Source organism: Podarcis cretensis (assembly GCF_951804945.1).
Source record: "Podarcis cretensis genome assembly, chromosome: 14".
NCBI lineage: Eukaryota > Metazoa > Chordata > Lepidosauria > Squamata > Lacertidae > Podarcis > Podarcis cretensis.
Genome location: NC_137183.1, coordinates 38,139,960 through 38,210,933, shown reverse-complemented (window position 1 = coordinate 38,210,933; position 70,974 = coordinate 38,139,960). Strand labels below are relative to the sequence as shown.

Sequence of the window (70,974 nt, the reverse complement as noted above, 5' to 3'; positions counted from 1 at the left end):
GCCCGGCTTTCCCCGAGAACAACTTTTATAAACTGGGAAACAAATCTTGTTGGAAGAAAACAATGTTAAGAGATTTTCCACAGTTTTACTGCCTGTGTACATCAACCACTCACTTCCCAGCAAGCTACAGAGCTGCCCCAGTTATGTGAAAAAGGACCCGGTGACAGCATGAAGCAGCGATATGACCTTGCAAGCATTTTGGCTGTCAGAAGAAACTGATCTGCTGAAATGTATGGAAATAAATAAAGTGGGTCTGGGAAGAAGGAGTGGAAAAACAGGAGCCAAAATGTGCACAAGACAGGGGTTTCAGGATAGGGATGTTGGAAAAGGGAGAGGAAATTGCCGATATTCACTCATTCCTCCCATGGCCAGAATGGAAATCAATCCATCAAATGTTAGTATTGACTACTGTTGTTGGTTTAAGTCCACAAACAGCATATAGTTGACTGCTCCCCATCCCTATTTGCACTGTGCTTCCAGTTTACAGTGACATGAATGGAATGGAATAATATATAATGACAGTATAATTAGGTACATTAAATGCGGAAGTAATCTAATTTCTTCACAACAGGCTATGAGACAGGTAACATTGGTGGAAGCGAAACAGTGCTGCATATGCCATGTTAGGGATCATTAGAAAAAGAGGCTGAAAATAAAACTGCCAATTTGCTAGCACCGTCTATGGTGCAGCTGCAATTGGAATGCAGTGTGTAGCGTACAGTTCTGGTTGCCACACACCTCAAAAAAGGATATTGCCGAGCTAGAAATGGGGAATCAAAATGATCAAGGGGCAACTCCTCTATGAGGAAAGGTTACAACATTTGGGCCTTTTTAAGTTTTAGAAAAGAAGGCAAATAAGGAGGCGTGAGACCATAAGACGAGGCTGCTGGGTCAGGCCAATGGCACATCTAGTCTGGCATCTTGTTCTCTCAGTGGCCAACCAGATGCCTGTGGGAAACTCACAAGCAGGAAATGGGTACAACGGCACGCTGCCCACCCGGCACTCCCAGCAAGTGGTATTCAGAGGCATGATGCCTCAGGCAGTGGAGGGGAAACGAAGCTATTGTGGCTAGTAGCCATTGATTGCCTTATTCTCCATGAACTTGCTGAATTCTCCTTTATAGCTACCGTATTTTTCGCTCCATAAGGCGCGCCTGACCATAAGGCTCACCTACTTTTTTTTGGGGGGGGGGGATTCAAGAAAAAAAATATGCGGCTCTTGGGGGCTTTTGCGGGAGGTGGGGGAAGTGAGAGAGCCTCACTCTGTCCTTTCTCCCACCTCCCGCAAAAGCCAGGGATAGCTGCACGAAGCCTCCCCAGGACAGCAGGATGAAGGCTTCGCGGGCTACCCCAGAGCTGCTCAGGAGCTTGTTGGGGCTTACGGGGGAAGCCCGGCTTTCCCCCATCCCCAGCCCCAAAGAGCAGGTCGGGGCTGGCGGGGGAAGCCCGGGTCGTCCCCCCCAGCCCCAGGAACCACACATTCACTCCATAAGACTCACAGACATTTCCCCTTAGATTTTAAGAGGAAAAAAGTGTGTCTTATGGAGCGAAAAATACGGTAATTACAGTCAAACCTCTTCTTACGTCTGCCTCTCCTTTCATCCATTTCGCCCAACGTCCACAGCAAACCCGGAAGTAACCGGCAGGTTTGCCACCGTTTGCGCATGCACAGAAACGAGCAATCGCTGTTCACACATGCACGGGCAATCGCCGCCAGCACCTGTGCACAATGGTGCCTCTCCCAGCGACCCATTTCGACTTCCGGACAGGCCTCCGGAACGGATTGTGGTCGTGAGTAGAGGTTCCACTGTAATGAATGAATGAATGAATTTTTATACCACCCTATACCTCTAGATCTCAGGGCTGTTCACAACACAAAATGGCGACCATCGCTGCCTCCTGTGGGTGTTCCATAGTTTAACTATGTGCTGCACAAAGAAGTGCTTTGATCTGTCCCAAATCTGCCAACATGCAGCTTTGTTGGATGTCCACAAGTTCTAGTGCCGTGAGAGGAGGAGGAGGGACTTTTCTCTATTCGCTTTATCTATGCCATGTATATTTTAAAGACTCCTAGCATGTCAGTTGTCGCTCATCTCCCCCCCCCCCCCGAACTAAAAAGTCCACAATGCCACAAGCTTTCCTCTCCTAGGGGAGTTGCTCCACTACCACCCTAATCGTTTTGATTGTTCTTTTCTGAAACTTTTCTAGCTCAACAATATCCTTTTTGAGGAAAGGTAACCAAAACGATACACAGCTATTTATTAAACTTATTACAGTGGTACCTCGGGTTACAGACGCTTCAGGTTACAGACGCTTCAGGTTACAGATTCCGCTAACCCAGAAATAGTACCTCAGGTTAAGAACTTTGCTTCAGGATGAGAACAGAAATCATGCTCCGGCGGTGCAGCAGCAGCAGGAGGCCCCATTAGCTAAAGTGGTGCTTCAGGTTAAGAACAGTTTCAGGTTAAGAGCAGATCTCCGGAACGAATTAAGTACTTAACCCGAGGTACCACTGTAGTCGGTTGTCCTCAAACAGGTCTTCAAGCAACCTGCACTGAAGAGCGTAGACGTACTTGAAACAGAAGACAGGGGGAAATGCACAAATCAGGTTGGTACATAAGCCAGGTGCAGGTTACAAAGGGCGATAGGCACCTAAAAGAGATAGATTAATGACTAAGATTAATCCCAACAAGAGACACGCTGCCTGCACCTTCTGCCCAAACAACAGGGCAGGCACAGCTCTTAGTGTGGCAAGCAGCCAGAGACCTGGTACTGGGCAAGAATATGCCTGCTACGGAGGAGGTGGAAAGTGAGAGGTTTTTTCACCAACTCTCGTGAGACTAGAACTCAGGGTCTTCCAACGATGCTGAAAGTCGGAAGAGATTTCCCCCGATTCTCCCATTGTGGGTGATAATTCAAAGCTGACTGCTTCTTTTCAGTCATCGCCAGCCCTGGGCTAATTGCATCAGAGTCAGTTCGCCAATGAGACAAATGACTCCTCTGTGTAATTATTACAAACTACAAGCACTCGTAACCTTCTGGCTAATTGTGGAATGATGAGCTCAAAACCATGAATCAAAAAGGAAAGGAGAAGAGGCCATTGGCAGCTAGGCTATTCTAATCGTCTGTTCTCCTATCGTTTCAAAGTCCCAGGCACACAAAGGATGGCGCCTTTTGAGAAGAGGCTAAGTGGTAATATAATTAGGAGCAGCGCTTTGAGCTATGCTGTACAATACGGTTAAATTGAGCATCTGCCTTCTAGGTCCTACGTTGAAATTACACAGAAGCCCTGTCAGAGAAAGGAAAATGAGTACAAGCAGGAACAGACCCTGTTTCCGTCTCTGAGATCTGTGTAAAGTCAGTGCTCAGAGGGCGAACTACCCAATCTAGTTTTTGCAACTGAAGATCTCTCTCTCCCCCAAGCAATCATTCTCTGGAGATACTTGACTCTCTCTGCTCATTAACTCCCACTGGAAGCGTTGGTTCACAGGGTGAAGGAAGCAGAATTGTGGGAGAGGAACCAGCAAGGAGAATTAGCTCTTTTCTATGCTTCCAGGATTCTTGTACTTTCTGTCACAAGTATGAATAAACTCAAGGAAATTTTGAGGAGGTTCAGGAGAAACAGCCAGGGGCTGCTGCTGTCCCTACTGATGTCTGCCACCTGAGGCAGTTGCCTCACTTTGCCCAGTGGTAGAGCTGGCCCTGATCCCCTCTTTCTGCCCCATTCTGCCATTGGCCATCCCCTACCTCAGCTTCAGAGTGACAGGGAGCAGGCCTGACCCACCCATGCAGCCAGGGGAAGCAGCCACCACCAGCATCAGCGACAATTTCCAGCAAGATCTCATAGCAGGCACATTCTGGATTAGCTGTAGTTTCTGAGTCTCCTTCAAAGGTAGGCCCACATAGAACACGTTGCAGTAGTCCAAGAGGGAGATAACCAGAGAAGGGAGAGAAACAAGGACCTTGAGGTTATCTCCCACAGTTGGCAAACAACCTGTTTATTGAGCATTCGTCCTGAGTTGTTTGCAGGGAAATTAGATGATGTTGGTATTTAATGAACATTCATTCTGATTCATTTACAGGAAGGCTGGAGGACTTTACCTCAAATTGGCAAATTTTTATCCCACACTTTGTGGTGCATTTCCCCATCACTTTCCTTGTTGCAAACAGCTCAGTCTTTTGTTGCGCAAGACTTCCCCATCGACTATAATTGACACAACCGGAATTTGCCGACATGCAATTAAATCCCACCCAAAGATTGTGATAGTCTGGAGGTGCCCGTGGACAACAGACTGAGGAGCCATGCAAGTCACCCGCTCACAATTGTCCCCCAAGATGGAATTGTCTTTCTATCTGAGTTGCAGCAATTATTTTTAAATTTGCATTTGCGCATGCAAATCAGCACATGTGAATTCTGTGCAGTTTTTGTCCTTTTGGTGATGTGCCTGTACTCAACTACCTTCCTCCTTTTAGCTTTCCGCTCCTGCGTAGCAAGACCTTTTACTCTCTCTCGCTCCGTAGCACTGAAAGGCCTGCTGTCATGTCATTGTTGTGCTTCCTCCCCCCTCCCCCGCCCCTCCTCTTGCAAGGCTAATAAACATAGGCTGCCACAGGAACACTGAGAAATAATTGGTAAAGATGAGGCTGCCTTTGGTACAGCTGCAGAAAAGATAGGCAAGAAAAATAATGGGAGCTATTCGTGCAGTAAATTACTATCCGGGCTGCTATAGTAACACATCTTTTAAATTTCCTTGGCCTCTTTTGGACCGATGAAAGCCCCTCTTGGTTCTTCTGTAGTTTTCCATGTCCCCGATATTGCCTGCCTGTTTTTCATATCTTACAACTTGCTTAAAAAACCCAGGACGTTGGTTTAATAACATATGGGACTTACCCTTTTATGACCATATTCGTTAGCATTGTTCAATGGCTCAAGGAGCTTCGAAATGTGATCACTGTGATAAAATGTGGCTTGTATTCTTTTGGTATCCCAATCATCACTATAGTTTGGGCATTGGAACATCAATTGACTTGCTTTGGTTCTGTATTTGATGATCAGTCATACTATGAATATATATGCCATTCTGTGTTACTCTTAAAAGGTAAAGGGTTGTGGTGCTCATCTCGCTTTATTGGCCAAGGGAGCCGGCGTACAGCTTCCGGGTCATGTGGCCAGCATGACTAAGCCACTTCTGGCGAACCAGAGCAGCGCACGGAAACGCCATTTACCTTCCCACCAGAGCGGTACCTATTTATCTACTTGCACTTTGATGTGCTTTTGAACTGCTAGGTTGGCAGGAGCAGGGACCGAGCAATGGGAGCTCACCCTGACACGGGGATTTGAACCGCCAACCTTCTGATCGGCAAGTCCTAGGCTCTGTGGTTTAACCCACAGCGCCACCGGCATCCCGCGTTACTCTTATTCTTGTTTATTTGTAATTTTCTTCCATTTTATGGTCTTGTTTGTATCATGAAAAACTAATAAAAAAATAAGATGGGGACAGCCCAAGGCCAGAAAGTCAAAGAACATTTTGCCTCTTTCCAGCTCTAGAAGTCTAGTCTATGATTCTTGCCAGCCAGCCACAGGAGGCTTGGGATATAGAACCACAGAATCTTAGTGTTGGAAGGGACCCAAGGATCATCTAGACCAACCCTCTGCATTGCAGGAATCTCAACTAAAGCGTCCAATGGCTATGCAACCTCTGCTTAAAAACCTCCAATGAAGGAGAGTCCACAACCTCCCAAGGGAATCCATTCCACTGTCAAATAGCTCTTACTGCTAGCAAGCTTAGTCAGAATCTCATTCCTTGTAACTTGAAGCCATTGGTTCAAGTCGTACCCTCCAGAGCAGGAGAAAACAAGCTTGCTCCATCTTCCATGTGACGGCCCTTTAAGATATTTGAAGATGGCTAGCATATCTCTTCTCAGCTTCCTCTTTTCCAAGCTAAACATACCCAGCTCCTTCAATCATTCCTCATAAGGCTTGGTTTCCAAACCCTTGATCAGGGGTCAGCAAACCTTTTCAGCAGGGGGCCAGTCCACTGTCCCTCAGACTTTGTGGGGGCCGGACTATATTTGGGGGGGGGGGATGATGCAAGAGCACCACGAGCCCCGGTGGCTGCTTACCTGTGTCTTGCGAGCGGCGGTGGGATGATGAGTGGCGCGCAAAAGCGTTCCGTTGTTGGTGCTGCTGGCACCAACAAAGCCAAGCCCCCCTTTTCCTCTAGGCAGGGCGGGGAGAAGCCAGGAGGGAAGGAGGAGCCACTGCCGTGTGGGGGACAGGGAGGGAGAGGGAAAGAACGCACACGTTGGCGATCCACGTGGCAATTCCCGGACCGTCCGCATGCCGGATCCAGAAGGCAATTGGGCCTGATCCAGCCTGCGGGCCTTAGTTTGCCTACCCATGCTCTTGATCATCTTGGTTGCCCTCCTCTGCAAATGTTCCAGCTTGTCAATATCCATCTTGCTCCATTTGGGGCTCATATATTTTATTGCATATTCATGATGACTTGTGCTCGTGGTACTACTGAGGTGGTTGCACATGATGCCACTTTCAATACTGTTTCTGCCTACAAATATTTTGGAGTGGCCACAGGGCTTCATGTTCAGTTGCACCCCACAACATCCCATTGACATCCCATAACAAACAATCTGGTTTATTCCCCACCCCACCGGGCAGCAATAATTTGGTAGGCTTGGGGAAGCATCGCAGAATAAAGCAAAACACAATAGTTTTTGTGACATCAGAATAGCTAAGCCAATGCCACTGAGAGAGGCTATTGCCATCTGCCTTATAACATCAGAACAGATTAGTCGCTGCTGGAACACATTTATAGCCCATGGAATATGACACTTGCAAGCTATGTAATTCTTTTAGCCTCACCATCTTGAAACATTCCCTGGTTCTTCCACTGTGTTTTCCCCTTTTCAGATATTGTTATTTTCAGTTTCTGTATAGAGGATCAAATTAAACAACAAGGGATGAGACACACATTTCTCAGACTATTGCCAGGCATCCAGAATAAATAGAAAAATATTTTTCATTTTGTCATTGCTGCCCAGGGTGTTTTGTTCTGTTTCACAGCAAGCAACCTTTTCCCCCATCAATACTCTGTGGAGACTGGTCCATTAATACAAATGGGGCCTTGTCCCACCAGGCTCAGTTTGTCCTCACTTAGCCGCTCCCTCCACCTCTGGCCTGGCTTGTCTTTTTAATTACAACCAGTGCAAGGAAGGTGATTGGTCAGCTTCCTCCTTCTCCTTAGTCTCAGTGTTGCCTTTGCAGCACTTAGCAGGGAGGTGGAGGGGAACAAAACTAGAATTAGTTGGCTCCGCCTTTCATTGGTTCTGGCTCCGCCTACTCTTGGCTGCCTTTTCCTTTACCAGTCCCAATAGCGAACAGTGTTTTTTGTGTTTTTTGTTTTTATTATTATTATTATTAAAGTTTTCTTGGTTTACAAAGGTATGTGCAATGTCTCTTTTTTCAAGTTCATTTTCCATAGGTCAGTTTCATTTGTTGAGATATTACAGTTACCGTATTTTTCGCTCTATAACATGCACCCGACCATAACATGCACGTAGTTTTTAGAGGAGGAAAACAAGAAAAAAAAAATTCTAAACGAAACAGTGGATGTATGATTTTTGTGGTTCATGCTGTGGCCACAGACATGTGATCTGACAGTGAGTTTGGAGTAGCTCAATGCAAAAATCCTGAGGATCCACGTGGATCCGTGCTTTGTAACCACATTTTAAGTGGGGAGGGAAGGAAAAGCACTCAAGGGACAAGGAACATGTGTGGGGTGGGTGGAGAAGGATGCTGCTAATAATGAAGAAGAGGGGTATAAGGGGAGAAGGTTCCTCTCCTCTCCCACTTTGCTCCTTTAAAGCAAGCAGGCTCTGCTTTTTTTCCTCCTCCCCACTCATCCCCGGCTTAGCGAGCTGAAAAACTTTGCTGCTATGTAGCGAGCTGAGTGGGGAGGAGAGAGGGACAGAGAGCCTGCTTGCTTTAAAGGAACCAACAGGACAGTGTAAGCGGCTCCTCTCTACTCCCGCTTTGCTCCTTTAAAGAAGCAGGCTCTCTGTCCCTCTCTCCTCCCCACTCAGCGGCTCTTCTCCCGCTTTGCTGTTTCAAAGCGAGCCACGAAGGAGGGAAGGAAGGGGAACCATGGATCCTCTGCTCACGACTGCAGCAGATCCCCCCCGCCACCCGTAGGCATTCCCTCCATAACACGCACAGACATTTCCCCTTACTTTCTAGGAGGAAAAAGTGAGTGTTACGGCGCAAAAATATGGTATATTAGGAATAAAAGGGGGAGAAGAGGTGGAGGGGGGAAAGACGAGTGGGGGTGGGGTCGGGAGGCGATGTTTCTAATTTGCTTAATTGTATGTGTGGGTTTTGTGTCAGCGTCGTTTGTGCGGGTTCTCTTTGCTATTCGCTTGTGTTCCTTTGGTGGTGAGAGAAATTGGGGTTAGCTTAGGGTGCGGTTGCTTGTTTTTGATTGGCTGTGATGAACTTTGTTTTCGTGTGTGAGTGGGGTGGGTGGGTGTTTTTGAATCAGGTTAGCCATGTTGATTCATATGCTGTTGGTGGATTCTTGTCATTGTCTTGTTGGGCTGTGTATGTGATAAAGGGGAGCCATAAAGGGGAGGTATCTTCTTCTATTTGTCCCCGTGTCAGTTTCAGTTTATTGGTTAATTTTTCTAGTAGGGCTGTTTCCCATACTATTTGGTACCATTGGTCCATGCTTACTCCTGACAGGTCTCTCCAGTGTCTGGCTATGATGTTTCTAATAGGGAACAATGTTTAGGGAACAGTGTTTTAAACTCCTCAGGAAAATTCACCAGCATTTTATTACGAATTTCACCTAATCTATACTTTTTGTCTGCAATTTATCCTAATGGACACATCATTACAAAGCAAAAGAAGTATGCATTTTAGTTGCATCTCTTTTATGCTATCATTGCTGTTGTTTTGTGGTTTGTTGATTATTCATTATGCTGTGGCTGTATTTTAGTTTATGTAACCTGCCTAGGGACCTTAGCATGAAGGGTAGGTAGGAAAATACCAGAAATGAGCAAACAAAGGAACAGATCTCATGTACCAAATGGATTTAAATCTGATGGGAGAGGGCAAAGTAACCAGCAATTTAAAATGATGTACCAATTAAGGAAAAATCCATATAAAACTATGCTGTGTTATTATTGTATGCCTGTAAATTATCATGTTCCTTTCTGGAAAATGTTGAAGATATTCAGCTAATTATGCTGGATTTTTGCACATCTATTGGTGGTGCAGCATAATAAAAGCATATTAGAAAAATATTAAAGAAATGGCTGAGAATGTTTTAGAACATGCACCACATGGGGGGAAAAGGAAGCCCCATTGTGCTTGTGGGGGTCCTTGCACTGGCTTCCATGAGTGGAAAGGGGTAGCTGAATGTGTCGCAGGCGTTTTGTTGTTTTCTGCCGCAACTGTCTTGTGAGCTTTTATCAGTTGGCCACTGTGAGAATGGGATGCTGGACTATTTGAGCATTTGACCTGATCCAACAGGGATCTTCTTATGTTCTTAAAATGCATACTGAGCCTGGCTCTAGACTGGCACTTACTGCCTCTCATGCTACAACATTATAAATGGAAGGATTCATATTGCAAATAAATCTCAATAATACGACCATTCCCAGTTAGAAAATAATCAGCTCTCTGTGCTTGTGTTTGGATTGGTTCACTTTCATTTACCTCCTACTGTTTCCTGGCATGAAGACATATTAATATTTTGACTGGGAAAGGAGGTAGAATTTCCCATGAAGATATTTTCCCATGGATATTCTTTTTTAAGAAAGAAAGAAAGAAAGAAAGAGTGGTTTAAGGCTGGAGGCAGACAAAAGCCTTCACCAAAATGTGATGGTAGCTTGAGGGTCTCACTTCCATGTTAAGTGTATATAAGTTTGCAGCCTTGATCTAACACAGACGGGATTCAGTTACCTTAGTAGTAATTAGTAATTAGTAATACAGCGATTTCAATGTGCTATAAACATGCAACACCAGATGGCACCAGAGAGCAGGGAATTTTAAAACACGGGTTTCCCTAGAAATTTCTTTTGCTATAACAATCTAATTTCTGATTTATTTATAGTGTTCCCCACCCCCTGTGTCTAGATCCACCCCAGGTCGGTGTCAAGAGTTAGCAGAATCTGGCAGTATAGTGGTTAGAGTGTCAGATTAGGACCTGGGAGACCAGGGTTCAAATCCCCACTTGGGGCAATGACTGCCTCCCAGCCTAACCTGATGGGGTTTTTGTGGAAATTAAATGAGGAAGGGGAAAGCCATGTACATTACCTTGAGCTTCTTGGAGGGGAAAAAAAGGGGGAATATAAATGTGATAGATGATAGATAGATAGATAGATAGATAGAGTAGTGTTTGTGGCCTCCCTCTTTAAGAGACATGCCTGGTATATCATAGAAACTCGGTTTCCTTCTCTGGGTGTGGCTGGAACTAGTTGGAACCTTAGTCTTGCCTGCACAAGCAAGTCCTAGCTGTTGTGCTGAGTGTTAATCTGCGGTTCACCTATAGATGCTGTATGGACGCACCTTGCACCTGCTCTTCTTCACTAAAACCTGCTTGTTTACTCACCCATCTCTTCCTCTTACCCAGACAACATGGGGGAGGGGAACTAACATGGCCTGCTTGCTTCTTGGCTGTCTCTGCCTCACAAACCATTAAAAAAAAAAGAAGGTAAGGGACCCCTGACCGTTGTCCAGGCGCGAACGACTCTGGGGTTGTGGCCGAGGGAGCCGATGTTTGTCCATAGACAGGTTTTCTGGGTCATGTGGCCAGCATGACTAAGCCACTTCTGGTGAAATCAGAGCAGTGCATGGAAACGCCATTTACCTTCCCGCCGGAGCAGTACCTATTTATCTACTTGCAGTTGCTTTTGAACTGCTAGGTTGGCAGGAGCTGGGACCGAACAACGGGAACTCACCCCGTCAGAGCAGGAAACCCTTAATCTCAGGGTCGTGGGCTCAAGCCCCAAGTTAGGCAAAACGATTTCTGCATTGCAGGTGGGGTTGGCTTAGAATACCCTTGTGGCCCCTTATGATTCTATAACTTGAATTGCTGCATCGGCCTACAGGTGGAGGCGAGCAAAAGGTTGACTCAACGGGGGGTGGTTTCAATTAAGCAGAAAAAAGGCTCCTTTCACCTAAGGGCCTTCACTCTGAAAACTAATTTATTTATGTAAATCAGCACCCAAGGCACTCTGCTGACAATCCACAAAGGATAATGCAGCAGAAACACTAATGCCAAACATCAGTGGATGTCCTCTACACCAATAGATCACATTGTCTTCCAGAGAGTCTTGTGGGTGCTTGAGACTTTCATACATTTGCAATAACCATTATGAAATGCAGAGTATCAAGAGTGTCAAACTCTCTTAAAATCTAAATTAACTCTCTACTGGTGAATTGTTAATTATCTACTAAGAGTTTCAATATTATTATTTTGTGTCTAATGTGTAATTACATTAATCACTCACCATTTACCGTACATAACAATCCCACTTCTTTCTCTCCATCTCTGCCTCTGCTCAAGTGCTCCTTAACAGGCGTGAGGAACCTGTGACTGTCCAGTGGTTGTCTACAACTTCCATAATTTCACCCCACTCATCATGCTTGCTAGGGCTATTGGGAGTTGTAATCTGACTGCGTCTGGAGGGCCACAGGTTTCCTAGCCCTGCTATGAAATATATTCTTCCAGCTGTGACAGCAGTGAGGAGAAGGAGGGCAGGAAGAGGAGGGTCTATCCCACTTGGGTTTAACCGCTTTAAAGAGGTTTTGGTTTAATTTAATAAAAATCAAACAGTAAAAACAAACAAACAAACAGGGTTTGATTTAATAAAGCACTTTCTTTTTTAAGGGGAACTATATTTTAGTCATCGTATTTATCTTATTTATTTATTTGTAAGCATTTACCGTATGTACTACCAACATTAATAAATATCTATATCTGTATTTCATGGTGGTGAACAGGACCTGATCAACAATAAAACTACATTCATAAAGCAACTGCAAAACACATCACAAATCAGTAGATCAAATTAATACATCAAACATAGCTGGATTGTTCCTCAGGGAACGACTGGGTGAGCAGATGAGTTTTAAGCAGGTGCCTAAATGCCAGTACTGTTATGTCCCTTCTTGATGTTCACTGGGAACACATTGCAAAAGGCAGGTGCTGCCACACCTAGTCTTAGTGGAGCATTACTAAAAGTGCCTGTGATTCATTGAGTAACATATTATATTACCTTGTCTATGACAGGACACAAGTTGCAGTTCATTTTCCCAGTTCCTGACCAGACCACAGAGACAGAGGCCATTACTTGAGAGTAAGGAAGACAACTTTATTAAATCAGAGAACATACGCAGACTCAGCAACAGGTAATGTGTCACAGCAGCTGCTAAGCTAAGGCTAGATGGCAAGAAAAGAAAGGCTATTTGGCTGGAAACAGTAGTCCAAGTTGAAGGAGTCCAGGATCAGGGCAAGGACTTCAGAAATGTATGGACGGAATAGGGCGGTCCCAATGGGTTGGCACACGCACTTGCCAGTCTTTCAAATATGTCCCCACTCATGAGACTCATGGGTGATCAGGCTTTGCCCTCCCTTTTTGACTCCTCCACCATAGTCACCCTGCACAGAGCCCCTTGCTGCTGTGTCCCTCTTCCAGGGAAGGAGGGAGAAAGATGGGAGTCCTGCTTCCCCAGCTGGTGCAGCCATATTCTGGGAGGGAAGACTACCTGCCTCCCCCACCTCCTGTTCCTCAGTCTCCCTCCCTCCCCATGTTGCCTCCCCTCTTGTTGTCATCCCCCTCCCCCCAATCTATCTCAATCTACCACTGTACAGTGGTACCTCGGGTTTAGTACTTAATTCGTTCCAGAGGTCCGTACTTAGCCTGAAACTGTTCTTAACCTGAAGCACCACTTTAGCTAATGGGGCCTCCTCCTCCTGCTGCTGCTCTGCCAGAGCACGATTTCTGTTCTCATTCTGAAGCAAAGTTCTTGACCCAAGGTACTATTTCTGGGTTAGCGGAGTCTGTAACCTGAAGCGTATGTAACCTGAAGCGTATGTAACCCGAGGTACCACTGTACTCTGGAACCCAGAAATGCCTCAGAACTTGGGACATTTATATATTCCAATGGCTTTTGTTGAAAGTACAAAGTGTTCAGATGAAACTGTTTATGTGTGTGTGTGTGTGTGTGTGTGTGTGTGTGTGTGTGTTTTAAATATCAAGTGCCTCCTTCGCGGTATGTTTGAGAAAGTGCGGCTTGGCTTTCCTGCCTTCCGCATAATTGATGTGACAAAGCTCTAGTATGGAAACAAGGTTGTGGCTTTTCGTATGTTGTGTCTTTTTCGGCTCCTTTCGATTTGGCGTACATGGTTTTTAACTTGTGAGCATTTAAGCCGAATGCTACCAGCCAGTCATGCATGGTTGATAAAACTCTATTTTTGCTGCCTCCGTGAGACTGCAAAAGCTGTGAAGACTGTGGCAGACCACTGCTCATATCTTCCAACATATCACTGATGAAAACAGGTGGTTGTTTGCATCGCCCCTATTCACATAACACGGCTCACTGTAGGACTCTTTTTACTGAAAAATCAATGAGACATGTTAGTCCTGCCTGTTGCTCTCTTGGACTTTTCAGACACCCTTCTCCTCATCCAGCAGGAGTAAGTAGCACTCCATGTTTGTCTTATGGCCGGTAGGAAGCCAAAATGGATTAAAGGCGTGAGGAGCTATGCCTAGGAGTAGATGCTGGCACCTCAACTCCGTGATCTTTGGTAGATGCCTTCAAAGGTCAACACTTTAGAGCAGGGATGAGGAGCCATTTTCCTATGAAGGAAAAGTTGATCAGGGGGCTGCAACAACTAGTGGGTGGAGCCAGAGCCCAAAGTGGGTGGAATTGCAGCATTACAGGATTGTATAGCTGTGCCACCCCATCTCTTCCTCTCTGTGCTACCCCATCTTCAGGCTGCATGCCTTCTGTCGGTCACAGATTCTTTGCCCTTGCTTTAGAGAGAGTAATCATGATTGTTTTATGTCTGTCTTACCACTCTTCCTTTTGGTGAGATCTTGGGCTCAGAAGGCACTTCAAACCATACCCCTGCTCATAAAATGGCCCCAGTAACCCAATTTCTTGAGAGTTTCACATACAGACTACATTAGTACATTTGATAGGGCACTCTGTGTTCATACAGCGACTGGGATGAACATCTCGTACCAGTGATGCTTGAAGCAATGTAATGGGCTGATTAGTGGCTGTTTAGCAACCAGTAGGGAATAATTAGCAGAGCCACAGTCATCACCTCCTTCCTAATGCATGGACCCACCATCCTCCTCACTTTTGGCAGATGGACAGTAACGACTGAATGATCTTCTCCTTCCAAAGAGAAGAGGAGGCTAGGATGAGTCACCATGTGTAATGTGTGTCCTCCTGGTGCCACCAAGAAGTTTGCTGTATGTCTCAGGGACTGCACACAAAAGCAAGAAGAGATTGTGAAGGCACTGGAAGAGAACACAGATTTTGCACACATGTATATGTGTGTGATTTATAAATCATGACTATAATTAAAGAGAAATACAACAAGTCTTACCATAACGGAAGGACTTTGAAGAGGTCACCTGGGTAGGCTTGCTCAGGGTGCTGTCCAGGTGCTGATAACTGTGGATGGGCAACTTGAAGGCCTCTCCTATCCTGCTCTCTATTCATAGAGTACTTTATCTTTAAACTAGGCTTGGACCAGACAGCCTCCCAATTAGAGGATTGTCATCTATTAAATGGGGCATATGATTACCCTAGAGAGGAGCTAGAGAAAAGGCGGTTCCCACCCCACGCACTTAAAGCACTGGTGGTGTGTTCGTAAGTCAACCCCATTGCACGCACCTCCCTAGGAGCTGGGACATAGTCTCCAGGGTTTCAGGCAAGGGATATTCTCGCAGCCCTACCTGGAATTGAACTTGGGACCTTCTACATGCAAAACAGATGTTCTGCCACTGAGCTACCACCCTTCCCCAGAATAGTTACTCTGGAGCAGCATGTTCCCACTCCCTTGTGTTTTCCCCCAGAAAGATGATAAATGGAAAATGTTTAATCTGAGGCTGTGTAATTAAAGCAATTACTGTGTTCTTTGCACGTGTGCATTAATTGCTCATCTCCCGGAGGCTAATGGAGTGTGCAGCAGGGCCATGATGAACTGGAGATGGCTGGTTAATGGCTGGGGACTAGGCAATTTCCTAAGCCAGGCTTTGGTCAATCACTTCTAACACTTCCTTTCAAACAAGTGCTGCTATATCAGTCGCAATTTCAGAGGAACTCCTGCGGCTGAAATCCATTAAACTGCCATTCGTGGTTTTTTTGCAAAGCCTAAGTCCTGAGCAAGCAAGGTTGGGAAGGTTTTGGGTTGGAGAGTTAAGCCTGCTGGTTTAAAATAGGGTGTGTGTTTTAGGATTGCCAGGTCTTGGGGTCAGGACATGGTGACCTAAATGACACAGTGATCCTTTCCAAAGCATCTCTGTGGGAGCATAATCTTCTTTCGTTGCTTAGGCATATCTGCATATTCTCTTGGCATTTCTTCATAACTTGGATCAGGGTCACCCTCCAGATTCCGCGGACTAGAGTTCCTATCACTCCTGGCCACTGGTCATGCTGGCTGGGGCTGATGGGCATTGTAGTCTAAAACATGTGGAGGGCACCATGTTGACTACCTGAGACTTACATCCTTAAGGACTTACATTCTCTTGCAGCTTTTAGGAATGACTATGATGTGTTATGATTGCACAACAGAGACTAACTTTCAATGCAGAAACAGGGCAGCATCTCTCAAACAGCTCAAGATGCTCCTGTACTTCAACAGCTAGATCCTAGGTAAGTTTACTCAAAGTAGGTACTGAGGACCAGACCAGACATGTGTCTGTGCTTATTACAAACATGTGCTTGCCTGTTCACCTCTAAAGCAGGTGAGGAAACAGCAAGTTTCCCCAGAGGCCTATAGTAGCTAGGGAAGTGCATCCTGGCTTGTAGAATGAAAACATCATTTATTCATGCTGTTACTAAACTTATTTATCTCTACTTTCTGGATTGCTTATGGCAGGGTTGAGGAACTGGATCTGACTGGCAGGCAAGATCCTGACATCCGCTAGCCTCTGCAGGCCACTTTGACAGCTGGGCAGGGTCACTCACCTGTTATTAGTAATGGTGGTAGGGGTAATCTGTACCAAAAGTGCATATGCTAGAGTAAAGTGTCCATAAAAAAGTATCTAACAGTGAAAATAACATTCAAAAAAGCATTATATTAGGGGAAATTGCATTGCAAAAATAGGTATATCAGGCGAAAGTGCAAACAGAAAACTGATTTCTATGAGGATCTGTAAAAAAGAAAAGACATTGCAAATTGCTGCAAAAGTGTAGAGAACTCAATTAAAGATGGGGTGGGGGGAGAAACCAAGTGGAGGGAACCAAAATGGACAGATCCACCCCAGCCTATTTATCACCAGATGTCACCATTATGTGAGAATGGCAGAGTGGTTTCTTTTGCCTGTGTGGTTTGAAATCAAACCGTATGTGCAAAGGAACAGGGCCTTGCAAGTAGGGATGTTGCCTGCCGTAACTTCTTGTGGGAGGGAGTTCCACAGAGTTGGAGCTAGAAGATGAAGACACGACTCCTCATTGACATCGAAACATGCTTCTGGCCCATGGTGAACTACTAATACTGTGCCTCCCTCTTTGCCCTGATGATCTCAGGGATCGACTTGGAGTGTACAGGGTAAGGTCTTCCTTAAGGTATCCTGGGCCCAAGTTATTCAGGGCTTTGTAGGCTAGTGCAAGAACCTGGAACTGGTCCAGTAGCAGACATGAGATGTAGGACAGGTAACTTGTGGAAAGCAGCCTTGCAGGCAAAAGGTGAATCACTGCTCAGCCGGATCACTGCAGGTGAGATGTTCCACGCTGTCAGCTTACAGCCTGATCACAAACATGGGCCATTTTAACTCCTTACACTGTGTTCAACTTGAGATACATTTAATACAGGCTTTAACAGAACATGCTGTGTTCCTTGCTTTATTTTGTGACAATAGTATGAATGACTTGGGGGGGTGGGCACTGAATGTTGAAATCTATCCCTGTATAAAGTGCCCTTGTGAAAAGAAGGGGAAGATTCCCTCCTGGTTTGTTATGCTGCCATCTGCTATGACTCACAGAGGAGAATAGATGGTGGCAATTACAAACAGCACACCAGCAGCATGGAGCGCAAGAGAAACAGGCATTTAGAGATGTTCCAGTAAAGCCCATAAACCCTTTCAATCCAGTCATCAGGCTCCTAACTTGTGGTTACGGAGGTTTTGTGTGGCTAAGAGTTAGAGATATGGACAGGAAAGTCCTGGGTACAGATCTCATTTCTGCCAGGAGTCCCCTGCATAAGAATATACTTACAGCCCACATTACAGATCCAAGCAGCTTACAAAAGATTCTTAGGAAAGGACTGCATTCAAGCCTGCTATCAGAACCAGTCAGGGTGTAATTGTTCTTTCAAACCTATGGCTCCTTTGAGCAGAATAACCAGATGATGGTTTTGGAAGAATAGCTGCTAAATCACCCCGTCAAGTCCACTATCCTGTTCTCAGTGGCCAACCAGATGTCTCTTGGGAAGCCCACAAGAAGGGCTTGAGCACAACGGGATTCTTCCTATTTTGATTCCCAGCAAGTGGCATTCAGAGGCAGTGCCTCTAATAACGATAACCCAAGAGAAAGATGCTGGCATGTAGGAACATGCAAAGCTCCATTTCCTGGAGATGTTGAGGATTGAATCTGGAACCTTCTGCATACAAAGCAGATGCGTTACCATTGTGTGACAGGTTTCCATGAACTCCCCTGGAACACCTTTAGTACTGGGGCCAGCAACAGTGTCCTCCTTTTCCTCTGAAATCTCATCCAGACCTGGACTGGTTCTCCAGTGAGGTGGTGGGATAGGACAGTGTGGTATGCATGATCTTGGGGAGTGATGTCATGGAGGCATCTCTCTCTCACCACATGTGTTTTACTTCCTCCATGCCTGGCTGCTGCATGATTAGCTGGAGTTGGCCATGTTTTCCTATACAGTGGTGAAGCAGCTGTCAGAATCTCTCCATTCTGTGTTGTTTGCTGTGCTCTCACTTCCCACTCATCTCTTCTGCTGGGAAGATCCTAGCTATGTTTTGTTGACTATAGTAGGTTGGCGTAAGCTCAAGGCTGGATTTAGTGGAAGGCAACCCAGTGATGGATTGGGCTATCAGATTTGAATTGGACTATGGGTGGAGGGGTCACCTTTCGTGGATGATTGACCCAACTATTCACAGAACAACTGAAATAAACGGCACACACAGTCCATCTTATTTGCAAAGCAGGCAGCAGTGACCTGAAGGGGCAGCACAGTGCTAAAGCTTCATTGTTGTGATCAGTGAAAATTGCGAGACCCTCTGAAGTTGTCTCCTGACCTCATTACGGCATCTAGTGATTGATTAATTGGGGTTGGGGAAGGTCAGGATTTGGCCCACTGGTTCGATCCAGTTACTTACCTCTCTCTTAATGCTTTGAGGACTGTATTAAATGTGATGTCATGGGAACAGATCTGCCTAGTTTAACCCTGATGTGGGGAGCCTCAAACCCTGTGATAGCCACTTCATGTTGTGTTACATCCATTGACTTACAGGCTTGCAGTTCTTAATCCTGCAGCCCCTTCATATGAAAACAGGCATTCCAAATATTGCCATGGTGCTCATTAATAAAAGACTTTCAAATCTTATACGCAGGAGGAAATAACAACTGTAAGAATATGCGGAAGGTTTTGAAATGTTTACACACACAGTTGTCATTCTAATTCCACTTCCACCCGAAACATTATATTCCTCAATTACCCTGAAAGGCAAACAAACCTACACACTGTGTTCAGTTACCAGGTATTTTTTTTAATCAATGGATTATTAATCATCTGAAATTATTGTTCAGTTCATAATTGAGCTTTGAGTTCCTTGAAGCCAGTTTTTGCCATACATAAAGAATGGGGGGGGGGGGACTATACTTAGCAATTAGGGACAGGCCAAAGCTGAGTGGTAGAGCATTTGCTTTCCATGTTTAAGGTTTCTGGGCTCCCTTGTGTCCTTGGCAAGGAGCTGTATTGCCATCCCCACCACATTCCATTCTTGGTGCCCTTGCCAGAGGAGCCCTTGGACCTCACCTGGCCACACAGACCAGCAAAGAGGAGCAGCCCAAGAAGCATACAGGTGCACAGGTGGGCTCCTAGCCATTTTGAGCCAGAATGGAGGGGAACAATAAATGTGCCAGTGGTCATGGAATCTAGCATCTTCCTATAAACCTATGGTCTGCTTCAGCTAACATTTGGAGGGCTACACTAGATAGGCAAATGTGTGGTTGTCTTTTCATACACACCCACACGCTCATCCACTAACTATGTAAAGACCAACCACGAGAACCAGTGATTCGGTTTGGGGCTACAATGGGGGGAGGGAGGGAGTGCAATCCTTCTCCCCCCCCCCATCCATTTTCTAGACCAAAATTGCTTCTATTTGCCCTGGTGGAAAGCTGCCATGGGCACAAATAGTTGCTGGAAGTGGAACCTGCAACTAAGTGTTGTAGTTGTCATGTTCCAGCCTGAAGCCGGATTGCACAGAATAGGGTCGTGGTGAGGTGGGTCAGGAGTTGTAGGACCACAGACAGCTCTGAGTGACCAACTTGCTCCAACAGAATTGAGCAGGACTTTGAAGCCCCTGCCTCTGGACTACTTCTTCCGGGATCCACCCCCTTATGGAGAACTTCAGGTTCTTAAAGGACCAACCCCCTGGCCTGAAGATGGACACTTCTCACCTGTTTCATAGCTTCCAACTTGGTGTGTGCCTTGCAGTGCTGGGTTGGTGAGGTAGTGTGAGAGGCACTGGGTTCCTCAATGGATGGTGCTCTACATGCCCTGATGGCACAGCAGGTTCTTCTGGGAGCTTCCTGTCCATCAGGCTTGGCTGCAGTGGTCTCCTGCTTTCTAGCAGTCAGTTTAGAGCCCCAAATGTAGCCCCACTCCTTAGCTGGTGCCATTGCTGCCTCCCACACCGTACCTGGATTGCTGCTGGATTCAGAGGGGACATGACAGCAGTGCTGAATAATCCTATTCAGGGTTCCTGCCAGGCATGCCTCCTTCCAGGGTTCTTCATGCTATTCCTTCCCACCACTTGGTTTTCTCTTCCACTCTGCCTATTCCCACAGTTACTGCGGGTGCCCTTTTGGCAACATAAGATAGGCACTTGCAGAATGAGTTAACTATTACTGTTACTATTATTATGTATTATTGTTTTTTCCAAATAAATAAATAGATCATCACATTTGGCTCAGAGTCCTTTTTGTTCCATGTGTCATTTCTTAGTGGCAAAACCCAAACTGCCACCCACTTCCCTTTCGATTGTGAAAAGAAACTTGTTTACGTTATTCATAAATTTCTTGGGTTCTGGTGTGATGTTTTTGTTTTTAATTTTGGTGTGTGTTGAGATTTTGAATTATCAAAAGTGCTTGAGGGAGTTTCTACCTTGGATAAAAATATCAGTCTGGGCAGAGAACCCTTTGGCTCTTTACAGTAACACATGATGCCTGTCTGCCCGATAAAGGACTGCTGTCTGCCCATATTGTGTAATTATTTCTCCCAATTAGAGAAACTGGTTGGTTGGCTGGTTCCATTCCAAGCATTTCCTGTTCACATAAATGTCCTTTCCCCCAACTCTAACATATGTTGATTAATTACTTACTAGAAAGTATTTAATATAGCTGGAGTTTCAAGGGAATTGAACTATATCTGGGTGAGATTTACTGTTTCCTGCTTTCTTCGTTGTATGCTATCATCACCGATCCTCCAAATAAATAAGGCTATGTTGACACCCGTATGCATGATCCCTCCACTTTAAGAAAATGAAGAATGTGGGTCATGCAAAAAGAAATTTGGCTGCATCCTTATACCCTCCAACATCCCGGGAAACAAGGCCAGCCTACCAAAATTCAGGCTAATATCTGCCCATAAATGAGGGGGCTTTGGAGCAAACCAGTAAAAAACCAGAGCAGCTAGGTAGAGACAGATGAATGTGGCCATTTTGGTTTCTCATTTTTCCAATCTTAAGTTCAGTTTTCCACATTTCTATATCAGTTTGCATTTTGTTTCTTTTTTTATATTCCTTGTGAACATTTATTGGCATTTTTGTGTGAATTTCTTCTACTATACACATTTTTATATGCAATTTCCCTAACATGCACATTTTTGCAAAGCAATTTCCGATAATATCATTTTTGTTTGTTTGTTATTTTACTAATATATGCATTCGGACGCACACTTTCCCTTTGTATGTTGATTTGTGTACCCACTATTTGGCTGGAGAATTGCATTGCAAAATTAGGAGAAGTGTGACTTTTGAAGGATGGCTGTGCTTTGGTTCAGATATTGCTTCGCAAAATGCAGATTTAGTAAGTTTGCCTTTAAATGCAAACTGAACCAAAGTTCTCCCCCATCCCTAGCAGAGAGTGAGCAGAGTTGATGGTGGGTTTGGGTGGTGCTTTTACTCAAGGGAAGCTGAGTAATGTACCCTGCCATGGAGTCGGTAGAACTGGTGGCCTAGTAGTGTCTGTGCCTCGCCTGAATTGGGGAGTGTACATGTCTCTTTGAAAGTGCAAATAACCTTCCTGCTCTAGAGCGGAGTTAGCATCCTGGTTTGTTTCAGGCTGTTTAGTCCCTTCTAGGCAACCTTGCAGGGGGCATCTGCCAGTGGTGGGCAGGGCTTGAGGCAAAAGCGTCATTGAGCAACTAATGTAAAATTGACCTTTGTACAATAGGCTGCTTTCTGCACACTTTCTGCTTTCTGCTTTCTGCTCTGATCTGCCCAGGCAAGAAAGAAGCAGGATCAGAGTTGAAGGGCATGTACCAGCCAGGCAAAAACACTCAAGGATATGAAGTAGGGAGGCTCTTGAGGGGGTGTTGTCTGGGGGGAGGGTGTGACCTATGGAGAGTTATGAGGGTTATAGAGAGAGGTCTGGGGAGGGCTTTTAAAAAGTCTGTGAGGAAGCATAAGCGTAGGGAGATTTGGAAAGGAAATGGGGGCTGTGCAGTGGAGAATGTGCAAGCACAGGGTTTCTTTATTCCCTGACATTTCCACTCTACTTTTAGGACTTTCCCCCCACTTGTCATTCTACAGTCCCAGATCCCCACCTGCTTCAGAGTGCTTGATCAACATGTTGGAGCAATACCAATAAAAGTTCCCTCTTTCATAACTTGAGTTTTTCCCTCACATTGTTACTCATACTGACTAACAGATGCACTTTAAGTTCTGCTAAAAGCAAAAGTTACCTTTTTTTAGTATCATCAGGATGAGCAAAGATTTTCACAATGAGAACTCCCCACCCCCACACCGTTAAAAAATGACAGCACCTTTACAGTTATTTTGCATTGTCCCCCCCCCCCACCAGACTGTGGAGCAGCAGGAAAGTTATGCAATAGAATATGAATCTGACGCCACCTGGTGGCAGTTTGATTGGTGGCTTTGTTGTCCTGTTTTTCTGGTTATATAAGGGCTTTGGTTAAATTCATGATGCTTTATCCTCGCAGTGCTGTTGGGGTAGCCATATTCAACCCCATTTTCAATACTGTTTGTGCCTGTCAAATTTTAAAGGTGGACATGCTGCTTCATTTCCAATCAGGCTGAAATCTTGTCACTTTTCATATCACAAATCTTCTGGGTTGTTGTTTTTGGTCCCCCTTTTGTTGTGCTATAGCCCCTCTGGACAGCCTTGGGAGGCACCACAAGATAACTATTAAAGCACAAAACATCCCCTGTAATGAACTATTCATGTGTCAAGAACATGTTGCAAAATATATCCGGGAAAAGCATAATTCTGGAGGATCCCTTAAGGCAATTTATTTGGGCAAGAACTCCCTGGAAATAGGGATTGGTTGTTAAACTACTCTGGAAATTAGCTCTGGGAAGGGAATAGGAGTCTCCTAGCAACTCTTAGCACTCTCAACAAACTACAGTTCCCAGGATTCTTTGAGGGAAGCCATCATTACTGCTTTAGATATATAGTGAAAATTGGGCCTAAGTAAATCGGGAATCATTTTGATTCATAACATATTCATTCAAATTACTTGTAGTTAATATATTTTTATCCTACCCATCTCCCAAAGATTAAGAAGTGGCGTGATTCCCCTACATTGTTATTTTCACATGCAACAAACCCTGTGTGGCTATTCACATGAGAAGAACACCTAGTGGTTGAGTGGATATTTGAACCAAAATTGCCAACAAGTCCCACAATCTTCTCACCAGTTGAAGTCCTCTAAATTTTATCATTACAGCAGCCTTCTTACTGAGGAAACTAGGTCTCCTCACTTATGAGCTAAACCAAAACCAAATGGTTGGAATACTTTAAAAGGGGCATTGGTGAGGGAGGGGTGTGTGTGTGTGTGTGTGTGTGTGTGTGTGTTTTTAGGTGACCAGACTAATGAACATGGCTAAGTTAGGTCCATTGATTTACACTGAGTAAAACCTAGTTGAATGCATTTGAAAGAATATATAAATGGCCAAAACAAATATGGCATCCATGACTGGATCTTTGCACTTTAAAAAAAAAAAGTATTAAAATGCAGGTTCCTGAATTGCCCCTGTAGGACTAGTAGTAGCTTCATATAGGGAGAGGGGACAATTTTAACCAGGGACAGAGTTAAAACATTGATTTCCTTCATCATCTCTCTTTTTGCCTTGAACTGAATTGCTACGAAAGATTTAGGCCCTTTTATCTGTGAGGCACTAGAACATTGTTCAAACTCTGTAAATACAATTTCCATCTAGGCCATCTGAAGGAGGTTGTATTTCTGTCAAAGTTAAATTGTCCACCCCCACATCGGGCCATAGCTTTTATACTGTCAGACCACTGAATCATGGCAGTGCAACAGTGGCAGATAACAGGACCTTGGCATTCTCTAAAATGAAGGGTGTTATTGGAAGTGGGAGCCTGTAATTTGGAAAGGGGACTGACTGGAGAGCTTCTCTCTCTTTCATGGCACAGGCCATAGGGACAGGGAAGAGCCAAGATTGACAGCAAAATTCATGTTGCCATTTCATCCCCCTCACTTAGGACTAATTTCACCACACATAAATATATATGTCACTTGGTTACTCAGCACTTGGTGACTCACAGATGAATGTGTGCGCTGACATAAACCTAGTTTTCACTGAGGTGGCAAACCTGTGTCAGTATTGTACCACCTGATGCGGACAGCTCACAGGACTGAACATTCACTCTTTGGGGTAGGGCTATAGTGCAATGACAGTACATCTGCTTTGTATGCAGAAGGTTTCAAGTTCAATCCTTGGCATCTTCTGGTAGGGCTGGGAGAGAACCAGTGCTTTTTTTTCAGGGGGTACTCAAGGGTACGCAGTATTGGCACCTTTTGTTGTTGTTGTTAAAAAGTGTGGCATTTCGTGTAACAATTTCATGGTGAGGAAAAAAGCACTGGAGAGAACCCTGTCTGAAACCTGGAGAGTTGCTGCCAGACAGTGTAGACATTACTGAGCTAGATGAACCAAGTGTCCCTATTTTCCAGGGATGTCCCTGATTTAGAGAAGCAGTCCTGGTTTCTGATTTGATCTCAGAACGTACCCTTTTTCCTTAGGTTGTCCCTATTTTCATTGGAGAAATGTTGGAGGGTATAGTGTTATCCCACCCCCGAGCCATCTGAAGGCAGCTCTGTATAGGAAAGTTTTTTCAATGTTTAATTTTTATTATGTTGGAAGCTGCCCAGAGCGGCTAGGGCAACCCAGTAAGATGTGTCAGGTATAAATAGTAAAATTATCATTATGGAATGGGACATCCCTATTTTCATTGCAGAAATTTTGGATGGTGTGCTGTATGCCTCAGTATAAGGCAGTTTCCTATGTTCCAGAGGGCAGGGGGATCCCCCCACAAACTTAGGCCATAGTTACACCATACATTTAAAGCACTATGATACCACTTTAAAGTCATGACTTCCCCCAAAGACTCCTGGGAGCTGTAGTTTGTAAAGGATGCTGAGAATTGTTAGCAGATCCGAAAGCTACAATTTTCAGTTGCTCCCCGCAACAGCCTCCTTTTAAGGACAGGCAAGAGAGTTGAGATTTGCTGCTGATATCATCTGTCTAGTGTGGCCTACATGACATGAGGAACATTCTCTTCAAGGAAGTGAGCGGAACATAAACTGTAGCAGAAAATTTACAGTAAAGGGATGTTAATGCCATTTTAATTGTTGCCAAGTTTCACTGTGTAAACTGTTTGGAGATTTATTTTTATTTTGCTGAAGATATAAATATTATAAACAACCAGAAACCATTCAGAAATGTGACCCACATAAACACTCACACAGAGGCCTCATTTACACCATACATCTAAAGAGGTTTAAACAATAATGACTTCCTCCAAAGAATCCTGGGAGCTGTAGTTTGCTAAGGGTGCAGAGCTTTGTTAAAAAGGTAAAGGGACCCCTGACCATTAGGTCCAGTCGTAACTGACTCTGAGGTTGCGGAGCTCATTTTGCTTTATTGGCCGAGGGAGCTGGCATACAGCTTCCAGGTCATGTGGCCAGCAAACCAGAGCAGCGCACAGAAACGCCGTTTACCTTCACGCCGGAGCGGTACCTATTTATCTGCTTGCACTTTGACGTTCTTTCGAACTGCTAGGTTGGCAGGAGCAGGGACAGAGCAACGAGAGCTCACCCCGTCGCAGGGATTTGAACTGCCAACCTTCTAATCGGCAAGTCCTAGGCTTTGCCTATTCTATTATCATAGCTAACATTCCCAGAATTCCCTGGGAAGAGGTACTGGGTGCCTTAAATGTATGGTGTGAATATGGCCAAAGTCTGATTTGATGCAGTCCACTGTACCACCTCATTTTACTTTCCACAGCGGAAGCCGTGCTAGCCTGCTGTAGCAAAACACACACACACACGAAAGAACCCAGCCCACACTCAGATCTCTGAGGCTGTGCTGTAATTTGCTCACCTTTCCTGCAGGACTCCTTGTTTTTACACACCTGTTATTCAACTAACATTCTTCAGTCACACTATCCTTCTCAACGAGAGATTTAAAGGCTGCAACGTTTGCTGTCATTAATTTGTCAGTAGCAAGCTAGGGCGGAGGTTTGTTACTCCAGACGTACAGTGTTGTGCAGTCCTACTCAGAAGCTTCACTGAGTGGGCTTATTATTATCATTATTACATATTTATTTCGGAAGGTGTATATACTGCTTAACTTACAAAAAAGGATGAAACAACAAAATCATCAGTAAAAAAGTTACAAACTATTTAAAGCATTCAGATAATTAACATCAACATAAACAATGCATTAAAACCTGTGTCAACATTCTATGTGCCTGGATAGGCTTGCTTAAAGAAATATGTTTTTATTAGGCTTCAAGAGAGAGAGAGAGAGAGAGAGAGAGAGAAGAGAAGGCTCCTTGATGTCAAGATGCAGGCGGTTCCAAAGTATATCACTTGGCACCTCTGCTGGAAGAAATCAAGTAGACACATCTGAGGTAAAGCAATCTCACAAGTGAGCTGATCCCAAGCTGTTAAGGGCTTTAAAGGTAAAGGGTAAAGGGACCCCTGACCATTAAGTCCAGTAGTGGCTGACTCTGGGGTTGCGGCACTCATGTCGCTTTATTGGCCGAGGGAGCTGGCATACAGCTTCCGGGTCATGTGGCCAGCAGGACTAAGCCGCTTCTGGCAAGCCAGAGCAGCACATGGAAACACCTTTTACCTTCCCGCTGGAGTGGTACCTATTTATCTACTTGCACTTTGACGTGCTTTCGAACTGCTGGGTTGGCAGGAGCAGGGACTGAGCAAGGGGAGCTCACCCCGTCGCGGGGATTCGAACTGCCGACCTTCTGATTGGCAAGTCCTAAGCTCTGTGGTTTAACCCACAGCGCCACCCGCGCCCGGTTGAGGGCTTTACATACTTATATATCAGTGGGTTGTTGTTTTTTTCTACGTGTATATAGAACGCACACTTACTAAATATCAACCTGAGGCGGCAAAAACTATGGATTATATCCAACGTTAGATCCATTAAAATTAGTGGACATATCTTACTCAGGTCCACTGATTTCAATGTGTATAACCGACCTAGGCTACAACGCATTTATACGAGTCTGCGACGATGACGTAGGACTGCTTACGTAGCGCCCGCGGCCGGTGCGGCATTTCGAAGCAGCGCTCCCTCTATTTGCGCCTGCGCCGCAACGCAACTCACGGCGAGGCATTCGAACCGTCAACCGCCCCCCAATTCGAATCTGCATCGCGGCTGGTCCAATGACCATCCCGCGGCCTCCGCAAACGCCGGCTTCCCGGTCCCTGCCCAACCACGTTCTTTGCTCCGCCCACTATCCAATCACAAGCCCGGATGGGTTTGAAAAAGAGGGCGCGCGGTTGCTAGGCGTGATGCACGGGGAGCGGGGGATTTAAAAGAAAGAAAGGAAAGGGCGGGGTTCGGACTCAGGTTTTGCGCTTTCACAGCCGATTGGTTAGTCCCTTCGTAGGCGGGGCGGGGCTTTAGGCTTGAAAGGAAGGCGCTTTCTTTTTGCTGAATTAGAGTTTGAGAGGGGAGGGGCGGGATTAATTGGGACTCCTCCCACTCGCCGTATTGGCGCTTACTACGAATTAGCTACTTGGCGGTAGATCCGCGCTACTCCGCGCTCCCCGAAGATACAGGCGTAGCAGCGGGAATGAAAGCGGGTGGTGAGTGCCCATCCCCGGGGCGTCAGGCCTGGGTAGCCTTTGCGGGTGGGTGGGTGTCTTTAAACGGGGGTGCTTCGTAGATCTGACTGAGCAAACCTGGATGTTCCCTCCATTTTGCTCCGGTGTAAATTGGGGTTTGGGGGTCCAATTAGTAACTAATAATTAATGAATTGGTCACAATCTCTGGGATTTATCCGTAGCGATTACCTGTGAGCTACTGAGCCAAAATCCTGGTTACTAGTGCCGGGAAAGTAATGCCCCCTCTAGGCTGAAGGGGGCTTTCTCCTATGTAAGCGTTGAAAGAGGTGCAGCCCAAAATACTCCTACTAGGGAAGTAAATCCCTTTTAATCTAGTGGTCCGTAGTTCTTAGCAGGTTTAACATATGGTCGTATGGTTTAAGGCTTCACTTCTATACTTACGCAGGGCTGGATCAAGACAGCTATGCTTAAAATGGAGTCACTGAAATATATGACAGGATACTAGTTCCGGGCCTAATTAAGTCCTATTAGTTTTAGAGCTTGATTAGCAATTCAGTCCTTACTCGGAAATCCTGTTGCATAAGGGATCCAGCTCTTATTTAGAAGAAAATAAGTAAGGCTTGTTGTTGTTTAGTCGTGTCCGACTCTTCATGACCCCATGGACCAGAGCATGCCAGGCACTCCTGTCTTCCACTACTTCCCACAGTTTGGTCAAACTCATGTTCGAGAACACTGTCCAACCATCTCGTCCTCTGTCGCCCCCTTCTCCTTGTGCCCTCCATCTTTCCCAACATCAGGATCTTTTCCAGGGAGTCTTCTCTTCTCATGAGGTGGCCAAAGTATTGGAGCCTCACCTTCAGAATCTGTCCTTCCAGTGAGCACTCAGGGCTGATTTCCTTCAGAATGGAAGTGAGGCTTAGTTCCAAGTAATTGTCATTCCGGGTTCTAGCCAGCTCGCCCCCGTCCCATATATATGCATATTATATATGCCTGCCAATTTAGGATAACACTCCATGAATCTGAATTGGCTTCATTTATACTACACATACTTTCTATTGAGACACCGGAAGTACTAGGCACTTAAATTTTGGAATGATGGATAAAATATGAATGGGGTGGAAAGGTATCTAGGCTAATAGAAAGTGGGGACTGCTAGTTAACTGCTTATCTTAACCTCGCCTTCCATGTGTGAAAGAATTGTCCCCAAATGGCTTCTGTTTTGCTAGCTCAGCTAGTAAAAACTTCAAACTGCTTCAACAGTTCGCGCAGGCTGTGCGTTGCAAAGCAATTTGTTTTTAGGCAGTCTAAGTGGGACCTGCTTCACACGTTCAGGTTTCCTTCCCGACTTTTCTCTCCTGCTTTTGCCCAAAACAAAACGAAGCCGGGGTTTATTTTTTAAAAAAATGTAAATCTCAAGGAGAGGGCGCCCCGGTAATTTGGGCGGGTGGATTTAAAAAGGAAGCGGAGCCTATAGTGGGACAGGAGTTGAATGCAGTGGCTGGGGATTGGCTTGAGGCTTTTTCATGTGAATGAAACACAATTGCAGAATACTTCGTGCTTGTTGCGGTCCCTTGGATCCCCCGCATCGGACCCAAAAGCAATGGGTAGTTTTAAAAGCCAGGATTATTATTATTAGGAGGCAAAAGTGTTGGGGTAGGATATTCTGTCTGAAAAATGGTAATCGAAAAATGCCTGGGTTTTTTAAAGCAATTTTAAAGAGAACTGTTCTAATTCTCTTGTGTTTTGTGGGTCAGAAGCACAACAGTTTTTAGACTTCATAGACAAAAACAACAGATCAATTTTTGTACTGATATTTATGCAGGTTACATGAATAGCTTAAAACTGTTATCAAAAAGAAGAGGAAACTTCTATCAACAGCTTCCCTTAAAGTGGATTGGTTTTTTAAATCAATATTTTGCTTTTTGTATAAAAGCATATATCTATTAACTTCATACAGAATTAGGATAGTTTGGCAGGCAAAGTAACCACTTCTGCTTCTACAGGTGGGTGCTACATTTTGACTCCCAATGGCATAATTATGCAATTTTTCTTTATGTGCCATTCATACATTCTGCAACATTTTGATTTGCTTGTCTATGGTTATTTACGAAAGTAAGAAATGGCATTACAGTGTCATTCCATGTTTCAGATCCCTTTGATTTAAATGGGATGGTGCAAGAGATGCTTGAAGTTGCAATCCTGTATGCACGTATTTATTACATTTATATCCCATCTTTTCTCCAAAGAAAGGGTGCGCAACTTGCAGCCCTCCAGATGTTTCTGGACTACAACTCCCACCAGCCCCAGGGGGCATAGCCAGTGATCAGGGGTGATAGGAGGTGTAGTCCAATGACATCTGGAGGGCTGCAGGTTGTGCACCTCTGCTCCAGCAAGATCATGCTGGGATGCCTGGTTCTCCCTCCCTCCATTTTATCCACATAGCAATTCTGTGAGGTCTGTTAGGCTAAGAAAAGTCACCCAATGTGCTTCATGGCAGAGTGGGGACTAGGAACCCTTGACCCCCAGATATTAGTCCAACACTCTAACCACTACACCACACTATCTCTTAAACCTGGGAGTAACTTCCCTTGAACTCAATGTGGCTTAACTTCTGAGTGAACCTATCTAAGACTGCACTGTAATTCTCTTGAGTTGATATCCTTTAAATGTGCAGCACATTCTTAAGCATGTGTGAATGGAGTGATCTACTCTACAAATCACCAGCCAAACAGTTTTGGGGATTACATGTTACTGATATCCCAGGCTAAGAATACTGATCCTTATTTGTCCTAATATCTCACCCTAAACATTTCTACAGCCAGCTGAGCCGATGAAATATGTTGCATTATTATTAGTAGTATTTATATCCCACCTTTATTTACTGCTTTTATCAACTGGCACAGAGCTGGTGTTCAGTAGCTATTTATGATATTTTGAATCACTATCAGTTTGTACTTGGCTGTATCGTTTGCCACATAATTCTTTTGGTTTTTGCATTATTTATATGTTGTGTTTTAATAGGATTGCAGTGTTTGTAATTGTTAATACTGATGTTGCTGTTTTGAGCTTTGGGCTCAGCACTGTTGTTGGAAAAGCTGAAAACAAATATTAAGTCATTAAACAAAAATCAAAACGTTTTCGCATACAAATCCTCCCAAACGTTTTGCCAAACATTAAGCTACATTATTAAAACAAGCAACAAACAATACTGGTATATAAAGAGCCATTTAGCACCCTTCCCACAGGGTGGTTTATCATAAATGAACTTAAGTGTGTAGAGTCCAGCTGGAACAAGCTGTGATGTGGTCTTTTCTGTCCTCCTTCTGCTGGAGAGCACAGAATGTACTGCCAGCCACAGACATGCTGATTTTTATTCTGATGCATGCCTCTATGTTTGCACCTCTTGTCTGATGAAATACCTTGCGCTTGCTTTAGTGACCCACTGCAGGTGCTCCAGGTGCTTCTCTGTCCCTTCGAAGCGAAGAATGAGGAAGAGACCCAGAGTCCTGACGCTGTTGTGCCTCCCGGAAGATGTTCTGTTTCATGTTCTTAAGGGGCTGCCTGCTGAAGACATCCTTTCCCTCCGAGCTGTAAGTTTAACCCCTGCAGGAATACTACCATACTTTTCCATCTATTAGATGCCCCCATGTATAAGGCACCCCACCCCCCATTTTGGGGGACTCAGTTTTAAGAAAATGAGGGGAGATGGCCCAAAGTTGTTGAGCCTCTCCCGCCACACAGATGTGGGCAGGAAACACTCCCAAGATCATTTCCTGCACGCAGGTAGAGTGTCTTTCCCTCGAGGGAAGTTGCGCTCCAGCCAGTTGGCCAGAGGGCACCTTCCCCATGCCGCTGCACACAGGAAACGATCCAGGGAGTGCTTCCCATGCGCAGCAGCATGGGGGGAGCTGCGCGCCTCAGCCAGCGCCCCCAGATCGCTCCCCGCTCGCAGCGGCATCTCCCTCCCGTGCCACTATCCGTGTATTGGATGACCCCAGGTTTTTGACATGATTTTTGTGTCAAAAAAACCTCGTCCAATACATGGAAAAATACTGTAATTTATTTAGAATAGCTTTACAGAATCCTCCCAAGGCAGCATGTGATTAAAATATAGTGCTGTCTAACAATAAAATCATTAAAAGACAGGAAAAATGAATCCTAAATGGTCAGCCTGGAGCTGGGGAAGCCTGAGGATCTCCAGATATTGTTGGACTACAGCTCTCATCAGTCCAGACCATTGACCATGCTGGCTGAAGCTGATGGGAGTTGGAGTAAAGCTTTTCCTCCTGTTCTCTTTCTACAGCCAGACTAGTATGGGTGGAGGTTGTTCTTCAGATAATTTGGACCCAAGCCGTTTGGGGCTTTTAACCATTAAAACGAGCCCTTTAAGTTGGTTTAAGAAACCCACTGACAGCCAGTGCAGATGGTACACTATCAATGTTATATGATCTGGCCACCTGTTATTACTGACACTTGGGTATCTGCATGTTCCCCAAGTCAAGTTTCTGAGCCGAATTTAAAGTCTGTTGTGGATTGCTCTGTCTTTTGGAGTCACAGCAAAGTTGAGTCCTCATATTAGGATTTTAACATCTGTTGGGGCTCTGGAGTTATGTAATAGTTTTTTGGAAGCTGGAACGTCTTCAGCTTTCAGGGCTAGATTAGTTCATACTGTAAATTAAGTGTTAATGCTTCGTTTATATGGTGGCGAGGGTCCTATGGGAATATGGTTAACAGCTCACCCTTCACAGGAAGTAACAGAGTTGGAATGAGGGAGCAATTTTTGCCCACAGCATTGCATAGAGGAGGTTTGATTCCCCCTCCCTACATGCCACAGTCCTGATTGTCTGACTTTTCCTTTACAGAAAAGATAAGCACATTTTAATGCATGCATTTCACACAGGGGTCGCCAGCCCTTTTAGACCCACAGGCATATTTGGATTTCTGAGTATTTGCACATGCAGTTTCCAGGAAAGCCAGTAGAATTAATCTGAGCTTTGAAAAGCACATAGAGCTGGGAGAGAAAGTGGGAAAGAGTGTCATTCTTCCAACTTCCTTTTTTAGTTTTATGAACCTTTCAAGGAAGAAAAAAAGTAACAGTCATCACCACCTAACAAGTTAGGGGGCAGTGGGTGGGAGGGGTGCCAGGGAAAGACTTCAAGGGCACCACTGTGCTCACGGGCACCATGCTGACAGCCCCTGATATATAATATCTAGCTTGGACCTCATTGCTTGAAAATGGAAAGTGTAGTGCTGTGCCACCGTCTTTGGGTTAATTGACCGTGAGCAGGGCCATTTTGAAGCCCTTTTGTTGTAATTACCTGCTTGTCTCTCTTCTAGGTTCACTCTCATCTTAAGTACCTTGTAGATAACCATGCTAGTGTTTGGGCCTGTGCAAGTTTTCAAGATGTGTGGCCTTCTCCCAGCAACTTGAAAATGTTTGAAAGGTAACTCCTACGAATTTTAGAAACCTCAAGATTAAGGAGAATTAGATGTTCAAAGATCAGACACTTATTATTTTCAGGGGGTGGTGGTCAACTATTCAGCCATGAACTGCGCTATTCGAGAGCTCTGTGTGCTTGTCTGCCCTTTAAATCAGAGCCTTAAACTGAGATCTCTTTCTCTGGAAAAAGCAGATATTTCAGCTAATCTTTTTTGCAAACTGCTGGAGTAATGCAAGAAAAGGACCTGAGGAGTGGCACCCTCTGTGTGGAACTTCTTGCCTACCTATATTTTGGAGGCTATTATGTTTTGATGGACAAACACTGCTTTGTATTTCACTGCAAACAGCGTATTGGCATTCATCCATAATACAAAAATGAATCAATCCATTCTCTAGGATACACTGGTAAAATATGTACTATTGTCTTTGGAGATAGAGGGATTTCTCCCCGCCCCCTACAATGGGTAGAATCCATTTGTTCTTTGAGTGTCTAAGACAAAATACACTGCATCCATCTCTTTGCAGTATAAATACAGTAAATATCTAGTGCTTTCATGTTGTTTAATTGGAGGCTGGGGGTATCATCCTCTTACTGCAGAAGGTCTAATCTTTCTACCTGTATTTTGGGTTTACAGTGAGGAAACATGGAGAGTGCAGCCATACTAAAATCTGCCCCTGCTTTGTCTTATGGGCAGTGGTGATGTGTTGCAGGTTGGATGTCAGTTCACACACATACAAATCAAAGGAAGCTGTGTTGGGCCACATGGAGGAAAAATCCAAGACCTCAGTTGGACAGTACCTTTATTAGGACCAACCAAAATGTCATAAAATAGTGATCAGCCTTGATGTTAACACAAAGGAGGGGAAGACTGAGAACAGATACTTAGCTGGATATTGTAGAGAGAAGGTGTGTATCAAAATAAAGGTGGCAGACTTGACTGGTCTCTGCCAGGTGCTACTGGTCTCAGATGGACACATACGTTTCTGGGTCAAAGAAGCAATGGGCAATCCCTGTCTTTCAAAACACAAATCCAACAGTTACTCAGATCTCTCACCAGGTTTTACTGAAACTCACTGTCTTTGTTAGGCAGAGAACAGAAGTTGGCACATAAAATGCATTCTCAGGAAGGTTATTTAGCAAGCAGTGGAATAAGTGACAATTGTATCACCAATTTCTGAATTGAATCTAAGCTGTGTTTGGTAAAATCCGGAATTTTCAGAAACCTGTATTACCCCCCCCCCCATAAAATTCTCTATATTTGTGCAGGGCTGCAGAAAAGGGTAACTTTGAATCTGCTGTGAAGCTGGGCATTGCCTACCTCTACAATGAAGGCTGTAAGTCATGGGTATACGTGGAAATGCATGCATGGAAAATATTTGGGAGTATGGTGTAACTGCCGCAGGAGGGGGAAGCCTATGCCCCCCCCCCATTGTTGCTAATGATGGGAGTTGGAATCCATCCTCTGGAGGGCCACAGGTTCCCCAACAATAAGCTAGAGGGTAAGAAGTTGGCAGTAGGGTTCTGCTATATATAGTCCTAAATGCTGGTCTTGCAATTTTCATATCAAGGGAACTTTCCCTTTCTGTACTGTATTTGCTAAGAGTTGTTTGGACTTATACAATTTATGGCCACCAGCTTGGATGGTTTAAAAGTGGAGAGAGAAATTCATGGAGGCCAAGGCTATTGAAGGCTACTAGCCCCAACAACTATGTTCTCCCTCCACTGTTGGAGGCATTGTGTCTCTGAATACCAGTTGCTGGGAACCAGGTGGGCAGAGTAGTGCTGTTCCACTCAGCTCCTGCTTTTGGGCTTTCCATAGGCATCCGGTTTGCTGTAGTGTGAAGAGGCTTCTGGCCTTGATGGGCCATTGACCTGATCCAGCAGGGCTCTTCTTATGTTCTGAATGGCAGCAACACTTGAATAGGTGCCTCTCTTTCCATTTTGACGTTGCCTATTTGCATGGTATGTTGGTCCTTTACATGCACTGTTTTATGTACAGTAATTTCGTACATACGTACATGATTTAATTTGTATGCCACCTTTCCACAGTTCAAACCATGCTCAAGGCTGCTTACAACATGGAAAAAGCACATAACCACAGCATAACAAAAGCAGTCATACACAATCATAATAATAATAAATTTTTATTTATACCCTGCCCTCCCCAGCCAAGACCGGGCTCAGGGCGGCTAACAACCAATAATAAAAACAAGTTGATTAAAATACAATTTAAAAGATTAAGATACAACATTAAAACAATTAGGGAACAATCTCATCATAGGAGGAGAAAGGAAAAAGAAAAAGGGGGAGGGAATCAAACTGATTCTGAGCCAAAGGCCAGGTGGAACAACTCTGTCTTACAGGCCCTGCGGAAAGAGATCAGATCCCGCAGGGCCCTGGTCTCAAGAGACAGGGCATTCCACCAGGCCGGAGCCAGTGTTGGAATAAATACAACTTTAAAAAATACACATCCAAACTGATTAATTTCCACATAAATCCCAACAAGATCTAAAATAAACAGCCCCACCACAACAAAACACCCAGCCCAAGAGCCTGTTTAGCAGTCTCAGCTTTTGTACCTGGAGTCAGTCAGACCCTGCTCTCCCAGGCCAGGTAGAAAAAGGGTTGCAAGGATAGTGGGTCTTCCGACATTTACCGCCAGATTTTCAGCTTGCATAGAGACAGGAGTAGTCGTATAGAGAACCAAGCTTTGCTACAATTCATGTTTCAAGAAAACTTTTTCCCTTTCTACTCCTTCAGTATCAGTCTCTGATGAGGGTCGTGCAGAAGTGAATGGGTTAAAAGCATCTCGCTTCTTCAGCCTGGCAGAACGTCTGAACACCTTCGCAGCCCCCTTTGTCTGGCTTTTCATTCGCCCACCTTGGTCTCTGAGTGGAAGCTGCTGTAAAGCTGTGGTCTACGAGAGCCTCAAAGCAGAGTGTCAGCAGCAAAAAGTAAACTGGCTTATTTTGTAGCTTTCAGACTTAGATCTCTCTTTCACCTAAGACTTACTTTAGACTTAAGCTTCTGTTGCAGAGGGAAAGATTAGTCACTCTAGCCAAAGACACAGCACCTTAATTTTCCTGAGTGCTTACTTTCTGAGGGTAGGGGGTGGAGTTTGCAAGCCATACAACAGAGCATCCTGAGAATATTATTTCCTTTTTTTTTTTTAAAAAAAAGTCATTTTTCTAGCCACTATGAAAAAGGCCTGTGAAAATCTGTAAAGCCTAGACAGGGCTCAGTTCAAATATCAGGAAGATATGCATCGTTGGTCCCCACTTTCCATTGGTAGCAGGAAAAAAGCAAACTAACTTGCAGTGCAATCCTGTATATTGTATTTTTCGCTCTATAGGACGCACCTGACCATAGGACGCACCTTGTTTTAGAGGGGGAGAACAAGGGAAAAAAATTCTCCCCTCTGCTCAGTGCCCCTTCAGCGAAGCGGCAGGAGAAACGGAGCCCCTTCTATTTCTCCTCCCGCTTCACTGAAGGGGCGCTGCACAGCTTTCTCTCTCTGCTCCCCTGGCTTCAGCGAAAGGATTTATGCGGGAACTCGCGCTGCGCTCCAAAGGCTTCATGGACCGACCCCTCTTGGTCTCCAGGCTTCAGCGAAAGCAATGCGAAGCCTCCGGAGTGCGGAGGGAGCGCTCCCTCTGCGCTTCAGAGGCTTCACGTTGCTATTGCTGAAGCCAAGGAGCCTGCATTCGCTCCATAGGACGCACATACATTTCCCCTTCATTTTTGGAGGGGGAAAAGTGCGTCCTATAGAGCAAAAAATACGGTACATCTACTTGGAGAAATAAGACACATGGATTTCAGTGGGGCTAACTCCCAGATAAGTGTGTATATGATTGCATCCTTAAACACTAGCTCTTCCTGCCCATGAACCGTGAACATGCCCCAGTTGCTGCTTCTCCAAATCCCCCCAGGTCCTGCAGTTCCTCTTTCTTTCCTGAGCCAGTTAATAGTTTCCTCTTAATGAAGTCTAGGCACCCCACTGATGCCATGAGGGGCCTCACCCGCTCCTTCCAATTTTCTTTGAGTTGCTCAGACTCTGCATTAGAACTTCTTAAGAACTGATCCTACGTGCTCCCTGAGCAGGCATGCTGTTCCCCTTCATCAATGTTGGGAGTTTGGTGAACATATTGTAGCAGTGTTCAGAAATAGTCTGGTAAGACTGCTGGTTGAAAGGATAAATAAAACTCAAGGTTTATTACTCATGGCAAACAAAGCCATTCTAAGTATACGTTTTGCTTGTAGCTGATATGGAGCCAAGAAGGTAACACTACCACATGGTAGCTCACACTGAGTGAACTGGAGGAGGAAGAAGGAAGTAAAACCTGAAAGGAAGTGATCTGCTTCACCAACAAGTGGTTACTAAAAGAGTAGGAATTAGTAAGGGAAAAACTTGCTTTCTTTTTGCTGTCCCCCGCTAGTTCAGGTAACTTACTGCAAACATTGTTGCTTGATTCCGCAAAATAGCTCCTTGACTTAAGGGTATTTCTGGATTATTTATTTATTCCATGAAATTTATATGCCATTTATTTGTAAAAATAAAAAAATAAAAACAGCCTCCAAGCGGTTTGCAAAAAGATAAAAAAATTGCAACCATACTTAAAAACATACGAAAGTTAAAATGCTTAAACAAATCAAAATTACCTTAACTTTCTAAGCATTTGGGTAGGCTTATGTAAAAAAGAATGTTTTTAGCAGGCACTGAAAAGAGTACAGTGGTACCTCGGGTTACATCCGCTTCAGGTTACAGACTCCGCTAACCCAGAAATAGTGCTTCAGGTTAAGAACTTTGCTGCAGGATGAGAACAGAAATCGGGCTGCAGCAGCAGCAGGAAGCCCCATTAGCTAAAGTGGTGCTTCAGGTTAAGAACAGTTTCAGGTTAAGTACGGACCTCCAGAACGAATTAAGTACTTAACCCAAGGTACCACTGTACATTGAAGGCGCCTCCTTGATTTCAATAGGCAGGGTGTTCCCAAGTGCAAGTGCTGCCACCCTTAATGATATATTTATTACAAATATGGGATGGGTATGATGTGGCACCTGTAGTGGTGCCAGTTCCACCGATCAAATGGTTGACTGGGCACATGTTGGGGTAAGGCAATCTGGAAGGCAAACTGATCTCATGTTGTTATGTTACAAAAGTGATGAGTTCAGGGATCCACCAGACTTTGGAAGTTTGAAGGAAAACTTATGTAGGGCAACTTTGAAGATCCTTGCTACTTGGCTTCTCTTTATAACAAATATACCCTTCTCCATTTCTTTTAGGCTCAGAGAGGATCAATTCTGTATTGCCTAGCTAAAGTCCTAAATCTCTTTGAGGTAAGTTCCCCACCCCCATTGTGACTGTCCTACCATGCCAAATGTCCCATATCTATTGTGGGACTTTGTATTTGCAACTACTCAAGCCATGTTAACAGAGTGTCTGTTGATTGCTGTAGCCAGTTGAATCTGTATCTTATTCTTAAATGGTTTTGACTGGTTAAGTTTGTTTTCTTGGTAAACTGATATTTGATTTTGTCATTTTAGGCGGACAGTGGGTGTGGTGGTGGTGGTGGGATATAAATGGACTATGCAGCCGGAAATGAAAGTGTTGGATCACGATATAAACCATGTTATGTTTACGCTTAGTAAGATGAAATATGAAAGATTAGAACAACCAATTTTGTCTTGTTCCAGACTGGGGTTTTTTAGATATCTTTTCTACAGATAGGAAACACTTGCACAGATAATAAAGAGAGACAATCTTGCACAGTCTCTAAACATAAATGTACTTTTTTTCTCTTCTTTTATGCTTCTGAGGCTACAATCTTAAACCCACTTGCCTGGGACTCAATGAGACTTCTAAGCAGGCACGTATAGGATCACGCTATTGAGTTAAAGCTTGCACAATGGTTTGGAAGGCAGGAAGCAGGGGCTTCTTGCATTTCCTTGCATGCTGCTCACCAAATTATTTAGGCTGCAGTTTCCCCCGAACTGTAGGCTTCTCAGTTATTGGAATCATTAAACCTTGGAGGGGCTTGCAGCTGAGACCATTATAGAGAACACTGGATCTCAGTGGCTTTGTGTGCGGGCGTAACTGAATAGTTGGGGATAAATAAATGTCACCCTCATTCACAGGATGAAGAGAAAAGAAAAGAAGCTCTAGAAATGTTTGAGAACTCATCGAAGCAGGGATGCTTGCACAGCGCCTACCTCCTCTGGGAAAATAACAGAAAAGCTTCTGTGAGTATATATGACACTAATATCATACTGGCAGGTAAACAAGACTTGAAGAGCCAGGCAAAAGATGGTTGTCTTATAGCTGCTCTACTCAGACAGCTGATGTTGAGAAGAATGGAATGAAGGCAGTAGCATGGCTTGGTGTAGGGATTTGGATGTTGTTGGGTGCTTGGAAGAACTCTTCTTTTGAGAGCTGATGTGTACATTTGTGGGTGGCTGAGCGTGATGACAACCTTGATAGAATAAAAGTGCATAATCATGGTCTATCTCCCAAGTAAATACTGTATCAGTGCTGAGAAAGTGGTGTGTGTCTTTGGGAGTCGCAGTTTAATTCTGAACAGCGGTCCTCAAATTTGCAAGTACCTCGGTTTTCGAACCTAATCCATTCCAGAAGACCGTTCGAGTTCTGAAACGTTTGAAAACCAAAAACTCAATACGGAAGTCACGTGGCATGTTCGACTTCTGAGGCATGTTCAAAAACCGAAGCATTTACTTCCGGGTTTACAGTGTTCGAAAACCGAAATGTTCATCAACGGAGACGTTCAAAAACCGAGGTACCACTGTATAGGAAGTACGAAAGGGAAGATAGTTTGTTAATAACACAAAATATGCAGTATCTTACTTTGCTTCCATTCCTCCTTGTAGATGTCAGACCCTGGTAGATACCTTCAAAGCCTCAGGAAACTCAGGGATTATGCAGCCAAGGGCTCTTGGGAAGCCCAGGTAAGAGTGTCACTCCTGAATCTTTGTTTTTCCCCACTTTGTCCAACTGCTTTCAATGTTGAAGCAGAAGGTACCTGCTGGATCCCTCTTGGCAGAGTATTCCACAATACTGGGTCAATAATACTAAATACTCTTTCTTATTTGCTGTCGCACGAGTCTCGCCAACTTGGGGAATAACACTCCTGCAGATGACCTCTGTGATCTAGTTGGGATATAAGGGTTCAGGCAGCACTTGAGGTTCAGGTGGTCCCATAATTTATTTTCATTATGAACAGTTAATGCTGATTCTAATGCGGCCACACTTAAAACTCTTTCCCCCTCAGGGCAGATTCGAGATGTGATTGTGCCTATAGCATGGTGCTGCTCAGTGGGATCCTGAGCCAATGAGCTTACCTGGCACCATTGACTGGGTGGGAGAAGTTTTCTGCTATTTTAATTTCCCACGGTGCTTGTAGTGATGCTATATTGTGTACTTTGGTGGTTTTTTAAATGGTGCCTGCAGATGGCAGAATGAATGGAAGAACCAAAGCAGGCATTATTAGTTATTGCGGGTCCCCTTAGGACAAGTTATTGTCCCCAGCCCTGCTTTCCCCAAAATATTGAAGATGGTGTCATTAAAATAAGCCAAGTGCATCAACTATTACTTGAATTATTGGTGTCTCAGAAAAAGCAGAACTAGCTCTTTCTGGAGATGAGCTATTTTCCCTCTTGTTTTGTGTTCTTTTTCTCTCTGTTACACAGATTGCTCTAGCCAAAGCTTGTGGGAATGGAAACCAACTAGGGCTGGAAACAAAAGCCTCCAATGAGATGGTGTCTCAGCTCTTCCAGGCCTCCCTCCCTCTCAGCAAGCAGAGCATCTTCACTGTTCAGAAGGGAATGAACGAGACAATGAGGTAGAGTCATAGGATAGGCTGAGGGAATTGTTTGCTGAAGCAGAAAAGGCTGCTTGCTAAGTTGTTTTTGCCAGATGCTTGTATTATAGTTCTCCATAGCATGCTGTGCAGAATGCTAGGTTGCTACAGGGTGGGTTTTCTTTTTGGGAATTTAATTGCTCTTTTTTTGGGGGGGGAGCACTGCCACCTACAGGAAAAGACACACAGGTGAACAAATATATAACTTTTAAAAAAACTAGTAGATATTGAAAGATATTTTAAACTGCTAAGGAGCTGAGTTTACTTCTGTCTGGTTCAACTATGTGTTATACTCGGTGGAAGGAAAGCCGTAAGCTATCTCCCCCTCCCATTGTTTCTGCCCACTACTTTAATGCGCTTACATCAACTATTAGCTAGAGTGGGTGTGGGGGAACCTCTGGCCCTCCAGATACTGCTGAACAACAACTCCCAACGTCCCTCAGCATTAGCCATGCTTGCTGGAGTTGTAGTTGAGCAACATCTAGGGTGCCAATGGTTCCCCACACCTGAGCTACAGTGATCTGCTTTTAAAAGAGAATTATTTACAATATAGCATTTAAGCTCTCCAGTTGGTGGCGGTTTGGACCATGCCAATCTGGCATTGTTTTGCTTGCCTCCCCCCCACCCCCATCCCACAACAACACTCTAAATGGCAAAAAGCACTCATAGATTTGATTGAAAACTTACTGGCCTGTAAAAAACTGCTCCAAGCCATAATATGGATGTGCTTCATTCTCTTGTTACTATTGCATTAAAATGTGGCTTCAATCGAGGATCCCAGCATGTTCAATTTTTAGTTATAATTATTTGTAATGAAAGAACATTCATTACATCCTAGTTATATCCTAGTTATTTGCATGTGTTTTATTCATCTCGTGTCTTGTTTTCTCTTCTGTCGTATGTTGCTCCCAGCTCCTTTTGGAGGAACAGCAACTCACATATGTAGTTGTAGTTGAATGAAGTTGATAGCTCAGCTATAGTCTGCTTGCTTTTAAATGGCTGCTCCTGTTGTTTAGGTACATTCTGATTGACTGGCTGGTAGAAGTGGCCACCATGAAGGATTTCTCAAGCCTCTGTCTCCATATGACAGTGGGGTGTGTGGACCGGTACTTAAAAATAAGACCTGTATCCCGGGCTTGTCTTCAGCTTTTGGGGATTGCTTGCATGGTTATTTGTACACGGTGAGTAACTTGACTATTGGCAGTAGTGATGGCTGGGCTCTTCTTAATGAGGAATGTACCTACAGGACAAAATTATGGTCTGCAAAGTTTTTCTGAAAGTTGTAGCAGTACTAGCTAACAGGGTGGATTTGATTTAAGTCAAATCAATTTAAATCACTAGTCAGTAAGATTTGATTTAAATCATTTATTTATTTTTACAGAAAGACTCATTCTTGCTGGTATAATCTTAATATTTACAACCAGATGAAGGTTTCCTTTTTGGAATAAAATTTCAGAGTAGTTTTTACAGTTATTACTGATTTGGTTATACTATTAGAAGTACATAGACAGATAATTATGGAAATATTGTGAGGTTTAATAAGCTAACTGTTTATATTTGGACAACTTTTCTGCTGTACTTTATTGGAAGGAGAAAAAAATCATTTCCTTAATAACATTTTATTTAACTAACGTAATAACATTATAGCATATGTATCCATGTTTGTTAACTGTTGTGGTTAAACTTTTTTTAAAAAAACTTAGACTGAGTTTTAGCAGACATGAAATACTTAAAACAAATCCTTATTTCCTGATAAATAGCCTTTGGGCTATAATGTAACTTAAATAGAAAACTATTTTTAGAAAGATTTTTCCTCCAAAAGTTTTATTTAAAAAATCCAATTTAAAACAAAAAAAAAAAAATCAATTTTTTTTTTTAAAATCATTGATTTTTATCCACCCTGTTAGCTGCAGGGCACTTTTAAAATGTTATTTTTTAATAACAAAGGAAAAGTGACTTCATCTTCTACAAGAGCTGGTTGCGATTTGCAGGCATGGTCATACCTTCTGAATATATGGAACCTGCTCAATTTCACAATGACAGCTGCTGTTGTTCTCCTACAGGGCAGACCACACTGGGGATGGGTACAATGGAACCATAGGGTGGGGCAGCATGGGTCCTCAGGAAAGACTGGGGTGTGGAAAATGTCACACCTGCAAGCACCTGTTGCCCCAAGGGTCATGGGTGAGGTGCTGTCCCTAACTGATTTTGGGGGATACAGTGGGGATCTCAGATTAACTGATTGGAGTGCCTGGAAAAAGAATGATTAATTATTTTTGTGATTAAAAGTTAGAACTGTCCTCCCTTCTTGAGCTATGATCGTTTTCTTAGTCTGCTTGGTTTAGTTTCTCAGTGTGCGGGAAACAATTACTGTGTATTGTTGTTTAGGGCAGCCAAGGCTACTTTGCCCCTCAGAAGCTTAGGAAATCCTTGATCCACCTTGACATACCTTGTCAACAGTGTGATCTGACTCAGAAACCTGAGAAACTACCCTGATTTGCCTTGTAATTTGGAGACCACACAGAGCTGATGCCCACCGCTGGTATTTTGCATTCCTGCTTTGAGATTAAAAGTATTTCTTCACGTTTCCCAGATGCTCTCCAGTGTAACCTTACAAATCAGACCAGCAGATCAGCTTTTACCGGTTTAACTGCTTCTTTAAATAATGTGTGTACATACACAGAAAGAGACTTGTCCATTCTATCTGGCGTTGGATGAGTAAACAGATCCACTATGTGTTTGGGCCTTGGTGATAATCCATCTTTTGTTACAGTTTTATCAGCAAAGAGATTCTGACAATACGGGAAGCTGTTTGGTTAACAGACAACACATACAAATATGAAGATCTTGTCAGGATGATGGCGGAGATCATTTCTGCCCTGGAAGGAAAGATAAAGGTAAGCTTGTAGAGATGGTGAGAGCCTTTCTAATCTAGCTGCCATTAATGCAATGCTGACTAAATAAATGCTGGTCTGCTTTTTACGTTGCCTTTTCCGTGAACTACCTTGCAAATTAGGGGATATTCCTCTTGTAATTCTGTATTGCTCTTGGCTTCCTCTTACCTGATATATTCCTGATGGTGGTAAAGATGAATAGCTAGTTTATCTGTGCTTTTGGAAAGCAGATTATCTTGCGGGGTTGAGAGACCACTCATTCAGCTCACTCATACTGCCCTGTAATTTGAGGGGAGGGACTGAACAAGTCTGAGGTCTGCTCACAAGTTCTCTTGTGGACTGAAATATTGCCTCCTAAGTTTTGGAGAGAACTTCCTCTGCTTGGATGGAGCATTCTCAGTGGTTGTGCCCATGTCCTGAACACTCTTCTGAGGGAGACCTGCTTAGTCCCCTTCCTGGTGGCCTCTTGGCTGGTGAAAGCTTTGCTTAGATAGGCCTTTGGCCTCCTGGACTAAGAGTTCATAATTAATAATTGGCTATTTTTCCATATTTCCCTTGCTTCTATCTGTTTTGGTACCTGCACCCACACCAATGTGCTCTGGCATACATTTTGGGAATAGTCAGTGTTCATAATGATCCCTTATCTTAGCATAAAACGGTGCTGGATCAAGAGCCTTGATTTCGGGTGAGTGATTGTCTTCCAGCTGACTTTCAACTCTTGATGTACATCTTGGAATGTATAAAGATATGGCAGTGAGTTGATTTATGGTTTATTGTACACATATGTATACCTGAATCTTCAATGGAAGGTGTAGAACATCATATCCCCAGAGTCTCTCATTGCCCCTCTGCTAGCTTCAGCAATCTTGGTTGAAAGCAGCAGTCAGTCATGGCTACCAGTCTCTCAGTGCAGCCTCATCCAGCTAGCACTGCATGGAATTCTGCCTCCTTCCTCCTCCTTGTTCCCAGTACACCTTTAGATTTCAAAAAGGACACATTTTTCTGTGACATCATGCACCCTTCATCCCTTGCCAGCCTGCCAGTTCCGCCTCTATCCACTCTTTGGGGAGAACAGTTCTTTTGCGTTGCCAATGTCTCTTAATCGCTAGGTACTTAGCTAGCCCAGCCATGCTGGTTTGTATAAGCTAACCATGAATTCTTTGTCTGGCACAGTTCTGCAGCTTGTATTTTCCCATCGTATCCTAAATATTATCTAAATACTACCATTTATTAGTTTCTAATATTCACTAACAGACTCTGGTACCCACAACTCTGGTAACAAAAACTGAGTAACCCTCACCTCAAAAATGGGATAGAAATGTAAATAATAAAATGCATGTGACTTTAATAAGAAGTTTGTTTGTTTGTTTGCATTGAATAGCAAACTTTTAGCAAAGAGGGTGTTCTTGGAACAGTACACCGTGTTGCATAGTTCCTGTGTATGTCGGCCTTAAGTAACCTCTTCTATCTGCCACTTTTTAAAAGATACCTACTATTCTGGACTACAAGGAAGTGCTGCTGAACATAATCCCATTGGAAAGAAGAACTGTGCATCTCTACAGCTTCATTTGTGAACTTTCACTCTTAAACACAGGCCTTTGCATATACTCTCCTGCCCGTTTGTCTGCAGCGGCCTTGCTGCTGGCCAAAGTATTGCACAAGCAAGGTAACAATTTTCCTGCTGAATTAATTCGGGCATCTTTTGGGGAACAATATCCAGCGAAATAGTCCCATTTTAGCTCTTGTCTGGTTCTCCTGCTGTAGGGGTTAAACTGATTGCAAGGAGGAGGACAGGGAGAGCTTCAGTTTGGAGAGGTGGAGGCTTCTTAGGATCTGGGTGAACAGTTTTCAGTCAAAGAGCTCAGGCAGTGGCCATTGGAGTACTTGGGAGCATAACTGGTTGTCACTATGTTGAATGCTTTCATTTGAGAGTTTAGTTAAATAACACACTGTGTTAGAGACCAGTGAGCAATATTGCTTATTTTGTTCATGTCTTTTCTCTCTCTCTCCAGCTCATCCGTGGACAAGCCAGTTATGTGAAGCCACAGGGTTTTCCCTTGAAGAACTGATACCCTGTGCACTGAATATCCACAAAAAATGGTAAAAAAATGGGGTAGCAATATACCGTGGGGGGAGCCATAATAGCTTAGTCTTCCCAGCTGTTGCAAAATACTCCTTGGCATGCTTGGAACATGCAGCTTCAATAATATTTGAACTTCCTACAGACAGCATCTGAAGTAATGAGTTGGTCTGATTGCCAGCTCAAGAGTGTGCTTTACTTGGGGCACTTAAAAAGTGTGTATAGTGTTCACAGCTGGGGTGGGAGGCTTAGAAAGTTTTATCCTCAGCCTGGCCCACCCAGGCCACAAAAGCATCTTCTGCTCTCCTAGATTTGCATAGGAATATGAACGACTCTCCTTACTGCAGGCTTGTACAGTTCTTTGTCAAGAAGGGAATGAAGCAGATAGTAAAGGGTTAACTCCTCATTCCCCTCTGTTTCCTCCTGCACCATCTGATGCCTCCTCTCTCATCACATCCTCAGCTGTGTCAACAACATACGTTTTAGTCTTCCATTTAGGAGGGAGGGACGAGCCCAGAGGTTAAAGTACATGTTTTTGCATGCAGAAAGGTGTCCAGATTTCCTCTTTGGCTTCTCTGATTAGAAGTACCTGAAGCTGGTCTGTATTCCTGAAGTGGAGGGCAAGTGCAAGCTGCAGGTGGATGGCTCAGGTGTAAAAACAGGCTGGTTTGCAGGAAAGGGGAGTAGCTAATTGCTTAAGCAAGCACAAGGCTCAAAACCAGGGTTTAGAAAATGTTGCACGCAGACTGATCCATAATAATAGCATTGCTATCATAATTATTTGCATCTTTCAATTTATTACCCACTGTTCACCAGCAGCTCCCATGATGTGTTGCAAAAAATGGAAATAATGCTAATCAGGCTGAAACCAATGCTTTCTGTCTAAGGAAAGCCATAGATATTTCTTCTAATTACCCTCCGTAGGCTCTGCTTAAGTCTTTTTGCTGCCAATGTGAGTGCTGGAAAGCTCTCCCAGAAGACAAGTTGGGTTGCTGACACTTCCTATTTCCAGTGCCCACAGAATAAAATATAAAATGGTGATCTGGGAGCAAGGCTGTCAGTAGTACAATTGGAGTCTGAAGCCAGGTTTGGAAACCTAAAGGGAAACTTCAGCAGCCATTGGTTCTGTCTAATGCTTGGTGGTTCTGTTAAATTTATCCAGTGACTCTAAACAAGGGGTGTACTTACAATCTCTCCCTCTGTCTCCCAGTTTCCATGAGGATGTCCCAAAAGATTATAGGCAGGTGTCCCTTACTGCTGTGAAACAACGATTTGAAGATGAGCGCTATGAAGAAATTGGCAAAGAAGAGGTACTGCTTTTGAGGGGAAAGAGAAAGGGAGAGTCCCAGTGTATCTGAACTCTCCAGGACTGCATTTTATAGGATTGTACTGTAAATCTATAAGAAAATGGAGCACAGTAAAATGTGTTGGATGGGCAGCACCAAGTCTGGTGGAGTCATAGGCTGCCCACCTTCTGGAGTGGAACCCCTTGGTGACAAAGCAGATCTTCTGGGGACATGTTCTATGCAAATTTGTGTTGGAAATTTTTCAGTCTGCATTGGAAAACTTTCTGATGTGATGTGCTAGTGAGTGATCTAGTTCAGCATACTTATTTTACTAGCCTTTAGCAGGCAAAGTTAAAAACGATTAAGCTGGCAAACTTTCCCTAATACTGTGTTTGTAGTATTCATTGTTACTAATAAACTTATAAAATGGATTCCCCCCCCATGGAAAAATCACTGGAAAATATTCTTCCCATCACTTCCCATTACCAAAGCAGAAATGGAGAAGTTGCTTCTTGCCGGACAGGGAACTAGGAAAAAACCCTTCTCTGGTTGGCAGCCATTATATGCAGCAAGCAAAGCACTTTTGCTGACAGCCACTGTTTTAATACTCCCACAATGCCTCTGGGGTCCTTGGAGTGATGCTGTGCTGGGGCCCTGGAGACACTGTGGAGAATTAAAATGGTGTGTTCTTATTGGTGGCTGATCGTTGAGTTCATAACTATTTAAAAATATAGTTGATCTGCAAGTTTCTAGAACCTCTATATTAGTGTAGATAAAGTGTTAGATTACGAGTGTTCTGATCTCCATTCAAGCCATGAAACTCACTGGGTGACTGTAGGCCAGTCACTGACTGGCAGACTAACCTACACCACAGGATTGTTGTGAGGAATAAAATGGGAAGAGAACTGTATATCTTTTCCTAGGAGGAAAAACGTGATGTCCGCATAATGATAAATAACTTTACATTTCCTTCAGTAAGCCATCTAATATTTAAGAACTTAATAAAAACTACCATTCACCAATAAAACGCAATGCCATTTTTTTAATATTTTCCTTTTACAGACCTGATCCAAAGTAGGTTCACTGGAAACCTGCCCTTAACTTGCAGACTCGCTGATTAAAACTAGCCCGTGCCAATTTCCATCCACAAAACCTCTTGTTGAACTTATTATAGCCTCATTCCTATCTATATTTGTGTGGAACTAAGCGCAGTTGAGTTCAATGGATTTACTTTCAAGTAAAGATGTGCAAGATTGCACTTGTAACTAGTACTTTAGAGAAGAGTGGTATGGGGTTTCTTTGCTTTTGTTTTGTTGGGGAGGGTGACTAGGGCAAAATCCAGAAAACTACTATGGCATCAGTGGATGAGTTTTAAGAGCATGTAGCTATGCTGTCTCACTGAGCTCACTTGTCTTAGGTGATGAATTACAGCCAGCTCTGCTCGCTGCTAGGAGTGAAACATGAAGATCCAGAGCCCGACTCCTTGTACATGAACACAGTGGAAACATTTCTCACTTCTCCATCGGGAAAGAGAACTAAAAGGCAAGTCTGGTCCCTCTGTTTTACCTGGATGGGATGGGGTATTCACTGACTACTAGACAAGTCCTCTGGCATTCGTAACCTTGTACAAACTGGAGTATTGGCTTCTACCACCCCTAGCATGGATCTCAGCTGCTACTCTGCATGGCTCATCTCTTGGGTGGAGAGCATGCGGCCCTCCAGATGTTGCTGGACTCCACCTAATTCAATATGTCTACACTGACCGGCAGAAGCTCCTCTGGGAGTTTAAACCAAGGGGCTTTTTTCAGCCCTTCCTAGAGTTGCAATCCAAAGCCATGTGGTCTACCACTGTGTTAACTGTACTGCCCTCTTGCAAGCTATCAGTGCTGGGCAGCTCAGCAAACAGTTGAAAATGGAATCTTCCTAGCTTTCCAGGTCCAGCCAAGAAAAGGTTCCATGTGTCAAATAACTAGCTGGTTATAGATAGTGCTCAAAATTGGTGGTGGTGGTTTTGTTTACTATTAGAATAGGCTTGCTTACTATTAGACTAGGTTGTGCTTAATGGAAAGGACGGGAATGGTTTTATGATTGCTTGAAAAGAAGTAGGGTAGCATAACACTCAACTTTGAGCACTGACTGTGGAAAAGCTGATCCAAGGCCCCATTTTCTCTCCCCCTTTTGACAGTATTTTATTAATGGTCATAGATACTCTTTCCACAGGAGAAGAGAAGACAGCATCCAGGAAGACAGGGGAAGCTTTGTAACGACACCAACAGCTGAACTGTCCAACCAGGAGGAGAGCCTTCTAGACAACTTCCTGGACTGGAGCTTGGATTCCTGCTCTGGCTATGAAGGAGATCAAGAAAGTGAAGGAGAGAAGGAGGGAGATGGTAAGGTTTTTTTTTGGGAGGAGGTGTGTTATTTGGGGGTATTACCGTCTGGCATTTGGGGTGGGTGGGGGTTGAATTTAGGGCACACAATCAAGCAGTGGAATAGTAATACTTGAGACTGAATGTTTGAATGCTTCACTTCAGAAACAAAACCTTGCTCAACATAGAAAACTGGCATGTTGGTTGAAAAGCATTTAGCTCTGCTAAGCTAATTTCATGTGTGAGAAGAGGTTTTTTTAGGGGGTTATCAAAGCTAAACATTAGCATTTTACTGTAAGAGGGTAAACTTTGACAGAATTAAAGCACAAAAAGTGGGCACTTAAAGTGCACTACAAATATTAGTCTTGATTTTTTTCAGTAGGGTATATTCAACCAACTTTTCTGTATAGTTACAGCTCCAAGCGGAGTTCTGGATGTAACTGTGGTCTGTACAGGCCCTGAAGAACACTGCTATGGCTGTTGTGAAGACTCCAGTGATGAAGAGAGCATTGCCAAAGAGGGATCTACATTTGACCTAAATAATTATGACCCACCAGGTGCTGGCAAGGGATGGCTAATGCACCACAGCCAACCAAAGGGCACCATTGAAGCCAGCTCTGGCTATTCTTCCGTCAACAGTACCAGCCCTACTTCCACTATAGATTGCAACTTTGGAGCATCTCCAAAAGCTACCTCAGTGCAGCCTCTGGGCCCTGCCAAGAACAAAGGCGAATCTCCTCATGACTCAACATTATGTTTACACTCCAGCAGAAGGCAAGCAAAACGGAAAAATGTGGCTGAGTACAATGAAGAAGAAAAGATGAACTTGGGCTTCTTAAGCCTCTGATGTCCTGGTGCTGTTTACTTTAACAACAAACAGGTGCAAACATGGTTGAAGGCTGCACTGTACATGGTGACTCATGAGGTGCATTGCCTTGGTCTCGCTGAATGTTTACCTAAAGAATTTCCCCCAAGACTTGTTGCTGTTGTCTTCCCCATATTATCCTGTGGCCAAAACAAGATTCAGGCACTAGCAGGCATAATTATGGCATTCCCCCTGCAGAATATGTCCCACAAAAAAGTCTTCCTTTCCCCTCTTCCCTTCTGTTCCATGCAAACTATGTCTGCCCATGACATGATCAAGCATTCTTTATTAAGGTTCAGTGTCATTCCTGGCTCTGCTCAAATGCCTTTCTTCAGTATCCCAATACTTCCCTGTTAGTGGTGTTGAGCTTGGCCCATCTGAGGCCTTTGTTGCCTGTGAAGTATTTGGTCTGACAGCTGAGATCTGCACTGCCTCTTCATTGCTTCTGCTACTTCAAAGCAGCTGCATCTACTGTAGTTTACTAAGAAGCAAAGTGAACCTGTTTACCAATGAATGGTTTTAAGGCTGGGGGCTATTTTTGCCCTTCTGTGCATATTAAGCAATATAGTGGCTTTTGTGAGCTAGCGGTAAACAGCTACCTGTGGGAGATGTAATATGTTCTAATAATTTGGTTAAGTGTCCTATATTTTTTATTTTTCTCTTTATTTTCCTCTCAATATTCTTTCTCCTTTCCCTTTTTCTGTTGTTATCTGCTTCTTTATACTAGGCCCCTTTGATTACTAAATTGTTAAGGTTCTACCTCTGCTCTAATTGCAGTGGTGCTTGAAAAATTATTGCTACACAGAAGTTTGATGATGGAAATTAATTTTACTTGAATTAACTGTTACCACTTAAGTTGTCCCATTGTCCGAAAAAGCTCATTTGGTTCATGGGATCTATGGATTGAACCATCCGTCTTACAAAGCTGATCACACTAAAAGTCTGAAGCCAATAGCTTGGACATGTGGACTTGAATGTTCTTCCATTAGACCAAACCACCAACATGTGCAAAACTTTGAAATAGTGCCTGCAACCCTCTGCGACAATTGTACTGGTATTAAGGATTCTGAACAGGGACGCAAAATAAGGTTTGGCTTCCTTCTTTCAATTATGCCTCCTTAGAATGTATACCCAGGTACAAAACTTGTGTGTTTGGAATTAACTACATGAATCTGAAAAACACTGGACAGGCTTAAATGATTTCTTTCTCTCTTTTTTTCTTCAGAAGGTAATGTCAATGACAGTTCATGTTGGCTAGTGATGTTTTTTTATAAAAAACAATTTTTTAAAAATATAACAGACTCCTGACTTTATTCAGTGGACAGAGAGTTCTCTGAGGTGTTTAATAAAAACTACAAGAGGATCTCCATAGATAAGACTGTCTTATCACTGGCAAAGGAAAAGCTACTGTATATGATTAATTTGCTTATTGATCCGCACCTCTTGGAAACATAGCAGGTGGATAGCAAGGAGACACAAGACACATTTATTTACTTAGTAAGGTTTGTTAGCTGCCCATCAGAATTCAGTATCTTAAGGTATGCTGCATCTGGTAAAATCAGTTTAAAAGCTGGAAGAAATTACCTGCACAGAAGCTGCTTAGCACAAGGTATGTTTTGAGTACCAGAAGTGATCTTTGTTCAAAGTCCTATACCCAAATCCATTCCTGGTTGCCCAAGCTTTGTTATTTCAGCAACCTGATTGGGGGCGGGGCATGGGGATCTTGTTGCTAAACTGCCATCAAAATCTGGGGTATTATGCTGATCCACCAGCAAATCTCCCAGAGATATACAATTCCAGATCTGCCCACTTGACTTAGGCTGTGGTTTTGGTGAGAGTGAAGGCTCACATTACAGAATTCTCTTAAGGTGGTACCCGTCTCCCCACTTTTAAAGTAAAATATTAGAACATATTTGTCCCCAGTGGTGGGGGTATCTATTTTCACATGTGGGTTGTAGGTTACGTGGGTGGCTATTTTCAGGGAAGAATTATTACCAAACAATCACTTTTCAGTACTTCAGCAGACTTGCTGTTGGTATTTGATGGGAAAGCGACAGGTATCTTACACAAAGATTGATTGACTTTTCTGCATAGCCAAAAACTGGAAAATATTTTGGAGGAATTATATTAACAGGTATGGACTATAGCCTTGATGGAAAGAGTTATAGCCTAAGTGGTAGACCTTATTTTGCATGCAGAGAAAAGGTCCCAGTTTCATTTCCTGGCATCTCCAGTTATGACTTGGATTTAAAACTCTTGAAGCTGCTGCCAGCAAGTATAGACAATACCGTACTGAGCAAGTTGGAGAAATGGTCTGACTATAAGGCAGCTTCATGTTTCTAGCTTTTTCAGCTATGCAACCCCTTTTTGAGGCAACTGGTACCAACGTTACTCTGGGATAGCAGCCAAAAATCTTCCTGTTCATGTATTTCAGTTGTTCATTGTTTTTATTAGCTTTTAAAAAAAAACTTGGAAGCCATCCTGGAATCCATTTTGATTTTTTAGGAAAGGAAGTATTTTAGGTTTAGTAACCAGACCATTCTGGTCTGGGATTTATTTAGTAAGCATTTGTGTATAACATAAGTACCGTATTGGGAAGACCAACTTGCAAAACAGTGGGGGCTGGAGAGATGCAGATAAGACCTCATGACGGACAGCTCTTTAAAAAAATGGACGCCTGCTGGCAGCATCCTTTCTCAGTCATTTTTGCAGGTCCCAGCAACTGCAGGAAAAGCTACTGTACTTTTAAAAAAAGTATTCCAGCAATGCCAAGCAGCTGTTGTTATGCCTCCAGAATGTTGTGTGGTGCTACAGTTGTGGGCAGTGTCTGTATAAAGAATTGCCATTTTGTTGAAGAATCCTTGTCTACCCTTGAGGAGGATACTTCATTCCCTCCTAGTAAACTTGTGCTGGTAGTTATTGATGTGTATCCACAGCAGTGACCAGAGGAATGACCACTGAGGAGCACAGAGGGAAGAAATGCCATGGCGCACCTGTAGCAGCAAACTGGATGCCATCATCATCTGCAATAAAACATGCCTCACCTGTATGTCTCTACAGCCACAGCAGGCGCTTTAACTCTCCAGCGGCTTGACTCCCCAAGGCGCTATCTTCCATCGTCTCCTGAGATGGATGGATGCCAACTAACAATTTTAAAGTTTTTCTCTTCAAGAGGATAAAACCCTGCCGCTTCAAACCATATCCCTAACAGGGTCCTCAGTGCAAAAACATCTCCAAATTGGGATTCCTCTCTGCGTACAATCCTCCGGCTAGTTTTAAAGGGCCGAAGGCTGCGATCCCATATGTGCTTACCTTGGAGTAAGACCCCCATATAAAAGAATAAATGGGGTAAGACTATGGGTGTTGTGCCAGAGCGGGAAGCAAGTCTCCCCCCCCCCCGCCCCGCGCACCTTTTGCTGGACTCCTGTCATCAACATATACACTGTTTTTCTTTTGGATATCTTAGCATATTTCTTGCCCACCTAGAAATACAGTAAGCCCCAGATTTTGCTTTATTTTCCTGGTGCCCCCACTGAGTAAAACACGCGTGAAAGATTGGTGGCGCTTGATGAATATGAACAAACGGGGATTAAGCGCCACAGGTATGAACCGGCCGGGCAGGTTCTGCAAGCGGTCCCTGCGGGCTGAGGAGCTGAGCCGCCTGAGGGCGTCGCTGGAGGCGGCCTGCCAGGAGAAATACTCGCGGGGGGCGCTTCCGTGAGGTCGGCGGGCCGGGCAGGACGAGGTAACGGGCTTCCTTCTTCCCAGGCAGACCGGAGCCCCACTGCAAGCGACATGAACAGGTTTGGCAAAGGACGCAAGAGGCCGGAGGCCGAAGAGGGAGACGCCTCCTTTGCCGCTGTTGCTCCAGCCTACAAGCGGGCGAAGGCCGGCGCTGGGTGGGTACGAAGGCGAGCAGTCGCGGGGAGCCGAAGAAGCTCCGTGTGGCCCAGCATGGCCGCCGCCGCCGCCGCCGCCGCTGTGTGAAGCTGTTTATGCGGCGGGAGAGGCGCCGCGTTAGTTTCTTGCAGCCGGAAAAGCCCGGTAGTAGCAACGTCCTTCCAGAATAAGACAGCGATGTTTTCTGTAACATCCATATGTCATATATATTGCTTCCACAAAGAATCCTGGGAGTTGTAGTTTCACCCAACGCAACAGAGTTACAGTTCCCAGCACCCTTAAACCAAGCGCCGTTTGGGGGTGGAGGGGGGGAGCCATGAGATTTGGATGTCCGATGGGATGTGTCTTAGATCGAGTGTGGTGTGGATCTGCAGGGGGCTGCCCCCGGGATTTTCGATCTGTTTTTATTTGAAACAAATAAATAGAAGAGGAGCGCTCTCTCGCAGAATTCGTGGTGGCTCAAAATGCCTCCCAGCGAGGAGGATTATGAGTTATAATAATTATAATAATTATTATTTATACCCCGCCCATCTGGCTGGGTTTCCCCAGCCACTCTGGGCGGCTTCCAACCGAATAAAAAATTTCCCTAAACAGGGCCGCCTTCCTGACAAGGGAGGGGAAGTGACTTCGGGAAAGAGGGTCACTTGGATCCGAAGGCGAGGGTGGCCACCTCATAACGTTTCTTAACGTGTAAGATTTATTTGCTGTGTTTCTTTAAAAAAAAGAAGGTAAGCCAGGTTACTCTTGTTTCTTTTCTTTTTTTAAAAGCACACTTTGTTGCCCCTTTAAAATGTGTGTTTTGAAACCAAAACTGGAACCTTAGTGAAATGTGTTTTGGCGCACAGTACTGCCTTTACCCTGCCCTGCAATTAAAATAAAATAAAATGGCTCACGAGAGGGAGAGAGAATGTATTAAAAACATTCCAAAAACATGGACTGTCTGTCTTGGTGCTTCCCCACCCCCTTAGCTGCCATTGCAGCTTTAAAAGTTTTTAAAGAGCAAGTGTGGTGTAAAGGTTAGAGTGTCAAGACTAGGGCATGGGTCAAATCCCCACTCAGCAATAAAGCTCCCTGGGTGATCTGGGGGCACTCACTCAACCTAACCTGCCTTACAGGATTGTTGCAGGGATTAAATGAGTAGGTGAACTATGTGAACTAAGATGGAATATTAAATAAGTTTTAGGGGCCTTGGGTTATTTTATTAATTGCGCGTCTTTCCCATTTTTACTCTAATGCACTTAAGGTATGCATGTGTTTCTACCTGGTGTCTCTCTCTCTCTCTCTCTCTCTCTCTCTCTCTCTCTCTCTCTCTCACACACACACACACACACACACACACACACAAAAGCCCAAAGCACCCCCCCCCCATTTTATTAGCTGCTGCTTTCCCCACTCCTTTTTACCACATGAAGATTAATTACTTGCTCTTATAAATTGCCTTTGGAGTTTTAGATAGTCAGTAAATTGAACCCTATCAAAATATTCACAACCAAATCCAAATTATGAATATCACTTTCCAATTTTGAGGCTTGCAGCTATTTATGTTCACCCACTCCCCTCTTCTCTCTCCCACTGTTTTTCTAGAATGGTCAATTTTTGCCCGCAGTGTGGACAGAGGGTTGAGGCATCCTTTAACTTTTGTGCCTCCTGTGGGGCCAGACTTCCTGCAGAAGAAGAGGGCATGCAGATCACTCCAACTTCTTCAATGAAAGGTAGGAATGTTTAGTCAAATGTGGTAGCTGACAAACATTACCTATCTGATGACCCAGCTGAAAGTCCTTTGCAGCTAGACCTCCTAACTTATTGTTCCTATTTAACATGAAGCACATTTATTAGCCAGGGATAATGGATGGCACAAAAAGGAGATGTAAACCCATATAGTGAGTGATGTTTAAATCTAAGATACTGATCTCCGTATTATGCCTGATTTTGTTAGGAATTCACTGTCTGCCAATCCACCCCCTAACCCAACAGCTGTCAAGTGGAAATAGTTGCAGGGAAGTTAGTTATAAGCATGACATTTTGTCACCCAGTAATGAACATGGGTCCTTGTTTGCTTTCGAGAGATGAAGGTTAAGAGCCGGAACCATTCAGAGATCGTAGACAGGAATGGTAAACAGGGCCCAGCACCAGCTTTTGGAGCCTTCCCTCACCTTTCAGATTTTGCTTATTTAAGGGCAGCTGGGCCAGTCATCGCAGCGTTAAGCAGATCTTTGCTCAGTACCACTGCCAGACTGCCTTCCCTGCCCTGCCACCCATGCCCCTTTCTCAAGCAGGTAGTTTGTCTCCTGTGTGGTAATTCAGCAACAATGGCAGGGGGAGCTCCAATCTGTGAGTTTGAACTTGCATCCGTAATATACACACATCAGAAGTGGAGGCAGTGTAACTAAGATGATGGGGTCAGCGAGTGTGGGTTTGTGACCTAAAGATTTGGTTGTTGCTGCTGCCAAGCCATCCCACAGTTCCCACAGGCTGCCGCCATGGGGTGACAGGAGACCAGCTGGTTTACTATAGCAGCAGCAGGGCAGTATATCTGTGGGTATACCGTATTGCCCAAATATTGTAAAAAGATATTTAGCCAAATTTCTATACCACTTAATTGTAAAAAATGCGAGCGCCGCCTGCTGGGGGGTGCAAATGCCACTCACCAGGGGGTTGGGAGGCTACCGTCGCTGGAGCACCCCCCCCCCCGCAGGCAGCTAGCCCTGCCTGTGAGAGTCATCACAGCGATCCATAGTCAAAAGCAGAAGTCGGCAGATGTGTCCTCTAATTTGCTATTCAAAATATGGCATCCCTAGACCGGGTGCCTGTCTGATGTCAATAGACAGGGAGTTCCAATTTCATACAAGTGTGGAACGGGTATTATTTGGTACCTGTAACAGTATTTATAAAATCTATTTATTTATAAAAAAATATTTATATACCGGTTACAGGTAGGTAACCATGTTGGGCTGCCATAGTTGAAACAAAATAAAAAAAATCCTTCCAGTAGCGCCTTAGAGACCAACTAAGTTAGTTACTGGTATGGGCTTTCATATCTGAAGAAGTGTGCATGCACACAAAAGCTCATACCGATAACTAACTTAGTTGGTCTCTAAGGTGCTACTTGAAGGAATTTTTTATTTATATACCACTGTATCATAAAAATATATCACAGCTGTTTACAGCAATATAAAAACATTGAACCAGACAGTACCAGTTCTGCAGATTGAAGCAAGGAATAGCAACACCTTGAATTTGGCCAGGTAACAAATAAGCAACCATTGCAGATCTATGAGTAAAGGCAGTTCGCCTGCCTGTAAACACCTTTGTTGTTCTGACAGTGCTACCTTTTACCAGGGCTAAGCCAGGAAGACCAAGATCAGCTGCCAAGGTCTCCTGCAAAGAAAAAGGCAGAAATATTGCCAGACAAAGGAAATGCTTCTTCTGCAGTTAAATGGAGCTGGTCACCTTCTGTATCACCTACTAAATCACCAAAGGCAAAAGGTGAGGATTTTAGCTCTGCATATGGTTGTATTTGGTGATGATTCCAGGCGGGTGGGTGGGTGGCTGGCTGGCTGGCTGGCTGGCTTTGAATTTTTGCACAAACTCCTATTGTGCTTCACTTTCTGTATTTTCTTATTTAAAACCCATTGCTATCACAATGCTAACCATTTTCATGAAATTTGCCCCCAGAACTAGTTTTCCTAGTTTACACATCCCAATACTGAGGGCAAAGGGAGCAATATTGGGGGCAGAGTGAGTCCCCACTCTGAATTCCTAGCACAGTGGGCTACAAATCTAAGTAAGAAATACTTGTGTCTCTCTTGTAAAGCAAAGCCCAGCTACCGATCTCCCAGGAAAGACAGGAGTGCCACCGTGAGACCTCTCCCAGAGGGTGAGATCCTAACAGACCTGAACAACAAGCAATGGAAGCTTGGGAAACTTCTGGGCGAGGGTGACTATGGACTGATGTATGAAGGTACAATATGCGCTTGCATGGTATTAGATTCTGGAGAGAATGCAACCACCTCTTCTGTGTCCCACTTTATTAAGGAAAATCTGCCCTTAAGGTGTTTTTTTAAAGGGCTATATCTGCTCCTATAGATAAATCAAATCAAATCAACTGGCAGCAGGAACAAAAAAAAAATGAGTGGCAGAAAAACAGCAAAAATAAAACACTGACTAAAACTGCCTAGTTGTAAGTTTTCAGCAAATAAAATCTATATCCCAGTTTATTTAATGGTCTTTTCCTGGTTTCTAAAACTGGAAGTCTGTCATAACCATATCTTCATAATCTGTCATTCATTGTCTTAACTGTCAACGTAGCTCGACAAGTTGGGTGTCGTTCCCCACCGCCCTGCCAAATGCTGTATGTATGCTGAGCTGCTGACACTGCTATCTCTGATCTGTGCTAACCATTTCCTAGAATCCTTTGCTGTGGTTGCAGTGGACATACAAAGGTTGTGTCCAAAGGGTGCAGTGCTGGCTTTGCTGTCCAGATCTGCTCCTTGCTCAGCATATTTAAGTGTTCTGATACCTATTGTTTCCAAGGTGGTACTGTATCCATATAACAAGAGTGAAATAAAGTTAACCTGCTGGTCTCCATATAGTACAGTAGGTGCAGATCTCCTGGGTCACCTATTAACCTTAATTTATTCCATCCTTTCACAGCAATGTGTGCGTCTGAAGCTTGCCGTTCCCAGCTGAAATACTCCCTCAAACTTGTGAGTTCAGCTCTCTGTGTTAGGTGTATCCTAGATCGTTCTATGTGCTGGAACTGAGATCTGAGCTTGGCAAGATGTAGGTCAAAGGTACAACAAGGCAAACACAGCAGGAGGACTTGGAGCTTGTCTCTTCCAAATAGTTCCAATAATCAGTGACCCAAAGAAGGACTTGAAGTATGAAATTATACATAGAGGAAGCAGGTCAGAGCACCCAGGCTCTCTTGTGCTTTACAAGAAGAGTTCACAGTCTTTTCTCAAGAACAGGACTAGTAAAAGGCAAGGTACAGAGAGAGGCTGCTAAGCCTAGAATGGCAATAGAAGTAGGATACTGGGTGCTAGGTGATGCCCAACATTGGTCATGCTCAAACTAGAGCCATTGAAATTAATGAGTAGATTGGTTTCAATGTGTCTTCTCTGAGTTTTGCTAACATTGGCTATCTCCCGATGGTTGAAGTGGTAGGAGCTGTGTGTAAGGCATAGTAGCTTCATTCTGTGACCATCAGAGCCTTAACGTTTTTATATTTTCCTATCTATAAGGATTGACAACTTTCTTTAAAAAATAAGCAAATCACCACTCATACACAAAAGAAAAACACACAGGGTTGTATCCAAGTTCTCCTCTGAGTGGATCAATGAAATTGATGGGCTATGTCTATAGATTTCAGTGTGTCTACTCTCAGTAGGACTAGCATTGAATACGACCCAAATTCTATTCCTAATGCTTGTCACATGTGGGTTGTATTATAATAACTGCACTGTGGTTCATTGGGATGACATTCCTGGTTGTATTCTGGTCTAACTTACTACATCTGCTCCTCTCTGATTTCTCCCATTTGTAAAGTGGAAATGGAATTCTTTACTTGCCTTTGTGAAGTCTATTGAGTGTTAGAGAAGCTATGTAAAGAGGATCGCTTTAACATGGTAATTAAAGTGCAGGGTGGGGAGGTGCAGTGAGGCAATAAAAAGAATATCGGTGCCAGTTTCTCTCCCTTCTCAGGATTGCAAAGATGGACGGCTCTTCAATGAACAGAACTTCATGCAGCGAGCTGCTAAGAAAGCCACAGGTAGGAATTGATGAGTCATTATAGTGACTATATGTTTAAAGCAGTATAGTACCACTTTAAGTAGTCATGGCTTTCCACAAAGAGTCTGGGGAACTGTAGTTTTTTTTTTAAGGTTGCTGAAAGTTATTAAAGGTAAAGGTACCCCTGCCCGTACGGGCCAGTCTTGCCAGACTCTAGGGTTGTGCGCTCATCTCACTCTATAGGCCGGGAGCCAGCGCTGTCCGCAGACACTTCCGGGTCACGTGACCAGCATGACAAGCTGCATCTGGCGAGCCAGCGCAGCACACGGAACGCCGTTTACCTTCCCGCTGGTAAGCGGTCCCTATTTATCTACTTGCACCCGGGGGTGCTTTCGAACTGCTAGGTTGGCAGGCGCTGGGACCGAGCGATGGGAGCTCACCCCGCTGCGGGGATTCGAACCGCCAACCATGCGATCGGCAAGTCCTAGGCGCTGAGGTTTTACCCACAGTGCCACCCACATCCCTATTGAAAGTTATTAGGAGACCCCTATTCCCCTCACAAAGCTACAATTCCCAGAGTGGTTTTACAGCCAATCCTTCTCCCCAGGGAGCTGGGAATTGCAGCTCTGTGAAAGGAAAAGGGGCCTCCTAACAGTTCTCAGCACCCTTAACAAACTTTGGTGGAAGCCATGACAGTTTAAAGTGGCATGAGACCGGTATTACTTTAAACTTATAGTGTAGATGGAGACTGTGTCTCAGGAGAGGGACACAGGGTTCACCAGTGAGTTCTTGGAGTCTGTCTGTTGTTGTTTTTATAAAAAGTAAAGGTAAAGGACCCCTGGATGGTTAAGTCCAGTCAAATTTGACTACGTCTCTGTTTTGCTTTTATGTAAGCCTTGTGAAGAAGTGATGCCTTTTCCCAAGACTTTTGAGGAGGACCCATGGAGCTCTGGCTAGATGAAGAGGTGGTGGGACAGCTTGTAATCAGCCCTAGTATTAGGAGTGGTGGTCCTGATGGATGGAGATGAACCCCCTCCCCCCAAAAAAAGACGTGTGATGTTTTATTACAGAAATCCCTTAATCTTCCTGTTACTGTCTTTCTTGTTCTCCCTCTGCTATTATTAAGCCTTAGTAGGCTGATTCTAGAAACTAGTCAGGGCTTTTTTTCAGTCTGAATTTTCTGAAACTCAGTTCCTGCACCTCTCAGGGGAGGGCTGTTGCCATTATGAGAGAACAAGGGAGGTATTCATGGTGAGTTCTGCCTCTTTTTCTAGAAAAATAGCACTGGAACTAGCTTTGTCTTGAAATGGGGAGTGGCGCTCTCTTCCACACTGTGCATAACACAATCCTGATTAACATAGTCCTGACCTCTGGAGTGAGTGGAAGGAGGCAACATGGACAAGGAAATCACTTAACAGAAGTAAGACCAATGTTCTCTCTGTCTCTCTTTGTAGTGGAGAAGTGGAAGAAACAGCATTCAGTACCACTGCTGGGGATCCCTAATTGCGTTGGTTTTGGCCTCCACAATAGTAACTACAGGTTAGGAAGCTTTGCCATGGGAACTCCTGCGAGCCATCCTTCCCTCTACTGACCAAATCCTTCCTCTGTGCTATGCTATCTCATCTTACTTTCACCATCAATGTTGCTGTTTTCTCAAAATCCCTTTGGCTCGCTTTTGTTCTGGTGCTGAACCCTTTTTCTTTATTCAATTGCTATTCTATTTTCCCAGAAGAGCAAATTAGACATTGATTTTATGATTTTACTTCCGGAGCCTCTTTTTTGTGCTTTTGACTTTCTTTGTCAGTCTACCTCCTGCTTTGAATTCTTCTACTTAAGATCTCTGGTAGTATTGCATTTTGAATATGCTAGCTTAGGGAGTGTGGTCGTGGTCATAGTGCTGCAGTAAGGTGAGCTGAAATAAATTTAATTTCTCCCATTATAGATCCTGATTACTGGTAGTTCTTGTTGTCCACAGATCTGAAGAGGAGTTAGTTTATATACAGATGGAGGGGTGGGTACTAGAGGTTTGACAATAGTGGATGCAAACCTCTAACAAATAGCACACTTCACATGCTGCGGTGTTATCTCTTTTGACTGGCAGGTTCCTGGTCTTCTCTTATCTGGGCCGCTCCCTTCAGTCCATCCTGGATGACTGTGCAAACAAGATGACGGAGAAAGCAGCCTTGCAGCTTGCAGTCAGACTGGTATGAAACGCCCAAAAGGAGAATGGATGAAAAGGAATCTTCTCAAAAAGTCTCTTTGTAAAACGGAGGCTTTTTTTGCCACTGCAGGCCAGCTTTGGGCCCAGGGAATTATGGGTGATTGCCATGCTTCAACAAGAATAACCTGGAGAGTAGTTTCATTCCTTTCATCCTTGATCAAAGCTATGCTTTTAAGTAGAAATAATACAATGCTGCTGTATTTAAATCTGACAGTTGCCCCCCTCCCCCATTCTTGCAAAGTGGCCTTGCAAGGATGAGATTTGCGTCAGAAGTGGCGCAGCAGATGATGCTTAACCCTTTCCCACCCAATTCATTTACCCCTCATACTTTCTTCCCTACCAAGTGCCCTGCAGAGTTCTAAGCCAGTGTTTCCAAGATGAAAAAAGTTCTGGAAACTGATGAGGGGAGCTGCAAACAACTGGATGACAGGAAAAGAATCTTGCACAACAGCCCACCCTTCTCCTTTAGAGGAGGAAGGTTTTACTTCTCCCTCTTGGTCCGGTAGATGGAACCATTAATATTAGCCTCAGTTATCTCCTCCTCCCTGCCACGCACCCAGCAGCAGAATGGAGAGAGAGTCCCCACCCATTTTTCAGTTCTGCCTGCTCATTCACTACCCACAAGCCCCTTTTTTCTGCTTTGCTCCTCTCCCATCTGTACCTGGGCAGGGTTGAGCTTTGGACTGCATAGCCAACACCATGTTCCTCCTTCAAAGATTCGGGTTATTCTCAAATGTTTCTCCCTTCTCTTCAGAGAAGGAGGGCTTTGAAGCCAAGGGCCTACTTCAGGAGCTTGACTCCTAGGTCAGGCAAGATGGGAGGAAGCAGACCCTATGAAGCAAAGGCTGCTGCTCTGTGAGAGTAGTTGCCACCTGCAGTTGTGGAGAGAAGGAACCAGAAGATACAGTGACTCTGCCAGGCAGAGTGTTAAATCTGGTAAACACTAATCAAAATGAATCCCTTCCTGAAGGTGTTTTGCAGGGGAGAAGCCTCTGTGAGTTTAATGTTGCATGTGGCTGTGTTGTCACATTTAAGCTTGGTCCTCAGAACTGCAAATTAGCATGACTAGAGTGCAGTGCTGTGCAGGATCTTTCTCAGGTTGTTTGCACAGTAGGGTTTGGGTAATTATCTCCAGTCCTTACAGAACTTCTCTTCACACTATGTGGCATGATCAGCTCTGTGCCTATGGATTTTAGGAGTACAGTTCTATATGAACAGACATAGAGTGGCTTATGCTATGTGAATGTTTCGGCTGTGCTTTTCCAGAGGCTATATGGCAAAGATCCATGCGCCATCACCAGCAGAAAATACTCTGTTTAGGAATAACTCTGAGAAATGCAGGCATTCCAAAGGTGTCATTTTTCCTCTGCCTTCAATTTTGTCTTTAGGTGGATGTTCTGGAGTTCCTCCATGAGAATGAGTATACCCATGGGGACATCAATGCTCAGCACATATATGTGAATCCAGCTGACCTTGCTGCGGTAAGGAATGGAGCAGGGACAGACAAGGAATGTGTCCTTGCTGAAGGGTGTTTCTGTAGGATAGGAGAACATAATTTTTGTTCTACAGAGTTCCCCCAAGTATAGACATAAGAGACTCTCTTCCATCCCTCCTGCTAAGAATAGCCAGTCCAAAAAGTTCCTTCCTTTTCCTCTCATCTTGCCTGCAAACCCTAGACTATTGCTCATTCTAGGTTGTGTGAGAGAAGCATGTACTTTCCTTTTACGTTCTTACTGCATAGCATGGAAGGCGCAGTGATTCTTAGGGAGAAGTGATTCTTATGACTGCACCTTCTGGTTCCATTCATTCTGACCTTGGTGCCTTCCTGGCTGTTGCTTAAGGGCACAAGGCAATTGCAAATGTTGCTGAGTAGCAAATACTAAGGGGTGCTTTGCAAGGCCAGGCTGGTAGATATTTGTCTTTTTGCTGTTGGGTCACTCTCTCCTCCTCCTCTTCCTCCCCCAGATCACCCTGGCAGATTACTGCTTTGCTTTCCGGTACAGCCCTGGGGGGAAGCATGTACCTGAATGCGAAGGCAGCAGGACACTCCACGAGGGCACCATAGAGTTCATCAGCATTGATAGCCACAAAGGAGCCGGTGGGTGATAATGTCGCACTGTAGAAACAGACTGGGTGTATAAGCCATTGTTTTGATTCAGTCTGTGGTCTTTTCTCCTGTGCCCTTGATCATACTTCTCCAAGAGCTGGCCCTTCTCTGACTAACTTGTTGGTCCCTTGCACAAAAGAAGTGCTTCCTTATTCCTGTGGAATAAAGCTTTCCGGTTTGCCTGGCCTCCAGCTTCTCCTCTTCTTAAAAAGCTTTGAGATGACCTGTTTATTGAGCACTCACCTTGCTTCATTTACACTTTGCTTATGGAGAGGGTTCAGCAACACTGGCTTTTTATTGAACTTTCATTCTGATTTGTTTGCGGGAAGGTTAGACAATGTTGCATCAAGCGTTATTCCACACTTTCCAGTGCATTTTCATGTCACTTTCCTTATCACAAAATGCCCAGGTTTTTTTTGGGGGGGGGAGGGGGTTGTTACACCCGGCCTCCAAGTAAGTTTTAACTGCACAGCAACAATCCAAAAGTGGCATTAACTTGTTGTGCACTTGAAGAGGTCACTGTATCTCCATGCTTTTGTGCTTCCTCTAGGCCAACCTTCCCCAGCCTGGTACCCTCCAGATGTTTTGGACTTCACTTCCCTTTAGCCCCAACCAGAATGGCTCATGGTCAGGAATTGTGCAAGTTGTAGCACAGAAGTATTTGGAAGGCAACATATTGGGAGAGGCTGCTCTTGGCAGTCAATATCTTACTTTTCCCCATGTCTACATGCTCTCAGTGATTAATCACTAAGGACTAATTCTAGTTGGCTGGGTTGTAGGCTAGCATATTTAATTTTTGAGGCTATTTTGTTTTTTGTGCATGAGGAAAAAGGAAATGTTGAAGTTGGCTTTATGTTCTAACAGCAAGAGGCAGCTCATGTATTTTTAAAACTTTGACTTTTCTTGCACTTCAGTCACATCCACACCATACATTAAACCATATTTAAAGCACATAGCTTCCTCCGCATAATCCTGGGAACAGTAGTTTATCCCTCGCAGAGCTACAATTTCCAACACCCTTAAGAAACTACAGTTCCTGTGATCATTTTGGGGAAGAAATGTGCTTTAAATGTGCTTTGGTGTGGGTGTGATTTTCCTACTTCCTATTGCAAAAAGGATTCTATATTTAGGTAATATGCAAATAAATGTCGTCATTCAGTTGCTTGATTGGTATTTTTCACAGAGCAAAGGAGATGCAGAGAGATCATCTTAGTTACAGTCTGTCTTTTGGAGGTGTTGTAAGATTTTATTAATTGCCTGGAGACCTTAAGGCAAGTAAAACCCTGAAATAAATAGTGGAAAATTGAAGCACATGATAAGGCAGTGATTTACCCAAGACGTGACTGCGGTCCATGTGAGCCACTGTGATTATAAAGCTGTACCCCAATTTCTGTACTGTGCTATTGATGTTCCATACTTGGATATGCTTTCTTTTTCTATCCTGTTAGCTCCATCTCGCCGTAGTGATCTTGAGTCTCTGGGTTACTGTCTAGTGAAGTGGCTGTGCAGATGTCTTCCCTGGTCTGAGGACCTTGACTGTCCCTGTGTGGTCATGCAGAAGAAGGAAAGGTGTGCGCTGTGCATGGGAGATGTCATGACCACCTCTCTGTTCTTGTTACGTGAAAAAGAAAACTTGTAGTAGATAGCTGAAAGCTGCTAGATACAACTGCCATCCCTCCTGATTGTTAGCCATGCTGGCTGGGCCCCCGGCAGCATCTGGAAGGCTATAGATTCCCCATTCCTTGTGCTAGGGCTTTCAAACTCGTATTAGTATAGGTTTCCCTTGGTCAGTTGCAACAGTCATCAAGACTAGCCGTTGTGAGTTCCCTCACTTGGTATACTGGTGCTTGGCTCTGCCTCCTTGCTGGTCTTATACTCTCCCTCCTTCACAATCCCAAAGTACCATATTTATGCTAATCTAATGCGCCATCAGATCTAATGCGCACCTCAGTTTTCAAAACCTTGAAACCAAAAAAGTATTTGCTGGCGAATGTAAATGTGCCATCAAATCTAATGCACACCCTAATTTCCGCGACGTAATTAGGCCAAAGAAGATGTGCATGACATTCGAGTAAATACAGTAGTTAGAGAACACATATTGTTCCTTGAAACTGCCATCAAGCTTCATTGTTTTCTAGACTGGCTGACACCCGTGGTTGAAGGCAGCAGCAGAGTCTGGTAACTAACTGCTTGACAACTATTGTGTCACTTGCAGTGCACAGTGTGGGACAAATATCACATTTACCCAACCTACAAGATGGGCCCTAGCTTGTGCATCTGTATTTGGGGAATTTTGAGTAGGAGAGAATAAGGGTGTCTTTTTAAAATTATCAACTCAGCCTTATTTTTCTCTACCTCTTCTTTGAGGGGCTCACCAATTTTTCTGTTGTAGGTACAAAGCAGATGTTATCAAGTCTCCAAGTCTCTCCTTTGACTGGAAATCAAATCCAGGTACGAGCTTCACGTTTGCACCCCAGCTTTCTGGGTCACCATGTGGTATGTGTTGTGATGTCTCATTTTCTTCCTTTTATTATTATTTTCTCATTTTTATTTACTTGTTATGATTTTGGTAAACAGGTCCCCATATTCACTTTCATTTTCTCTTAATTCTCCTTAGCCATCAAAGCTGTCCTAAATATGACTTGTTCTAGTGTGTGCCTTTTTTTGTCTCCTCACACAAAGCACATAGACAGCCTCTCAAAGCTCTTACTGAGACAGTCCAGCAGTTGCTTTTCCTGTGAGATGAAAGCTTCCCTGTACAGGGGGTAATGACTTGAGTGAGACCAGTTTAGAAGTTTTAACTGGCTTGGTCTGATAGCAACACTGAGGGATTGTATTTCCTTGCATAAAGAAATAGCCAATGTGATATGCACCAAGATTTCTACTCCTGCTGCGTTCGTTCTCTTGACACTTTCCAACATCAGTGCCCCTGCAATGTCCATGTAAAGGTTTATTTGGCAATATGCTCTAGTGCAGTGGCCTTCAACTGGTCCAGATTCGAGACCCACCTCTGACCCTGAACCATGGGGCCCACTTTCATATATTTACTTTTGATTTATACTTAATGCAGTGTTATCTTAGCACTGCTACTAAATGAAAGCCAGTGATTTCTACACTTGTTCTTAGCCCAAAAGCTGAGAAGCTATTGAAAACCAGTGATTTTTGTTTCTTTAAAAAAGACTCACAATTTCAGTGGGACACCTGAGTGTTGTTCTAGATTTCATTATATTGAAAGGTGACATCAGAAAGGCTTACAAGTAATTTTGTGCCGCTAAACTGTTTTGAGGGTCACAATTGCTGAGAAGCCTGCTCATAAAGTTAGGTAAAGGTAAAGGTACCCCTGCCCGTATGGGCCAGTCTTGACAGACTCTGGGGTTGTGCGCCCATCTCACTTAAGAGGCCAGGGGCCAGCGCTGTCCGGAGACACTTCCGGGTCACGTGGCCAGCGTGACATCGCTGCTCTGGCGAGCCAGAGTCGCACACGGAAACGCCGTTTACCTTCCCGCTGGTAAGCGGTCCCTATTTATCTACTTGCACCCGGAGGTGCTTTCGAACTGCTAGGTTGGCAGGCGCTGGGACCGAGCAGCGGGAGCGCACCCCGCCGCAGGGATTCGAACCGCCAACCTTTCGATCGGCAAGTCCTAGGCGCTGAGGCTTTAACCCACAGCGCCACCTGCGTCCCGATGCTCATAAAGTTAGGTGGTACCAAATGGCAGGGATGACTGCTTCACTTGCCAATTCTGGTGTTGTTGTTTTTACTAACTGAAATCCAATTTAACTTTTAAGGTTGTATCCCAAGACAGCTCATGGAATTGTTTCTGCAGCTCAGATCTTAATTTCAGTGTGTCCACAGTGAACAATATTTATACTCATGATACACCCTCACACAAATTGCTTTTTAGCGTGTGTTCTAGTGAGCTTATAAGGGAAGGACAATGTGGGGAGCTCTGTGTGTGTATGTTTGCATGTGGTGGGGTAGATTTATTCTGTTTCTGTTCTGCAGAAGACACTTCTGCGTTCGTAGTCCCCAGCATACTTCCATCCTGAACAAAGTCTAGAAAGCCATAGAAACAGACTGGAAAGTGAAATAGTTTCCTTGCTCCATAGAGTGCTTCCACGCCTCAGGCACAGCTATAGGAAAGTAGGGCATACAGCTGGCCAGAAAAGCCTTTCTTACTGAAAAAGGCTCTTGCCTTTCTTCTGCCACTTTGCACCCATGAAAATTGATAAAATGAGTGTCACATCAGAAGAGCGTGTTCTAGACCACACACAATCCCAACCCACAGGTTGAAGACCTAGGTTCTGATGGACCTATCAAAGGGGCTGGGAGCCAGGCGACCTGTGCTGTTTCTCCAGCTCTGCTGTCAGATAATGTGGGATGTCAGATAATGTCAGATCACCTTTACAATGATCTTCTAAAGTGATCATCCTCCAGCCCTGTGGCTGCTTGTCTTTTTACAGACAGGTAAGGCCTTTCGTTTCCAGCGAGTGTTTTTAGGCGCTCTCTAGAAGTAGGTTTTTACTACCCGTGTGTTCCATCTGGTTTGAACCATACCGTAAAGTTGCTTTACTGTAATTTGGTGATTTTTTTAATTTGATAATTTAAAATTTTTGCTAGAGTGCCTTGAACTGGTTTACATAGCAGGCCAGGATAAAACTATTGTGAGCACATAAATAACACATCTAGCTTGCTCTCTTTGATGCTTGTGGTTTCGTTATGAGCTCACTATGGTTGCAACGTGGTCTCCATGAAGGGTATTGAGCCCACAGCTGAGCCAAGTCAGCCACATTTTCAGATGCCATCTGGGTCAACAACATGTGGGAATACTGGAATGACTGCTTTGTAGGAGCCGGCTAGTCTCATTTGACAACCATGTTGACCTTTTCTAGAAGCCCTGAAGAGCTACCTGCTGCAAGTGATGTCCCTGAAATATGAAGAGAAGCCAGACTATGAAGAGCTACGCACTGTTCTGAGGAGGCCTCTTGAGCTGATGAGAACATCTGCCTATGACTCAGTGGATCTCAGGGTGGTACCCTAGGTAATGTGCTAATACTGGTTGCATTCTCTTCAGCTTTCACCTCTCTGAGAAAACACAGGTCGCAACTAGACATGGCAGCGGCAAGCCTGTGTGTTGGGTACAAACACCTTGTTTTGTGGTCTGGGTGTTCTACAAAGTTTTTAGAGTTGTCCCTTTGCTACAGAGATGCAACCTTGACAGCTTTTAGATGAAAAGCTAGATCTGCAAGTTAATATATCGATTGTTATATTTTCCCTACCAATGTCCACAGATGACTTTTCCATTGAAGTAGCTATAGAGAGTGTGCTGTCTTACTGCCCTGTAGCAGATGTCTTTGTTGTCATGCTAAGTTGTGAGCTGGCTTTAGGCAAAGGTTGTACTCTGGATGGCCGAATCTGATAACAGATACAAACCTTTGTCATCTGGTAGCTTGTATTTAGGCTTTATTTAGGTTTCCAGTAACATAGGAGGTAAACATTGAAGTAACAAATTGCAGCATAGCAAGAGTAACAAGTCCTATTGTGCTTTGCAGATCTGGGATACATAGAGAAGATGGTAGAGAGAGTCAACCCCACTGGAATATCCTGGAACGGCTGGAAGCACAATTTCCCTTATTTTTTCACAAAGGGAAAGTGGAGGGAAGTGGAATTTCTTGCAGCTGTTTGTTAGGACTTTGTTGTGACCTTATATAGAATCAAACCTATCCTGCTGCACAGCACTGAATTCTGGTTACCGTAAATCCCATATCCCTATTTTATAGACAACTGCTTGAGCAGTATTTTAAAACAGTAATCCCCCAATTTGTTTTTCATGTGTTTTACCTTGTAAATAGTGATGGCTGCTTTGGTTTTGTTTTGAAAGGAGGGAAAACCGCAATCTTACATTCATTGTCTTAATAGTATTTTAATTTTATTTTATTCTAATCTGCCTTGGAGAACTTTTATCAGGTAGAAGGTATTGTAAAGTCTAATAAGAATATTAAATAAAGATATATATTCTGGTGATCTTGTAATCAGCTATCTTGGGTGAGCTCATGGGCGGTATTTTGTGGTTTTGCTCATTGCAACAAAGACACACGACATTGGGTTCTTCTGCAGGAAATATTCAGGAGCTGGCATCATATTTCTTTACTGTTCACACATTTCCCTGCTTTGATTCACAAGGAGAGGGGGGGTTCAGTGAAATTATGTAAGGGACTTTTTAATGGCCTTGTGTTCTGCTTCCTAGAACAGAAGCAGCCTTTTCCTCCCTCTCTGGTGTGCAGAAACAGCGTAATATTTGAAGAGCAGACACAGCAGGTTTTTAGCTCAATACATAGGCCTGGATTCACAATTTACATAACAGACATACCACCAGCCAGCTGAATGATGCTTCAGCTATCAGTCTTGCCT

At 44.1% G+C, this 70,974-nt stretch overlaps 2 protein-coding genes across 5 annotated transcripts; both read left to right on the top strand.

The window, feature by feature from the left end:
* The first annotated feature begins 27,632 nt into the window (after window positions 1–27,632).
* Window positions 27,633–51,904, top strand: CCNF (cyclin F). 2 transcript variants are annotated; one of them, XM_079952380.1, is made up of 17 exons: window positions 27,633–27,824; window positions 31,239–31,393; window positions 33,141–33,247; window positions 34,511–34,578; window positions 36,005–36,198; window positions 38,526–38,579; window positions 39,378–39,482; window positions 40,125–40,202; window positions 40,944–41,095; window positions 42,130–42,294; window positions 43,887–44,010; window positions 45,493–45,673; window positions 46,020–46,107; window positions 47,298–47,397; window positions 48,791–48,915; window positions 49,594–49,763; window positions 50,153–51,904. In XM_079952380.1, exons 1-17 carry the CDS (start codon window positions 27,812–27,814, stop codon window positions 50,587–50,589), a joined length of 2,316 nt encoding a protein of 771 aa, XP_079808506.1. In that variant the 5' UTR covers window positions 27,633–27,811; the 3' UTR covers window positions 50,590–51,904. The 2 variants fall into 2 exon arrangements, with proteins under 2 accessions (XP_079808506.1, XP_079808507.1); XM_079952381.1 differs by lacking the exon at window positions 27,633–27,824 and adding an exon at window positions 29,648–29,806.
* Window positions 51,905–54,234: 2,330 nt separating this feature from the next.
* VRK3 (VRK serine/threonine kinase 3) lies at window positions 54,235–70,595 on the top strand. Of its 3 annotated transcripts, none has more exons than XM_079952407.1 (14): window positions 54,235–54,506; window positions 56,092–56,219; window positions 57,847–57,993; window positions 58,322–58,468; window positions 59,161–59,213; window positions 60,211–60,277; window positions 61,692–61,776; window positions 62,339–62,441; window positions 63,847–63,939; window positions 64,424–64,556; window positions 66,014–66,134; window positions 66,958–67,016; window positions 69,456–69,604; window positions 70,116–70,595. In XM_079952407.1, exons 1-13 carry the CDS (start codon window positions 54,403–54,405, stop codon window positions 69,602–69,604), a joined length of 1,389 nt encoding a protein of 462 aa, XP_079808533.1. In that variant the 5' UTR covers window positions 54,235–54,402; the 3' UTR covers window positions 70,116–70,595. The 3 variants fall into 3 exon arrangements, with proteins under 3 accessions (XP_079808533.1, XP_079808534.1, XP_079808535.1); XM_079952408.1 differs by having other exon boundaries at window positions 54,241–54,352; XM_079952409.1 differs by lacking the exon at window positions 54,235–54,506 and adding an exon at window positions 54,791–55,235.
* Window positions 70,596–70,974: the final 379 nt, after the last annotated feature.

Bases quoted from the DNA above. Each gene is read 5' to 3' on its own strand.
- CCNF (XM_079952380.1), top strand. The intron at 38,580-39,377 runs GTAAGTTCCCCA...CCTCATTCACAG, and splicing joins AAGTCCTAAATCTCTTTGAG to GATGAAGAGAAAAGAAAAGA. The intron at 41,096-42,129 runs GTAGAGTCATAG...CCTGTTGTTTAG, and splicing joins GGAATGAACGAGACAATGAG to GTACATTCTGATTGACTGGC.
- VRK3 (XM_079952407.1), top strand. From the start codon at position 54,403: ATGAACAGGTTTGGCAAAGGACGCAAGAGGCCGGAGGCCGAAGAGGGA. The intron at 54,507-56,091 runs GTGGGTACGAAG...CTGTTTTTCTAG, and splicing joins CGGGCGAAGGCCGGCGCTGG to AATGGTCAATTTTTGCCCGC. The intron at 62,442-63,846 runs GTATGAAACGCC...TTTTGTCTTTAG, and splicing joins TGCAGCTTGCAGTCAGACTG to GTGGATGTTCTGGAGTTCCT.